This window comes from Brienomyrus brachyistius, chromosome 16 (genome assembly GCF_023856365.1).
Source record: "Brienomyrus brachyistius isolate T26 chromosome 16, BBRACH_0.4, whole genome shotgun sequence".
In the NCBI taxonomy this organism is placed as follows: Eukaryota; Metazoa; Chordata; class Actinopteri; order Osteoglossiformes; family Mormyridae; genus Brienomyrus; species Brienomyrus brachyistius.
The window spans coordinates 18,802,764-18,856,614 of record NC_064548.1 but is presented as its reverse complement, the minus strand read 5'-3'; the positions used below and the strand labels follow the sequence as shown (position 1 = coordinate 18,856,614).

Below are 53,851 nucleotides of genomic sequence, written 5' to 3'. Positions count from 1 at the left end.
CCAGTCATCCTGCCCCAGAATATGAGTGAAATATGGTATCTTGCAGGACATGATGTTGACGACAGTAGTATTCGTCTATTACATTTAAAATTAGCTTTCATTCCCATGCCAGTAACATGCAATCAGTCATGTAGTGGCACGCTCTCTGTTGCCTCCTTGAAAAAGTAAAAATGGGTATTTCGAAACCTCTAAAAAAATAAAAATAAACTGCAGTTGGTGCCCATCCATTTTCCATAGCTGCTTATCTACTGAAGGGTTGTGGAGCTTTACAAAAAAGCAATGAGCACAAGTCAGGGCATCAAGTCCATCACGTGGCACACAAGACCTGCAGGAAACTCATACAAATACAACCTTGCAGATGTGAGGTCACTGTGCCACTCCTGAAGTGCAATCGCACCAATAACAACGCGTTGTCAGTCAGATTTAACCAGAGGTGGATAGTATGGGTCCAGAGTGAAAATCTGGACCGAGATTTTTTCACCCAACCAGTTGAGTTCTCTGTAACTCTTTATACTCATCTGGTTGGTTGAAAGAAAATCTTGGTCCGGATTTTTACTTTCTGGACCTGAACTATCCACCTTTGGCTTTAACTTTGCTAGATCAGCTCAGAACTTATGGGTCATTTTAGACACAGGCCTTTTACACATAGAACTTTAAATACTCTTTAATACTCCCAAATATGCCTCCTAAGACTCAGACCTATTTCCAGGCTAAAGCATTTTCCTCCTGGTGAAGACAGAGACCATAATGTAAGCCTTTGTCTATAGCAGATTTCAGTAATTCTGTACTCTCAGGAAGCACAAATCACACTCTGTGCCCTACAGCAAATTCAAAATGCCACAGCAAGAAGTGTAATCAGATCTAAAAAAAATCACACCTCATCTGTGTTAACTGGCTTCCATTCAATTTCAGGGTGGATTTTAAAATTCTCTTGCTCAATTAGACAGAGCTGAAAGGTCAGGCCCCTGCTTACCTAACCAAACTAATTAATGCGTACAATCTGGAACACATGCTCAGATCACAGATAGCTTTACGAACACCTGAATTCTGCAGCACATGTTTGTGTCACTGCTACATATTTATGTCTGTTTCCTGTCGTAATGTCAGTCCTCGCTATAGTTTTTTCCTGTCCTTCACGGCTAGGTGACTCTTCGCCTGGGGGCAGACACGGGGCCACCTGCGCGCACGCGGCGGAGTCTGGATGCCGAACGCACACCGCGCATGTGGCACCGCCGTCAGCTGACCCGCGGAGGATCACCGGCTGCCCTAACAGAAGGTCACTGCTCAGCTTTGTTGTGATACTACGATACTGTAACTCTTTAAGCGCTGAAATCACGTCTTAGGAATTACCTGTGCGATGTTACTGAGTTTGGTTTACATACGGTGGCTCAGTGGGTCGTGTGGCTGCCTCAAACCTTCCGGTTGGGGGTTTGAATCCCACCTTCTCTGTGTGAAGGGGAGTAACAACACTACAAATTCTGCTTGCATACAGACAATTTAATGTATATGGTTTTATTTTGCTCTTATTTTTATTTGTGTGATTATTCTTATTTCTAATATATATAATAGTATATATTTGTGTGTGTGTATATATATATATATATATATATATATATATATATTTTTTTTTTTTTCCCCATGACTTCATCTGGCCGCCCTTGTACAGATCCGGTCCTCGGCAGCTTCCTGTATGCCTATGATCTGCCGCTAATGCTGTCCACTGCGTTTCTGTGTTTTACGCCACTCCAGTTTCCTCCCACAGTACAAAAGCATGTAGTTGTGCTAATTGTAGTCTCTAAACTAATTATAACTGTGTGAGAATGTGTGTGTCCTGTGCTTGTCTGGCATGCTGTCAGCAGTGGTTAAAAGATGGATGGATGGATGGATGGATGGATGGATGGATGGATGGATGGATGGATGGATGGATGATTGTATGTCATTGTTTGTGCTCTCTACTGGCCTGGCATCCTGTCAGCGATTATTAGAAGATGGATGGATAGATGGGTGGATGATTGTGTGTGCACACCCTGTACCATTTGCTGCCTTTTTAGAACGTGGATGGATGCCTCAAAATTATCCCACAGCTCTTAGGTTTTCTGTTAATAAACATATATTTTACACCACTGTGTCATTAATATGTTGCCCTATTCCTCTTCTTAACTGTCAGCATAACTGGGCCACCTGGCATTTTTGCACTCGCACTTTCCCTCACTCTTTGTGGAACACACAGTTCATCAGTTATGTCTTGTGCTGGATGATTGAAGATAGCAAAACAAAATGCACCCCTGCTGGGAACAATCAGATAGACCTGGAGTGGCCCCTTATTATACAGCACTTTTTCAGCATTGTAGGACAGTAGTAAGAATAAAGCTCTATGCATGGTACAATGGGAGCAATGATAGCCTTTTTTAAAAGCATTAAAAAGTCAGTGTGGCACAGTTACATGTCACTGGGTTTATGTCAGATGATGATAAAATGAGCCCCTCCCTCCAGAGTATGCCCATGCTACTCCAGTGCACACATGGGTGGGAATGACAGAAACTGTAGTGTCATAAGCTGAAAGGTGCCAGAAAAGCTTCCAGCAAGCTGTTATTTATCATGCATCAGGTTATTCACTGGGCAGTCTTATCCGCAGTGGTCCAGTGTGTATGCGGTCTTTAGGTCAGCTGTTCAAACCCAGGTGTGAGCACTCGTCAGCCAATCAGTCCTCTAATTAGTAATCTAATTAGGGAGTTGCAGCAAAAACCCACATACACAGCACTTTATGAATATGATTGCCCACCCCTGTCATGCATAACCAGTAAAATAATAGCTGTTGGCCCCATGGCCCCTGTATGCTACAGGCCCACATTTGTTGCTGGGAAAATAATCCAAAAAACATCTAACCCTCCTTCTTCTGTCCTGACCCTTTATATTGGTCAGGGTTGCAGGGTGAGAAAAGTATGGAAAACCTACTTGACATTACATTTTTTTTTATTGAAAAACACTGAATACTTTTGCCACTTTAAAGAATATCATAAATAAACCCTGGTAATATTATATTTGTGTAGTTTTGTTCAAATATGGTATAGCCACACAGCTCAAAACACCGGCGTCCCTAGGGGGCTGTTACCTTAGTCACTTGCCATCACAATGGAAAGCATTCATGTCTCATGGGAAAATCCCCAGCTCGTGTTTTTGAGGGATAGAGACATCAAGGGAAACAAGGCTTCCTCTCTTATTAAATCTGCAGAAGTGCTGTATGAGGACCTAACCTGGGCCTGTGCACGAATGAACATACCTTCAATGCCATTGATCAGACTGAGGCCTTGCATTCACCAGATAGGGCTCCGGTCTTTTGACAGGTTCTCACAGACACGCTATGGCTAATTTGGGGGTCACCCGTTTCACTCAGCACCAAAGCTCTACAGTGTGAGAGAGCACCAGTAAGGCAGTGAAACTTGCTCAAACACAGGATTCCACAAAGACTTTTGGAGGCATGAGGCAGCATCACTATTGGCTGAGCTATAACGCGACATAAAGCTAATCCAGGTCGTCACCTCACTTTATAATCTTTTCACACACATAAAATGAAATTGCAATTCTCTGGCGCATCAGACGGTTACAACCAATAAACACTGAATAGTAATTACTTGTGGGGGGGAGGGGATAAAAAAAATAATTAAAACAGCACAACAACAACAATGGCAGTCCATATAGTAGACAGTGATAGACAGTTAAAACATTTGTCATGATTAGTAATAATCCTCATGTCATTGGTGTCAAATGGAACAAAGACAACCTTTGTGCCACTCATTTTCAGGTGATATTCTTGTAAATGACACAATCAGGTAAATGTCTCCAGGCAAAATTACTGATTACTTTGTGGCATAATTGACAAAAAAATGCATGTGGAGTCAGCACATTTTTCAAACAACATTTAAAAACTAAAATGTTCTACTTTCAAATACGTGAATCTGTTCCACAAACTTAAACATACTTGCCTCCCCAAACATACATGCCCAGGTGCACAAGAATCACAAGGTCTCAATTTTCCTCTGTCCCACGAGGCATAATCCCCCAGCTGAATCCACGTCTATTGCTAACAAAGAATTAAAATTACAGTATTCACTTTTAAAAATCACTAATTTAATAAATTGTTTGTGAGGTAAGGATTTACTGTATAAAATTCGACCATTGAATGTAACATAAACTTAGACACCATACTAGATGCAGCCCTTTAAACACCTTGAGATGAATGAAATACAGTTTGAGTAACTGTATGTGTTATATTTGTACCCAGAAATGAAGAAAGATATGAATGCAGACCTTATTTCACCAAAATGGTGTCATCTTAGGTCATCCACCGGAGCAGGGAATGTGCTCTTTCTACTGGAGCTGAATTCTCATTTTCCCCCGGGAATTTACTATAAGCTACTTGCATTGTCTAGTAACACACATAATTCACATTAATGAAATCCGTTTTTTTTTTTTTAAAGTCAGGTTTTAATGAGTTTAATTTTCAGATAAAATAGCTCCATTTAAAAAGTACCATGGATTTAGCAAAGAACCACTACAGCACTTATTTAGCCCTGCTCTCGGCTGTCTGCATACTGTCCAAATGTCCTCTGCATGCTTATCATATTTTCAGGTGCAACATGCTCCCCAAGCACTTTCGATTGCCAATGAATTGGACAGACAGCATCTGAAGATATTAAAAGCCTCTTGTCCGAGTCCAAGCAGATGAAACAAAAATGAATATACAGGAGAAATCATACGGAGAGCCAAGGCAAAGATATTGTGCCTAAATCCTTTTAAAGTGTTTGCTTATATCATTTTATCCACAGGAAGTTTAGGAGCCCCAGGATGCATTTTTAATTTTTTTAAATAATTCTGTGAGTAATATAAACAAGCAGTGATTAAGAAGCATCCATCCATCCATCCATCCATCCATCCATCCATCCATTTTCCAAATCGCTTATCCTACTGGATCGCGAGGGTGATTAAGAAGCAGTTCAAAAGTATTATTTGAACAAAGAAGAGGCTGCACAGTATAATCACCACCACTGACTTTTGCATATGACTTGTGAGAGATGAAGAGCATTTTACAGTCCATAATTCACATGCTTAATATCACCGTAATAAAACAAGGCATCAGACAAAGGGCACTCATGGGGGTCCACGGGGGACTTATGCTACAAAATAACACAAAGCCAAGGAGAGCCAAGGGATGTGAAATCTGTACTTGGAGACACAAGAGACTCGAAAACACAGAAGCGTTGCCAAGTAGCGTTGCCTTCAAAACAGAAACCTCACAGCCCAGTGCCCCGAAACCCTGACGTAATATTTCAGAATCGTATACCGGCAAAGAGTAAAAACCGCATTTCGTCTCCCAGTAACTAAGATTTATGAATTTGCAGCATTTTCTAGATGATTGGGCAGGCGTCACACAAAATTAAATCAAAATTAAAACAAAAAGTATGTGGAATCAAGACATTTCTCTTCACAGTACGATTAAAACATGTTTTGATCTTATGCGCTGAATAATGTCTGTCATTACATAGACTATGAAAAAATATTGTGAATTTAAACACGTCTCATGTTTTGTTCTAGTTTCCATCATGCATAAAGGAATGTAGTTTAATGAATAAAATGAATGTTGTTGCTGTTTCAAGGTTCAAGAATTACATGCAAAGCTTTTATTTAAGTGGCAAATCTGTGATGCACTTATGCTGCTGACAGATACAATCAACGGACAAATTAATTTACAAAATTACTACAAAATATTACAGATAGTCGTTTTCAGTTGAGTGACAGAAATCTTTTATATGTAATCCTACATCTTCACCTGCAGGCGGCACGGATGCTTTAGTTACATCAGTTAAACTGAATGATGTGATATTTACAAACGTTTTCCATAAACCCATAAACATTTCATCACCTTACGACACAGGACACAAGACTGTCCATCACATGTACGCAACCGCACACCTATTTCACATTTTCATGTAATTTTTTATTTTATTTCATTTTTATTTTTGACGACCGGCGTAAGAAGTAATCGAAGAAGGGCGCTGTGGACTCGGAACCAATATGCGGCTGCCTGCGAGTCCCTGTCGGAACATTTTCGTTATAACGCTGCCGGTAAAGAGAAGCCGCGGGACTCTGAACGAGCACTGTTGATGAATGTGCGACGTTTATCTAAGAAAAAAAAATGAACTGAATAAACACAAAGAAGCTACTATGGTCCCATTTTATAACATAGCTGTAGTGTAAGTCGTTTTCAGATAGGAAGGAACTCTAAAAGCAATTAACCATGAATCTTGACAGACTGCGGAAACGCGTGCGACATTATATCGATCAGGTGAGATGGCTGGTTTAAGTTCATGGTGGAGTTGTATGAGAAAATCCCAGCACCTCTTAGGTCGCCGAAATTAGCGCCGGTGTAAAATACATAGAATTACAGACAAATGCGGGCGATAGGCCGTTCGTGGAGGATATATTAATTCCTACCGATTGATTTATTAAACCAGGCCTCTGTCAGTCATATCAGTTTGAGGAGATTGGTTGGTCGGTTGTTTTTCCATCCATTTTTCATTGCATTAATGTTGGTGTCCCGAGAACTGGCATTAGGACGGGGAATATTTTTTTTATACTTAGATGCGTGGATGATTAGTAATTAACTGAAATCGGAGAACTCAAATACCTTAGTCAAATAAGTGAAATAAACACGGTTCGATGTATTTCACTGCATCTCCCTACTACTCATGTGATTTCAGTAAACTGAATAGTAGGCTGACTTTATAAAATTCTTATCTATTACAGATGATAGTTTTCAGTCATTTGCCTGTTGTCTCTGTTTACAGCAACAGTACCAGAGCGCTCTGTTTTGGGCAGACAAAATTGCATCCCTATCACACGGTGAGCTTTCGGTTCTGCACTTTTCCGCTATGGAACGTTATGGTGGCTCAGCACGTGACAGTGTAGCTTAGCACCACCTGGTTTGAGTGTCATTTAGTGCTCAGAGTTTGCATGTTCTCCCCATAATATGCTGGATTCCTGCTAGAATTTTGGTTTCTTCCCACCACGTGCATGCACACCCTTACATCTCTTGTTCCCTACCCTGTACCCTATGGCAGTGTTTCTCAGATCAGTCCTTGGGAACCCCTAGATCAGTGGTTCTCAAACTCGGTCCTCAGGACCGACTGCCCTGCTTGTTTTCCTGCTATCCCTACCCTACGCGCAAGTCCCAGCTGTCTTTCAGCTTCTGATTGACTGAACACACCTGATCCAGGTAATCAGCAGTGTGTTGGGCAGGGATAGCTGGAGTGGGGCTTGAGGACCGAGTCTGAGAATCACTGCCCTAGATGGTCCATAATATTGCTCGCTTCCAACTCCATGGGAGAGCAAAAACGTGGACCGTATGGGGGTCCCCGAGGACTGATTTGACACACTTTGCCCTGTGCTGCCTCACTTATACTCCAGGCCCTATCTCAGCCTCATATTGGAAAATCAGTTGGAAGATTGATGAGGGACTTCTGTCCTGCTCACTTCAATCAGCTGTTTGTGTTGTGATGCAGTAAAATTAAATGTGGGACATGGAATGTTCTTTGGTGTTCCAAATGTTGATAGTGTGATATTTTCTGTGCGTTAAATGGACTGACCCATGAATACTTCGTCTGCAGAAGACCCCCAGGACATTTACTGGCTAGCACAGTGCCTTTATCTTACATCCCAGTATCACAGAGCTGCTCACGCCCTGCGCTCAAGAAAGCTAGATAAGGTAGAGCTTGTTCTTTTTTGCTGACTGTCTTTATTTTGGTTAATAGATATTTTAAAGTTGTAATTTAAAGTTCTATGCATGTGAAATGAACTTCTGAAATGTTGCATTTCTGTATTGATGTCTTTTTGCCTTTGTAACTTTTGCATTTATTTCCTTTAGCTATATGGAGCATGCCAGTATCTTGCAGCAAGATGCCATGTGAGTATTGCTAATTAAACTGCATGATGACAAACATAGGTAATCTTTTAATGGAAGCTCACATTTCACATTGATAATTACTTTTTTTAGAAGTCTCATCACCTCAGTTTTTCATGGTGAGGATTTCTCAGTTTACGGTAGTGTCTCTCGACGCTTCTGCGTTGAATGGAGAATGCATTCGAAGAATTGCCACTGAGGATTACATTTCAGCAATCATGTTTACACTAGAGCTCAACCAATATATCGTTTGGCTGGTAAAACCAGGTGGAATTGAAGTTTTCACTAGTGGAAGAACATGTCAATAAATCATTAATAATTTCTCTCTTAATGTTCTCCCATTCACTCAAAGAGTTCTGTTACTTGAGAAGCTAAGCTACCACTCAGCCTGGGGCATTAGTAAAGTTGGCCAAAGAGTTATCAGTATTCCACTGGCGTCACTGGGAGTACCTTCACTGACTTTGGGCAGTGGCTGGTGAGCTCAGCACTGGGAGCTGGGAGGAAGCAAAAACGAGGACTGTTTGTGGGTCCCCGAGGACCAGGTTGGGAAACGCTGATATACATAGTTGCTTTTCCTCTTCTAGTATGCTGCTAAGGAGTATCAGCAAGCACTCGATGTTCTGGACATGGAGGAACCTGTGAGTAAGAAGCTGCTGGACAGGAGTGTGAAGGAGGACAGTGTCGTTACAGAGTCTGTCAAAGACTGGGGCATGTCCCCTGCTTCGGTAAGTCTGATGATGGTCCTCTGAAAGCACACTGCAGAATGCACGCAAGCTGATGTGCGCAGTGTGTGATAACTGTCCTTAAAGGTATATCACTGGATACGGTGTAATCAGTATTTGGATCAATGACCAAAGAACCGCAACACATTTCAGCATGTTAATCTAATGATTTGAGTAGTTGTTTTGTGATGTAAATCTTGTGTGCTTTTAGCTAGGTGACTCTCTTAGAAATGGCAAATGCTTATTAAAAATTATACTACAGTGTACCGTAAAATGAGTACAGCAAAATACGCCTGTTATATTGAAGTTTGATTTTTTTGCTTTGGTTGACCTCTGCATTCTGAATGATTTTGCAGTTGCTGTGTGGACTGATTGTGATTTTTATTATTGCTTTTATTTATGTATTCATTTATATATTCTATAATTAATTAGGTAACTAATAACTAACAAAGTAATTGGTATTGCACAATATCAATAGCATTACGACGACAAATATGTTTATTAATAAGACTCCTATTATTGATTTGTATCAACGATTGACACTTATGAATCACTTGCATTGTCAGTTTCACTAGTAATGGGCTGAAAGGCCGATTTGTAGAACTTCGGAGTTGATTAAAGCACATTGAAGCTCTGATTGTAGCAGACATCCCACCATAGGCATATTGATTTCTGGGAGGAGAAGGGACAACCAGGAGGGGTTTTTGTGGGAGGTATAATGGAAATATTATATACTGCCATATATATGCCCTCCCCCACCCCAGCAAATTTTATTGGGGAAAAATTGCAACAGCAGTTCTTTTCAAAATACTGTATACTATGTAGGGGTGTGGTACAAACCGTGGGTTTAGGTTCATGGTTCTGTACAATTTCGGAACCTCAGGGAAAATAGAATTAGTTTTGAAATTATTAAAACTATAAACACAAAGACAACAGCTGTAAACCAAAGGCGATGCATCTGTCAATATGTCTATGACAAAACCAAGCAGGTGCGTATTTGCATATTGTAAACATAAATGTGTAAAATTAAGCAAACTAAAATGCGATATCACAATGAAATAAATTTCATCTAAATCCGCTGTTCTCTACTACCAAGTATGATTGCATATACATAGCAGTAAACACCTCTTTAGTTCATCCCGAATTTCCTGGCCAAAATCCCATGTGGACATTAACTTGCCGAGATGGGTTCCGCCTTTCTTCGGTGACACTCTTGGATGATCATCTCAGTTGAGTTAGCACATTAGATGTGTTTCCAGCAACATAGCCTGCAGACAGTCTTGGTCTTATCAGCTGCTTTCTCTATGGTGTTGGTGTATTTTATTGGAAAATCAAAAGGTTCCCAAACCGCAGACTGTGACTGGCTGTTAACAGCATCAGCCGTAACCAACTCACAGCCACAGTTAACCTAACGTTTTCCACGTTGAACATTTTGCCTGTGTCAATAAATATATTCATTCATTTCATTGTGCGTAACGAACTGAAAATGATGTGCTTAACAGAACACGGGTAATACCATTACAACCCTCAGACTGTGGTGTAATATCTGTATGGTATGATGATATAAAAATTCTGCCACTAGGCTGCGCTGGCGGTTAAATTTGCTGACCAGATGGGGTGGGGTTGTGGCAGTAAATCATCTTTCTTGCTAATTTTACCACCACTGAATAGCGGAACAAAAGATTTCCAGGGTATTGTTCATCATTCATGGGTGTTTGGAAGCTGCTGTCAATTCACTGGAAATTTGTGAAACTTCCCAAAGAGGCAGGATGTTTGTTTTTGTGCATGGATCTGAACTCTTACTTTCAAGTCAAGCCAAATCAAAGTAAATCTTTTTTTTTTTTTTCTTGGTGGGTGAGCCCCCTGTTTCCCATTGAACTTGCAAGACATACTTTAAACATTTGACTGTCTGCCTACAGTCAAGAGCATCATGGGATGGAGGAAACGGTGAATAACTAAACAAAGAAAGGAAGGAAAACAAACCACCAAACAAATAGGGAATATAAGTAAGCAAACAGCGGTGATGCTCGGAAGAGATACACAGTCACATATCAGAATTCACAGCACATCCAGTTGTTTTAGATCTCTGTGTTTCATTCATTTAATAAGATCGCTTTGCAAAAAAATCTTTACTTTGGTTTTACCTGTTTTTTTTTTGTTGATGTCACTTGACTTTTGGAATTAATCTCGTCAATATTTTTCTGAATTGAATTTAGGACCATAGTTAATGTTTCATCTCATTCTTCTCCAGATCAGCAGCTCCATCTGTTTATTGAGAGGGAAGATCTATGATGCTATGGACAACCGTCCACTGGCCACTGCCAGCTACAAAGAGGCATTAAAACTTGACGTCTACTGCTTCGAGGCTTTTGACCTCTTGACCTCTTATCACATGCTGACAGCTCAAGAAGGTGAGAAAGTGTCACTGTTCCTGGCCATGGATGGCGGTCACCCTTTGCTGATATGTGATCACCCATTCTGCTGACGTTGGGGTTTCTGGACAGAATATGTAATCAATGAAACAAATATACTTCTAAGTAATATCTTCTAGGAATTTTTAAATGTATTGTACTTTTTGACATGCAACATGCATGATCGGATATGCTTGCATAGACTAAAGAGTTTCTTTGCTAGGTGCAACTATAGAAACAGACTTTGGCTAGATTTCCACTGTACTGTTGGCTTGAGTACCCATGACAGTTAATACATAAATCTATTACTTTAAATTTATCTTAACACTCTACTTCTACTCAAATAAGCGGTTATGACCTTGTCTGAAAAACAAGCAGCCAAGATTATTGTGCCTGATTTCAGATGGTACTCTTCTGTAATGTCAGTATTAAGCTTTTTTTGTGGATTTCTGAATGTGGTGTTGGGCAGCCTTACAAACGCAAAACATTCTAACTGCATATTTATAAAGAAAAAATAAAAATTATGACTGATATCTGGTCACTTGGGCTTTCTTTTTAAAAAAAAAAAAAAAAACTGCCATTAACCTACCTACTACTCGTGGGTGGACAGTTGAAAAAGGAAAGTCCTGTGTTTTGCATTTGTGGGGCAGTGTAGTCCCCAAAACCAAAGGTTTTCTGCGTTAATCCGTACATGTATTTTAAAACAACTCCTGTAAAATGTTTTAATCTTTTGTGTGTAGTGTGATAGGACTTGTTTTTAATTTATTTTAGCATAATAAAAGAAAAAGAGGGTAAAAGGTCTTTTTGTGGATTAGATTTATATTAATACTTTATTACAGTCCATCTAACTACAATCGCACCTCTGGGACCCGGGTTCGAGTCTCTGTCAGGGTTCCATGTGTGGAATTTGCATGTTCTCCCCGTGTCATCGTGGGCTTTCCTCTGGGAGTTCCAAATTTTTTAACGTAAATAGCTGTTCCTTATTCTTACTTTGTTCGTTTAGGTGTCTTATACAATTGAATTGGCTTTAAATTAGGTTGCAATAAAGTTAATTTTCAATAGCGAAAGTAAAACCTGCTCCGATGTTGCATTGTAATGCTTACTGTAATTGCATTACCACAGAAAGTGATTTCCTGGACTCACTGCCTCTGAGTCAGCAGTGCACTGAGGAAGAGGAAGAACTGTTACGCTTTCTGTTTGAGAACAAGCTGAAAAAGGTGACTATATGATCTGAATATCAGAAGGTCTGGGAATGTTTGAAATACTTAAGTATCATTTTAATATGTTCATCTCTAGCTGTATTGGGGCAACTATACAGGATCCTTACAGCCATGAAGTAGGTAATGCCCAGTGATGCTAAGATCATACAATTCCTTTGTAAGACCCCACTTAGAATATTGTTTGCTGCATCCATGCGTTTGTACATTTATGTTCTCATGTTTAGTTTCTTTTTAAGCTTAAGACAGATGAACCGATAGACTATATTCTTATCAGTTTTGTTTGCAGACTGTCAGATGTACTCTAAAGAAAAAGATTGTTTTGATACCTTTAAAGTACATATAACTTTCACGTAGTTAATGGCTTGACATGTTTTTGTATCTTTTTTGCAGTATAACAAACCCAGTGAGATTACTGTCCCAGACACAGTGAATGGTCTCCAAGACAACCTGGATGTAGTGGTTTCTCTGGCAGAGAGACATTATTACAACTGTGACTTCAAAATGTGCTACCAGCTTACGTCCATGTAAGCACCCCGATAGTCGAGGTTGAAGAAGTTTCCTGTAACAAAAAAAATAAATGGAATGAATATTTCTTACACTTGCAGTTTTTTAGCAATTTATTGCCTACATTTTATCTTTTGTAATGTTCTAACATACAAATAGTAATTTAGTATTATGATCTGAAATCTTTCTGTTCCCTTTCTGTCTCTTTGTGGCTCAGGGTGATGGTAAAAGACCCTTTCCATGCCAACTGTCTACCCGTACACATAGGAACTCTAGTGGAGCTCAGTAAAGCCAATGGTAAGATCAGCTACCTGTACTTTGGGGATGTGAATTTGCAAGGGTTGCTGTTTGCCGCCTGTGTTGCCGAGGGTCGCCGTGCGCCGCCTGTGTTGCCGAGGGTCGCCGTGCGGCACCTGTGTTGCCGAGGGTCGCCGTGCGGCACCTGTGTTGCCGAGGGTCGCCGTGCGCCGCCTGTGTTGCCGAGAGTCGCCGTGCGCCGCCTGTGTTGCCGAGGGTCTCCGTGTGTTGCCGAGGGTCTCCGTGTGTTGCCGAGGGTCTCCGTGTGTTGCCGAGGGTCTCCGTGTGCCGCCTGTGTTGCCGAGGGTCGCCGTGTGTTGCCGAGGGTCGCCGTGCGCCGCCTGTGTTGCCGAGGGTCGCCGTGCGGCGCCTGTGTTGCCGAGGGTCGCCGTGCGGCGCCTGTGTTGCCGAGGGTCGCCGTGCGCCGCCTGTGTTGCCGAGGGTCGCCGTGCGCTGCCTGTGTTGCCGAGAGTCGCCGTGCGCCGCCTGTGTTGCCGAGGGTCTCCGTGTGTTGCCGAGGGTCTCCGTGTGCCGCCTGTGTTGCCGAGGGTCGCCGTGTGTTGCCGAGGGTCGCCGTGCGCCGCCTGTGTTGCCGAGGGTCGCTGTGTGAAGGGCAGACAGAATTTGTAAACAGTGGTTTTGTTCTTACCCCTACAGAGCTGTTTTACCTCTCTCACAAACTGGTGGATTTGTACCCTAACAGCCCTGTAAGTAGATCTCTCCTCCGTTTTCCCCATCAGCCACAATCGAGGCCTTTGCTTGGGCAGGCTGTGAAATGCGTACTGTGCATATAACCGCAGAGCAGTCTCACCCTCCATTTCTATGTTTCCTGCTAATTGTCACATTGTGTTATAAAAGGTGTTATCAAAAGTTCCCCATTTACAAGTTTACATGTCATACCTCAGGTTTCCTGGTTTGCTGTTGGATGTTACTACCTAATGGTCGGTCACAAAAATGAGCACGCGCGGAGGTACCTTAGGTAAGGGTATTCCCAGGGACATAAGCTACCTTAATCCATCCATCTTCTAGCCTGTCGTATGGTCACACGCATGTACACTTATACACCACGGCCAATTTATAAAACTGCATGACTTTGATGTACAGCTCCTGCAACATGGGCTGAAGATAGAAACTCCACACACAGAGCATTCATTGTTGTTCTTCTTTCATCCTCATTGCAAAGATTTTACTGACCAATATCACCACAAAAAATAAAGCTGAAGTGAAAACAATACCATTCCATAGCAATGGGTAGTAGTGTACTGCAGTGGGAGGTTTTTAGGAAGCAGAAATATATGGTTTTCCCTTCAGCAAAGCAACCACCCTGGAGAGGAAGTACGGCCCAGCCTGGATTGCGTACGGACACTCGTTTGCCGTGGAGAGCGAGCATGATCAGGCTATGGCAGCCTATTTCACTGCGGCCCAGCTCATGAAGGGGTAGGTTTCTCAGAACGTTTACAATCCTGAGCATCCTTTGAAAAATAATATATCAGTGATACAGCACTGTAATTGGAATTCGATGTCCAGCTGACAGGTGACGCAGCGTAACACAGGCTATGGCCCCCTTGTCAGCACGCGATATGCAGTGACCTTTGACCCCGACCACAGGTGCCACCTGCCCATGCTGTACATTGGCCTGGAGTACGGGCTGACCAACAACTCCAAGCTGGCCGAGCGCTTCTTCAGCCAAGCCCTCAGCATCGCACCCGAGGATCCGTTCGTCATACACGAGGTGGCTGTGGTAGCCTTCCAGAACGGCGAGTGAGTCTCATTGCAAATAAAGCCGTTTGATGATTGCGGCCGTAATTTGGTGTGCTTCTCTAATATACAGATTTGCTTTTTCCACTCATTTCAGCTGGAAGGCAGCAGAAAAGCTGTTTTTGGATGCGATGGAGAAGATTAAGACCATTGGAAGTGAGGTAAGCATCCTTGTGAAACTATGGACCTGCCCCCCCCCCCCCCCAAAAAAAACAACAAAACACTGATTTCTGCATTCATTATTCTGTAAGATGATGTCAGTTTTTTAAACAGGTTACTGTGGATAAATGGGAGCCTTTGCTCAACAACCTGGGACATGTTTGTCGGAAGCTGAAGTAAGTACTGGGCTGTGCAGCTTTCTAAGCAAGTACACTGCACTGGGCTGTGCAGCTTTCTAAGCAAGTACACTGCACTGGGCTGTGCAGCTTTCTAAGCAAGTATACTGCACTGGGCTGTGCAGCTTTCTAAGCAAGTACACTGCACTGGGCTGTGCAGCTTTCTAGGATCGGTGTCTGATTCTGTACACGCAACAGCTGCCTTTTCTTGCACTTGCATCTGTAACACTCAGCTGTTTAACATGCTATAGAAAATATAATGATTACAACCTCTTACATATACCCTTGCTGCAGTGTTTGAGGGGTACACTCACTGTCGTTTCCAGTATAGGTAACATGAGTGTACTGACGGATGGTTTCTCCGTGCAGGAAGTATGAGCAGGCCCTGGAGTACCACCGTCAGGCCCTTGTTCTCATCCCCCAGAATGCTTCTACCTACGCCGCCATTGGCTACGTTCACAGCCTTATGGGAGATTTTGAGAGTGCTATCGACTACTTCCACACGGTAGACCTGCTTAAACACTTAGCAACTATTCCCTTCCCTGGAGTATATGTTTATCTATGGAAGTGTCTATATATTGATTTACGTGTATTTTTCCCTAAATTTCTTTGACAGGCGCTTGGCCTTAAAAGAGATGATACGTTTTCTGTGACGATGTTAGGACACTGCATTGAAATGTATATCGGTGACACCGAGGCCTATATTGGTGAGTTGCAGTGGCATCGCCTGCCCGCTGGGGCCTTTGGGGAAGGATCGTACCGAGTGAGAACACTGCGCTGTTTGTTTTAGGCACTGACATCAAGGACAAGCTGAGGAGCACCCTGGGCGCACCAGCGCTGATGAAGCTGCTCGACACCTCTGGGGATGCCAGTGAGTTCCAGCCCCTGAACGAAAGTTTTATGAGAACCCTTGAGTCGTCCTCCCCCAAACCCGAGAAGCCGTCGGAGGCCAGCCTCCGGCGCACAGCCACACTGGAGTTCGACATGTACGAGAGCGACATGATGCTGGAGACCTCTATGTCTGATACCAGCACATGATGCTCCAGGACCAGAGCCCAGATCTAGGCTGTCAGCGTGTGGCTCTTTGGACTGTGGGAACTTCAAACTCAGACCTTCCCTATTCCTCCCATCAGAAGCAATGTCTGTATTAGTTTTACCTGTGGATTTTTACTTTGAAATAAATGAACTGAATGCAAGTGAGGCTTCGCAACTCTAATAATCCCAACAATAAACAGTATGTTCATAGTCGCTTTTGTGATATCTACAGTATCATTGGGAGATTTTTTTTCACCAGAAAGTTGTGGCCGACTTCCTGTATCTAGAGCCAAATATGCACATGTTCACTTTTGCAGTAACGGGAGTATTAAAGGTTGTCTTGAGTCAGGTATGTTTGAGGAGCATAAATGTGCTGGTTCACGTTAATCACCAGCAGGGGGAGCGTGCTGTTGAAATTCTAGTAAACGAACCGTATGGTGCTGATCTCAAACCGCATCTATTAAGCTCCACTGTAACACCCATTGTATCAGCTGGTGTTTTTCTGAAATTTTTATCATACTCATGTCATTGCTAAACAGTTTTACAGAAATGGTTGCCTGCAATTTTCTCTTTTCACCTTGCCAGTGTCCAGGGCCCTGGTAGAATCTGGGGACTCAGATTCAAACTGACTTATGCAGGCACCTTGACAGCAAGGTTTTTGCAGTACAGATGAAAAGCGATTATAGCAAGTCCTCTAAAAGTACCCTAATTTCAGATACAGGTTTTTACAATGTCAGTGAAGTTTTATCCCTGATGAGTCTTAATGGCTGCACTTGTGCTGTGTTAATAACTACACTTATTAAACCATTATTACTCTCTTTGCAAGTGAAATGGAAATTCTGCTTCTGTAATATATTACTGAAATGCCCTTTCAGTAATCTTTATAGAAATTTCTTGAATAATACTTAATATAGCTTTCCATGACTTCCACTGATGGTCAAACTTACAAACTATGCAGCAAGAAGGAATGTGATGTAGAATATATAAACATTTTTGTTCACTCGTCTACGTACCCCTGTTACCAGAAGTACATAGTTTTTGGTACAAGCTAAGGTATAATGTTTACATTATTTTCTTTGCAGGTTAATAATATTTTTATTATTTTATAGTGTTCTGATGTAGCAGCACTCACAGTCATCCAGTGAACCTGATCTAATACAAATTCTAAGATTTAACTATGCGTTAACATTTATTTTAATATTTTTTTTTAAATTTCAAGTGAGAACATTTAAACTGGTGCTGCATGGAGGTGCAGTGTTTAGCCCCAGTGTGTCTGTGTGTTCTCCCAAAGTCCAAAAACAGCAGGTGAAGTGGTCCCTCACAATTGTACCTAGTATGTGTGACAGTGTGCCATCTGATCACAGGCCATTCCATCCAGTGCATCCCTTGCGTCCCGTCTTGAGCTTCCTGTAATAAGCTCTCCACAAATCGTACTGGATGAGAATTAATAAATTGAATTTAATTTTTAATGTATATATGTAAAACTGTTGGCAAGCTCAGTGGGTACCACGATTGTTCAAATCCTCCTTCTGGTCTGTCTATGTAGTTTGCAGTTTTCCCTTGTGTTGTGGGGGTATCAATCTGAAGGGTGCTCCACAAAGCAGGATTTCTTGCTTAGCCGGATAACATGTTGGATATAAGGTGGTCTGGGCTAAATGGACTTTATCTTCATTCACTTATATTTAGTCCAGATTACCTTAAATTTGACAGGTTATTCTGCTTAGCAAGAAATTGTGCTTTGTGAAACGGCCCCCTGGAATCCAGAGATAGGCTTACTGGCATCTTTAAATCACTCATTCTGTGTATAAATATATTTGTGCCCTGTGATGAGGAAAGTAAACATAATTAAACCTTAAATATAACTGGCCATCTACTAAAAAACCTGCTCCTGCTACATAACAACTATAACTGAGCATTTTGAAATGATGTTTAACATACACGAACATACTTTGTTTGACAAGGTAACGCGAACTAATTTAAAGAACGCATCAATGAAAGTCTCACAAGAAAGATACTGGTATCAAAATAAGAGCCGACCCATGGAGATCTCCTTCCGGTCACATGGTATCAGCCCTGCATATGATTGGCGGACGTACCCTATGCGTAATCAGTGCCATAGCAGCTTTTTATGTTAAGGGGTGACGTCTCTGTCAATCCCGGATTTCATATGCTGTTACGATTTTAATAATAATAATACCTATAATAATAACAATAATAATAATAAACTTATGGACACATTCTTAAAAGTGCTGGAATGCCAGTCAAGTTAGATGAAAGGGTGGGTAATGACGACCTCTCTATCAAGAGTTAGATTGAGTTACATTAGATTCTCTTACGGATTCTACCAGCATATTGCTGTTAATCACTGTAGTCGATTCGTTATAATCACACGCAAAACAATCCTATGAGAAAATATGCCAGTGACTACCAACTACCGAGCGTCAGACTGATATCAGCCCTACATGCCCACAAAACGTGCGTCAAAACGTGTCTCATTCCGTTCGCTACAGACGCCAATTTGGTTTAATGGTTTTTAATAACAGATTAAAATTATTTTTAGTTGCGGGAGAGCCTGCAGGTTTGATTTGCCGGTAAAACAATACCGCTGAACACCAACCGCTTGAATGCTGAGATGGTTTTGCGGTGATGTTACTTCATATCCACAGCCAAAGGAACATATGAAGCTGAGCGAACAGTGAGTATTAAATATTACCGCCGCCTTTCCAGAATATAACGGTATGAATACGTTTCAGTCAAATGCCAAATTACTTGCAGGACAGTAGCGGACTTGCTCTAACCCAAAATAATAATTTAAGTCCTAAATTACATGATCTAGAGATCATGTGAAAAGATAGTAAAAACACATTTAATGTGTTTCAATTCAACCACGTTCCTAATAACCGAATATCATATCACCCTCTGAAAGGATCAGTAAGATGGATCCTCGATGACTGATCACTTAGTTTTTCCTAATAGGAAATGAGATAAGGAATTACCTAATCACAGGCATCCGAGGTGTATAGATTTATCAAGGAATATCGTGGCAGGAGAGAAGACTATTTGTTAGCCATAGACTTTCAACAACATAGACTTTCAACTTTACAGATGAAAAGTCAAGGGGAGCTAATGAATTTCAAGAAAATAGTCAACAGTTGTGTGGTGGGACATCGTCTCCAGTGTGCCTTCTGCAGTTTCCAGTGCAAAAGCAATGTAACATATCAGATTCATATTGGCACCTACCACCCAGTGCACTGCGAGGACATTGACCTTGGACGTCTTGGTAAGATAATCTTCTACCAGAGAAGCGGAAGGCTTTTCCACTGTCAGACGTGCTTTTTCACAGGGAAGACATTTGCTTGTGTGTACGACCATGTCATCTCCAGACACTGCTTTGCACGTGAGGCCAAGCAGAGCGAGAACGGGGACCCAAAAGTCTACCTCAGTGACAGCAATGACAGCAAGGAGCACAGCGAAGAAAACAACCTGGACGCCTGTCACAGTGAGCCGCTGGACTCAAAGATTGCCGAGCATGAGTATGGAGGAGATCCCTCAAAGTTCGCAGCTCTGAACAGCCTCAAGATTGAGGAGGAAGAGTGTGATGATGAGTATTCTCGCTGCTCTGGCTCCCCTAGCCATGCCTTAAAGAGAAAGAGGGGGGCTGGAAGTGATGAGGAGCCTGCCACAGATGACGATTTCCCAGACTATTCCCTAAGCAAGGAGGAGCATGATGGAGCAAGACTGGAGACGAGAGCAGATGAAGCAGAACTGTCCAAGTACTTCCGTCGCAATGGTGGACGCTACTATTGCAACATCTGCAACTGGCGTGTCAGGATGAAAGGCTTCATGCTTCATCACGTCAGCAAGAAACACGACATCCCCAAACCTTACGTCTGCAAGGAGTGCAACAAGTCTTTTCTCCTGGAAAGCATCCTCAACAGCCACATGAGCATGTTCCACAAGCAGGGCATCTATCAGTGTCCCTACTGTTCTTTCAAATCCAATTTCTTACGTGGCATCCGCAGACACCTGAACCACTGCAGCTCGTCCCGGGGAGAGGGTGAGGTATCAGACAGCGACGAGCACTTGGATGATCAGGATTAGTCTCATACCTGGCCACTCTTCATTCAGACTGCAATGTGCACTTTCAAGAGGCTCAGGTTGGTTACAGTAGCAGATAGCACTTTTCCTGGAATGGTGAAGTGCTACAGAAAACATTGGCCACTGAAAGAGAGAAGTCCAAATATTATTATTGATTTCTGTGATTTTCATCAGCAAAGTCCTGAATAAGCTACAAGTGTCTCATCACATCAATAATCTATATTTGGATAGTTTTTATGAACTGGAAAAAAACATATCGTCATGAATAGTATTGTTACTACATGTTGAAACTGTGATTCAGAAATGTATATTTTCTTATGACACAGACAGTATAAATTTTCTTTGTTAAATGTGCAAATTGTTTGTTTATTTTTTGTTGTTGTTTTGTTCATACAATTAGCACAAAAGTGTTTTGTGTAGACTAAACTGTGGATCTGTGGATTCAATTCTGCGACCCAAAATGCATGATCACATCTGACAAAATGTATGGATTCTTATCTCACTCAGACTTACCACCAGCCAGTCTTTATGCATTTAGAGCCCATTTTGCAGAAACATACATACTTTTTTCAAAACTGTTCAAAATATATGCTAAACTGGAATTTTCTAGAGTGACATATTGAAATATATTCTACGGGGACTGAAATATATTGGAAACATAAACAAAATATATGCGATAAAATGAAGGTAAAATGAGACCGAACACAGCTGATTCCCATTTCATCTCAACTAAAGCGCAGGAGTAGATGTTAGAGGCAAGATTGGGGCCAGCAGCACAATGGGTGTGGTATTTTCCAGTGATGATTTGAAGTTGCATGGACCACACTCGTACGACTGAGCTTCTAGATGATCTATAAGGAGGATTAATTCCAGCAGAGGGTAATGGGTCAGTGAGATCAAATATGCCAGTTGTTGTATGCCAGTGGCATTTCGCCACTCAGAACATCCCAGAATGCCACCCGACTCCCCCTTCCTAAGAATAAAACTGAGGATTTCCAAGGGGCTGGGTCTGGCTCAGTGGGCTAAGCCTCCATGCCTGTGATGAGAAGGTGCTTGGTTGAAGTCCAGCCTCGACGCATCTGTGGGTCCTTCAGCAAGGCCCTTAACCCCCAGCTCCCTGGGCGTTGCTATTGGTGGCTGCTCTCCGCGGCCAGCTTGCTCTCACCTACGGAGAGCAAGTTGAGGGAGGTGTAAAGACAATTTCCCCATGAGGATCAATAAAATGTATCTATTATTACTACTTTTTCTCCATGGAGGTAGAAGGTACATCCACAATCTATATGACCAAATGTCCTCTATTGAATGGCATAAATATCAGATACTTTCACAGAGAAAACATTAGACTCGATGAACAGTCTTTATTGTCAATATGCCCATGTACCAGTACAAAGCGCATTAAAATGCTGTTTCCCTTGGGTCCCCTTTGGTGCTACAGTTAAATACAAATACAATAACGGTGCGATATGGATACGAATGTGGTCAAATCCAGAACAGAGGGTGGACTAGCACTGTCATGTATGTAAATGCATATAGAAATGACTGTAATATATGCAGAAACAAAAATAAAGGTGTGGATCGTTGAAGCATAATTGCGGAATTTTTGCTTCATTGTCGACATTCCATGGTGTGAAAATGTGTTATTCTGCAATGCAGTGGTCTCCAACCTTAATTACAGTGAAAGCTACTTTTACAAAAAAAATAATTTCACGATTCATGACGAGGGTAGCTCACAAAATTATAGTGTAATGTGCACCCAGAATCAACCTTGTTAATCACAATGCTTAAGAGTGCTGTGGCATTCAAATTATGATTTGTGTCAAAGAGCTTAATGCAGGCCTACAGAAATTTGACAAATAGTTGTAACTTATAAAGTGACCACTGTATGTGTTTGTGTGTGTGTGTGTACGTATATATGTATATCGATATATCCTTCAAACCATTCAGTAATTCCTCGAGCAGTCATTCATAATTTATTCAAGGAAAAACATGGAACAAAATAGTATGTCTGACAAATAAAAGGTCTATGCTTTGATGGAAAAATGTACTTTTTAATTTGTCTTTTCTGGTGTATAAACAAAGTGGCAGTGCTTTTCTGTTGCAGAATTCAGGAAGGTGTGCAATGTTTACAAAACTCAGGGGTAGAAAAGTTAATTGTAGTTGAATAACAGTGCAGATTTTTTTTTTAAATTTGCCTACCTGTTACTCATTGGTGAATAGAATAGAATATCTTTACTGTCATTGTACATGTACTCTGTCTGCTTCCCACCAAAGTTGTAAAAGATAAAGCTATGAAAAGTATTGCCTTGAAAATACAAGTGTTAGTAACGACACAATATGCTCTCATTAACCATATAAAAGTCTTCATCCAGATGTTTGTAAAAGGTCAGAATTTTGTCACTTTGCCCGTTCGTTTTTCATGACTTGAATGTGGTTTCCTGAGTGTGCTGCATGCACTTCCGTCATGAAAGTGATAAAACACTAATCAATGTAGCCAGCTAATCTCCGCTAAGCTACCTAGGACGTTTCTTTTCCATAGAAGCACAAGTTCATGTGGTTTCATATAACTACAGTCATAGCAATGAAATACACTAGTATTAATGAAGAATGGACATGTGAACAGTAGTTTTATCTGGTGAATTTGTTATTTAAAGGCATCTGAATTATGCTGGTATGCCACTGGAACCTGGTGTCCGAGGACACATTTCTTTAGGTCAGTGACGTAAGACTTTCACTGTGTAGAATGTTTTTTGATGTCTGTTCACTGCACACTTTCAGACTGTATCAAGGGAAATCTTGATGCAGTTCCGTTTGTGTTTCCTAAGGACCTATCAGCTTGAGGCAAGCACTCATTGTGTGAGAGAACTGTGTGTTTTACTGTAGACGTCCCTGAGCAGAAATCGTCAATACACCGTTTTTTTGGGTCTCTCATTCATCTTTAAATTATTTTTCATTTTTCTTTTGATCTTGCTGTTCATTTGAAGATATTTTCATATCCTCTGCAACGTGAAGGTATCTGCATAGCTGCAGTGGAAAAGGTGAGTGTCCAGTTACTTCTTGCCTTAATGTCTGTCTCATGCTCATGAAGATTTTCATAAAGCTTTAGCAACTTTACATGAAACTTATACGTTTGATCCATGGCATTATATTGTGGTGTATTTGCAACTGAATATATATATATATATATATATATATATATATATATATATATATATATATACACACACACATATTCTGTATATTAGAAATTATAAATATTAATACAATATGTAAAATTATGTTTATTCTTTGCTAAACTGCAAAGTTCAATTCAGCACAGTTACAAAATGGCCATGGGAATTTCCTGAAAGAATTGTATTTTATTCTCTTGACTTCCTCAAACTAAGAATTTTGTACTGATGTTTAACCTGCACAGTTAGTCAGCAAAGTTCTTCTATTTTTCAGTAACTGTGAGGATTCACGTGCAGATGGATTTATTTAATAACAGCTCTTCTGACAGCCCAGTTCAGAATATTAGCACCAGCATTTTAGAGATGGTGACCAGTACCATGCTAACGCGGTGGGTGCCGGTTGTCTACCTGTTGGTCTTCATCGTTAGCACACCTTGCAACATTGTCTCGCTGTGGTTACTCTATCTCCAAACCAAAAGCAGGAACCCAACCATCATTTTTGCAATCAATCTATCTTTAACCGACCTCATCTACAGTGCCTTCCTGCCCTTTCAGATGGTTTACCACTTCCAGGGCAATGACTGGCCATTTGGAAGGATTATGTGTAGCATCTCCACCATTGTCTTCTACTGCAACATGAATGGCTCCATCCTGACCACCTGTGCCATTAGCCTGGAGCGCTACTTCGCCATTGTGCACCCGCTGCGCTCCAGGCACTACAGGACAACCAGGAACGCCCTTCTGGTTTGTCTGCTCATCTGGACCTTAGTGCTATCAGTCCAGGTGCCTGTGCTTCACAATGACATCACCTTCCGAGTCCACCAGCTCAATATCACCACGTGCTTTGACATTCTGCCAAAAGACCTGTTCAGTCACATGACTCTGGCAATCCTCTACTTTGGAGCCTTGCTTTTTTTCTTCTTCATGGTCCCTCTCCTGGTATTGGTCGGCTCCTATGCCTCCATCCTGAAGACGCTTTGCAGCTCACGGCACAGAGACATGTGGCAGTCACTGAACCAAACCATTGGTCTCATTGTGGTTGTGATGCTCTGCTTTGTTTTCTGTTACCTGCCAAACATCCTGCTTCAGACTTTACACCTAATCTACATTGCTTATGGGAGGAGTTTGTATGTTTATTACAAACTTTCCCTGGGCCTCAATAGTTTAAGTTGCTGCATTGACCCATTTATCTATTACTTTGCTTCAAGGGAGTTTCGGCAGAAACTTCATCGGAAACTCCTCTGTTGGTCACACGATGAAGCAACAACTGAAGCAAGAATCGATTTGACAGAGCTGAGGAATACAACTGGGGAAACATCAGATAGACACAGGATGCTGTAAAGCATTGAATATCATATACCTGTGATATAGTGTGACCATGGGGGCGGCATGGTGGTGAAGTCGTTAGCACTGTTGCCTCACACCTCTGGGTCTCAGGTTCGAGTCTCTGCCTGGGTTACATGTATGTGGAGTTTGCATGTTCTCCCCATGTCGTTGTGAGGTTTCCTCCGGGTACTCCAGTTTCCCCCACAGTTCAATAACATGCGGCGGCTGATTGGACAGGCTAAAATTGTCCATAGGTGTGCATGTGTGAGTGACTGGTGTGTGAGTGTGCCCTGCGATGGGCTGGCCCCCCATCCTGGGTTGTTCCCTGCCTTGTGCCCATTGCTTCCGGGATAGGCTCTGGACCCCCCGCGACCCAGTAGGATAAACGGTTTGGAAAATGGATGGATAGTGTGACCAGATAATCCATGCCAGGAAAGACACTTTGAGCTAGAACAGGACTTAGGATCTTCAGTAAACAACCATGTTAATTAAAAGGACCCAGATTTCACTTTAGCACTGAGTTCTTGTTCCGTGCTGATTGGTCAGTCTCCATTAATCATGTATGTGTCACTAATGTTAACGTGAAACAGCTGGATGAGCCTTTCAATTGAAGAAACAAACCAGTCAAGTACAAAAACAACTGAACTGCTTAGCCGAGCACAGAAGCCTTTTAGTTTTAAGGTAGTTTGTAAAACCTGAAGTAGCTCAAAGTGTCCAGGATGACATGGGTTATCTGGTCGTCCTACTGCAATGAAGCTGCAGCTGTGTAGATGAATACTGCGCATCGAGATCAGTGGCAAAGATAACAAGCTGTAAGACAGACCTTTTGTCGAGAAAAAGAAGAGAGGCAGCTTTCATAAGTCTGTTCCTCCATGTGAAAAGCAGAAGCTGTGACATAAGGCATCTTACTAAAGATAAAGGACTGTTTTGTAATATTAAATCTGTTAGTATGGAAGCTTCCAACAAAACAGGTAAAATTCCAAAAAAATCTTCAAATGAAATCAATTCTACAAAGCAATTCCAGATAATTATTAAATAGTATGACCTCAAAAAATATCATATGTTAATGATAGTGCAAGTATTGTACAGGTACATGTATTGCCGGATACCTGGTGTTATACAGTCATTATGTGTGCATCTATTTTTAGTTGTATGTGACTAAACACTTCAAACGACTCTCAGTGTCCAGTATCTATCAGTATTAAGCATAAGCCCTCTTTCTATGAAATGGAAATAAGTGCACGGATTTTGGTCAGAGGCATCACAGACCTCTGATTAACATAAAATAGGGATGCAGACAGTTCACTTAATACACGTTACACTGTGGGTAAATATTATCTGTTGGCCATTAGGCTTTCATATCTGTGGTGCTTGTTCCATTCTGCCAAATGGCAGCTTTTTTTGCAGAAGATAACGTACCTGTTTCCTGGAACATCAGCGGCCCCCACATGAACATCGTTGTGAGAGAAGGGGAGGTGCTGGCTGTAATGGCTCATCTCAGTCTGCCCTGTGGCCAGCGGCGATGCATGTTACTGTGGCCGTGGGGGGGGGGGATTCCCCTTCTCTCACTGTTTCTCATCCCCCTCCCCCCTCTCAAATCATATTTCCTTATTTACTTTGTTACCGTATCCCAATCTCAGCATAACACTGTCTGCATGTGCTTTCGGTGTATGTGACACTGAACATACATTTGTTAAACTTCCCTCATCTCATTTGTGCAATTATCAACATTGGTGCTAAGAGGCTTTTGGTAAATATCTGTCGCTTACATATCAACTAGAAACAATTTGAAGATAGGATATGCACTATTCAGTTTGCATAATGCCTACAGCAAAGGTCAGACAATGGATTCCTGCACTGATGTCACAAATCTGTTTGTAAAGTTTGTACTGCTTTTGGTCTCTGCTGTATGTGGAGAGTTATTGGGACTTGGACGTAGAAATGTGATGCTTTTCCTTTCAGTGCCACTTCAATGTGACTTCCTCCTCCGAGCCTTTCTCTCTTAAATGTGATTTGAAGCGGTAAGTACACCATTATTTTTTTTCCGCACACAAAAACACGAATGCTTTCAGCATTCTTCCTTTAATGACAAATTTTAGTATTACTAATATTCCAAAAAAACATGAAAAACTATTCGATTAATGCTGATGGAAAAGTGATTTAGCAACCTTGCGTTTGAGACAGATTTGCTAGATGTTCGCAGTTCACAAAGTGCTTTGCACTCCTCTGACAGGAGAAACACTGGTTTCCCAGCTCTTAGAAAAATATAATTTCTATCAAATAATTTTGTTGTTAACTCTGACTGTTCTATTAGAGTTTTATTGTATAAACACGTACACCTTTACAGATTACGCGACAGGATGCCATGATAGTAATTATTATCAAGGGGATGAAATGATCGCAAAGGCCCACATATTTTGTGGGCTGGGAGCTTTTGTGCCAGATACTAGATATATGTGCTAGGAAAGTAAATTCAGAAGAAGTGTTCAAACTGAAAAGTAAGATAGACAGTTAGATCAATGAATGGCTGCATTTTCAAAAACGTATTCAGTATTCATAAGCTTAGCCAAGGTTATTATTGAAAAGCATTGTAAAACTGAACAGTCAGTGGCGAGAGTTCGCTAAAATGAGTTGTCGCAAATCATTTCCCACAGTCTGTCACCTACTTTTTCTGTATTCTTATTATTTCGTCTTCCGTCGTCACTTCAAAGTCGTGCATTTCTTTTAAATTATAAGGTATGACTAACGCAGTGGAAAAAAAAGTGTCAGAGATTGGAATAGTACAACTTTTCCACTGTCACTGTTTTTACATGGCGTGTGAACTTTGTTTAGCTTAATTTTTATGTTTAGTTTTAGGAATTGCAATTATTGTGGCTCAGCTGATCAAAGTGAACAAATATTGGGGCAATTTCAGTCATTTGCCCCCGGTGACAATACAGGCTCTGGGCCGCTGCTTAGGTATGTTCAGGTGTTAACAGGGTTGTGGGTGAGAAGCCCCTGTGCCGTATTTTACATGCCAGTTCACACCATGAGGCTCGCCAAAGTCACTCTTCTGCAAAAGACACTGCAGGCTTGCCAGTGACACTTTCAGCATTTAAATAAATAAATAAATAAAGTTATGACATTATTAGTGATCAAGATGTTGATAATACTTTACTTGAGGGGGGCATAAATAATGCAGCATTATGCTATTACCTGCATATTAATTAACCACAAACTAAGTCTTAGTTACATACTGATCCAACTGATATCAAACTGAAAGCAAAAAAAAAATAACAGAACACAGTGGTGTTTTGTTTCAATGATTGTGTTGCAGTCCGGCTGAAGACGTTTCTGCTTTGACTGTATTGGTAATAATTTCTTATGGTCTTAACAAATTAATATGCATTATGTTATACACACACTTCAGTTTGCTCGTATGTATGCATAATATGTGTAATAGAAACTTAAAAAATATATATTACTGAATACTTTCTGTTTTACAAAATCTCTTACTAAATTGCAGAATCACCACTGTGATGTGACTGATAATGAATGCGAGAGTACACTGATTTACCATAAATCGTATTTATGAGTAAAGAAACCTACATTTTTTTTCTAGATGAATTCACCTTGAGTCACAGAAACCTTTCACACAGTTGAGGCTACCCCGTTCAACTTGCCGCCGTCATGTGTCAAGACATAAGCAGAGAGGCAGATCATTTGCGATCGTGTTTTATTCCTCATTTATTTAACATTTAACACAGGACTTTTTTTTGTTGCATGTGCAAAATGCTCTGAGTGTTTTTTTCAGGTAAGAGAAACACATTCTAACTTTATTGATGTGAAAAAAGAAACGACAAAAGAAAATCATGCATATGTCTTTGTGAAATGCAGGATGTTATGAACAGTCATGATTTTTCATATGATGCACAGCAAAATGCAGATCTGATGCCCTATAGGATCAATAATGTGCCAGATATTTGTTTCTCATAATTTTGCTGTCCTTATCAACCCATTTCACTACTATGAATGCTGATAGGGTGCAGTGTAATTTATACACACATACGTGTGTATATATATATATATATGGTCCACTGCATTCTTCAATCCTGGTCTCCCATGTTCTCTTGCAATAATATTGTTTTGCCAGGCATTTTCTGTTGTGGTTTCCAGTAGCACAACATAAAGAAACAATCTTTTCTGTAACATTCCCAGCCTTATCTAAGAACGATAGAATCCTTGCATGTTCACCAGGCAGGTGCAGGATGTTACGAGACAGATGAACCTGTGCGAGACCTTTGTTGTTTTCACAGAATTTCTACACAGATTCTAGTCTGGTAGAGAAGGCTTTATACTGCAGTAGCACGTAATGATTGAGCTTGCATTTCCAAGAATACAGTGATCCTGCATTTGGGTTCAGGATGAGTGAACCTATTGCTACTAGCCAAGTAGGCTAATTCAGTAAAAATATAGTCCAACGTGCAATTTGTTTTACTAGCTAATCAGCTAGTGTTCAGGTTCTTTTTTTTTTTTAACTCAGCCTTTGTCTAAACCAATGTTTCCCTACCCAGTCCTTGGGGAGCCCCCAAACAGTCCATGTCTTTGCTCCCTCCCAGCTCCCGGTAGTGTGTGACTCCTGTCTTTCTGTGTAAGTCTTTGGTATTTACTGATAAACAGTTAGAGAGCTACCTTGTTGAAATGTATGAGGCACCGACGGTCAAATAATGGGTGCAGTAAAAGTTCTGTTATAAAAACATAAGCTAAGAGGGAAACAAGTAAGTATAACTTAATACAGGGCTCAAGTGGAAGGGATAAGACATTATATTTTTGCTCCAGGCGTAATATATGGGTTCAAGTTTTATTAAGCTTCAAAAAGTAGGTTGAGAGTACTTCGCTTAAGACCTACAGGTCCATGTTTCAACCACATCACATGCTAAGGACCGAGGGGGCGGGGGAAGCTGGCCATAAAGTTTGCCGTTGCTGGGGGAATTTGCCAGAGCAGGGTGCTGACGATAACATTTGTCAAAGGTGGGGGGGCTGGGTGAGCGCTGGAGATAAAATTTGCCGTGGGCCACTTGTTGCGTACCTAGAGTGTAACTTGTAGACTGGTGTAATCCAACACAAAAGTGATGCTTGCAGAATGTGTCCTAATCATGTACATGTGCTGCTTTGGATTGATTCTTATTTGCCTGAAGTTTGTTTTGTGTCTTATCACAAATAGCTGCAAACACTTTTAAACTTTAAAACGATGCATATGCCCTGTTATGTTCGCATTGTTTACAGAACAAGTTTTCAGTACAGAAATAACGATGATCAGACATGTACTTAAACTTTAAGATGCAGCTGAAGATTATTCACTAATGCACACAAGTTCTTTGTCAAACCCAAACTCCTCCTTCCTCCTGAGCATTTTATTTCCCTTTGCCTTGTAGATCTCTACTGACTCGCCATGAAGCAGAATTTCAGCCTGATTCTCCTTGACAATACCACCTTAGCTTTTTTCAGCGACAAATCCATGAGTTGTGTTGTGTCCGCTGCCTATGTTCTCATCTCTCTCATCAACTTCCCCGCTAACGGCCTCTCCATGTGGCTGCTGGTGTTCCGCACCTCTCCAAAGAGACCTTCCACCATATTCATGATCAACCTGACCCTCACTGACCTAATCATTGGCTGCGTCCTGCCCTTCCAAACCATCTACCTAATGAAAGGCTACAACTGGACCTTTGGGTCCAGGATGTGTAGCTTGACAACAGTCTTGTTGTATGCCAACATGTACTGCTCGATTCTGACAATGACCGCCATCAGCATCGACCGCTACATCGGAATCGTTCGGCCCATGAATTTCAAAAATGTTAGAAAGAATATTTGGGCCGTGATTGTCTGTGTAGTTATTTGGGCGGTTGTTTTGACTGTACTGTACCCGCTGGAGAGCACTGACCTGATGTATCAGGTACCCGATCTTAATATAACCACTTGTTTTGACGTCCTGAAATTAAATATGCTTCCAACACTCCAGCACTGGATTCTTTACCTGATGATCTGGTGCGGCATCTTATTCCTCATCCCCTTTATCATAACAATCTTCTGCTACGTGAACATCATCCACTCTCTAGCCAAGACGAGAAGTGACAAGAAGGATAAGGCCCTACGTCTGGCACTCTCCGTGCTCCTTGTGTTCATAGTTTGCTTTGCCCCCAACAACATCCTTCTGGTGGCTCATGCCATTAGAAGACTCCTCTACGGTGACACCTTGTACACGGCCTATAAGCTATCGCTCTCGCTCAGCTGCCTAAACAGCTGCCTCGACCCCTTCATTTATTACTTTGCTTCCGAAGAGTTTCGTCAGAACTTCAGGAAAGTGCTGGGATTGAAGACAGCAAGGAACCGGAATTCATCCCGGCAGCACACTTCACACCATACCCTGCTGCCGATGAAATGACCGCCTTCGTTATTAACGTGAAACAACCTAGTAACAAGCTTTGAGGTCTGCGATTTCTCTTTTGAGTCCAAGTATATGTGACAGCTGTAAATACACACATCAGTTTTAAGAAGAATATATGAATTTTTGTATCACAATTCAGGGTTCGTTTTATTACATTTATTACTATTCACTGGTTTTGATGTATTTTTCATTGATGTAATTTTGTAATTGAGCATTAACATGAGTATTAATATTTCGAGACATTTGTGATACTTGTTATGCTTCTTATCGTATTATATTATATGATATTGTATATTATATGATAAAAAGCCTCTTGTGTGCTACTTTGATTATTTTGCCATTAGTTGTATTATCGTTATTACCATTGTGTTCTTTTTTGCATTGAAATTACATTAATGACAATAAAAATGATCAGTTGTGCTCTTAATGTTTTTTTTAAATTACTATTTAAAAATAAATGCTGCTTTTTAAGCATTACAGTTTGTGCTTAAATATGAAACATGTAAAAACATTGGGGCTCAGATTTATGCGGTAAGCCTCGACGTTAAAACAACAACGGAAGTGGTGTTTGCCTTCAGAAACCTTCTCTTTGTTTAGCTGAACACAAACATGTTGTCCAGACAGTTTACCACCACATTCAAATGAAGCATTTAGTTTCCAGTAATATAAAATATCATTAATTTCACTTTTTTTTATTTTGATATTTTAAACAGCAGTGTAAATAGCTAAAACAGTTATACAGTAAGGGAAATAACTATTTGGGCCACTGCTGAATTCTTAAGTTGACCCATTAATAAATAGATGAGAAGTATATAATTTCACTGGTAGGTTTATTTTAACAGCAAAAGATTATCAACAAAACTTGTCATTTATCTAGGGAAATAAGTATTTGATCCCTTAGAACACATGCTTTAGTACTTGGTGGAATAACCATTGTTTGCAAGCACAGCTGTCTGACGTTTGTTGTAGTTGGTCACCAGGATTGTGTGCAGATCATCAGGAATTTTCATCCACTCCTCTTTGCAGACCTCCTCTAAATCATTAAAGTTTTTAGGCTGTAACTTGGATAGATGAAGCTTGAGTTTCCTCCATAGGTGTCTATGGGATTAAGGTCCGGAGACTGGCTAGATCCCCCATGACCTTAATGTGCTTCTCCTTGAATCTCTCCTTTGTTGCCTTATGCCGTATGCTTAGGGTCGCTGTCTTGCTGGAAGACCCACCCGCTGAAGGTGTGGCTGAAGGGAGGAGGTTCTCATCCAAAGTTTTACGGTACATGGCCCCGTCCATCTTTCCTTCGATGTGGTGCAGCCAAGAATACTGTTTAACAAAGCAATGGCATTAAATGACAACGATGGCTTGGTATCTGTTAATACTTAAGTACTGCTTGTGTTGTGTTAATGCACATGTACTCAACCTAATTGCTTGCTGGCTTGTAGGGGATCAAATAATTATTTCTCTAGAAAAATGACAAATTGATTTGTACCTGTTACATAATATTTTTTTTCTTGTTTGCTTTGTTGAAAATCTGTCTTCTGGTCTTTAAATAAACATACCAGTGATTTTTTTTATATATATAAGTGGGTCTAGTTAGTAATTCAACAGGAGGTCAAATAATTATTTGTATATAGTTGTACATAGTTAAATACAGAAAAACATGTTTTATGATCATTTGTATACTGTAAATATGGTATGATTAATATTGTGTTTTAATATTGGCTTTTCTCTATTAGTATTAATTACCTTATGCTAAAGATGCCCGTAGATAGTAATGATATGCTAAAAATGTCTTAACGATACACAGCTAACTTTTCAAAACTAGACCAAGTGGTGATTTTTTTTTGCACATTGTCAAAGGCGGTCACATTCATCCTCGGCATTTTAAAGACAATCAACAAGTACTTCAGAAATTCATAGCAAACGAATTAAAAAAACCAATGAGTTTCAAATTCAGCGACTGTTCTGTGAAACTAAGCATATGATTCTGAGAAATAATAGAAAATTCAGAATCTGTGACCTCAGCTTTTACTCAAAGCAGACTGTATCAATTTAAACAGCTACAGTACATCTTAACTCCGTCTCAGTAATCGTCAGGCTGCAGGTTTATCCTCCCAACCAAACATCCAGAATCACTGGAAAGGAACAGCGTAGATAGATAGCTGGTGTTCTGTCGACCAATGCTACCTAAAGAGACGTGCTATCGAGCCTTTCTGCGCATGTGCAGTTCCACCGTTTTGGGATTAGGGTTAGGGCTATGGATTAGCACTACGGTATCCTAACTCGACAAATAAGCTCAACTCGTCAGAACACCGGTCCATTGCTTGGCATGGTTGCAAATGATCTTTGCGTAACCACTGCCAGATGTTATACTTAGGCATTCACTTGTCACTATGCCAAACTCTTATTAAGTTTATGACTGTCCTTATTAATCTCAAGGGGAAATTCTGGTGCATACAACAGCAATCAGATCATAGTGCACAGATGAATATACATATACTGCCAAAACAGACCCAAGGCAGTGCCAAGGCAATGCAATCAAAGTCAACCTGTTTTAAAACTGATTTTAAAAGTACGCAGTGTACAAATAAATGAAATATTGTGGGGAAAACAGAATGTGATAGTAAAAATAAATATTTAAACATAAATGTAGAATAAAAGATAAAGATAAGAATAATAATTATATGCAAATAAATTCAGTGCCCCCGGGATAACGTGCATACCCCCCTGTAGCCCTTCTAAATACATATTTGGGTCTGAAATAGGTGTAGTTTTCTTGTTATTAGGGATGCCCCGATCCGATACCTATATCGTAAATCGGTCCGGCAAGGGATAAATACGTGGATCGGATATCGGTAGCATTGGGTCGATCTATGGGTCCGATATATATGTATTTCTTTAAATTAAAAAGTTTTTTTCTGTATTCGTACAAGTGCAGAAGCTACGTCAAGCGCGCGCAAGCTCCGTTATGCATCAGCGGCACGAGGTTAATCCACGACGTTTTAATAAAAGCTACTAGAACAGCTAACAGTATGGAAAGAGCTAACAATGAAATGTCATCTGTGTGGAGGTATTTCACGCTTGCTTCAAGTTCCACGGCTATTTGCAGTATCTGTAAAGCCAATGTTTCGCGGGGAGACAGCAGCACTGCAACGTATAACACGACCAAGTTAATGAAGCTCCTCCAGAAGCGTCATGCCAAAGTGTGAAGAGTTGCACAAAACAAAAACAAGGGACTGTTCGAAGCAGTTAAGTCTACACGCTGCATTGTAGAGACGCGAGAAACTCCTCAACAATAGTGTAAAAGCGACAAAAATAACAGAAAAGGTACTCCAATTGACTGTTTGAACCACGGGACAGTTTGCCATCACGGACATTTTTTTTCTGAGACCGCTCTACCCGAGCTATACAAAAAAGTATGCGAACATCTATAAAAGATGTATCAGCAATTAGCTTCATTAATGATACATGGAGTCCCGACGTTTGCCCGTTACCGCTTTTGAGTTTAACTGCACACTGGTTGAACGCCACTCCGGTTTCTCCCCACAGTCCAAAAACATGCTGAGGCTAATTGGAGTTCCTAAATTGCCCGTAGGTGCGCATGCGTGAGTGAATGGTGTGTGACTGTGCCCTGCGATGGGCTGGCCCCCCATCCTGGGTTGTTCCCTGCCTCGTGCCCATTGCTTCCGGGATAGGCTCCGGACCCCCCGCGACCCAGTAGGATAAGCGGTTTGGAAAATTGATGGATGGATGGATGGATGGATGGATGGATGGATGGATGGATGGATGGTTGGACGCCAGATACCAGCCTCAAAGTGTTGTGTTTTCATTTAATACACTTGTATTGTTGTATACTGCAATTTTAACTCCTGAAGATTGCTGCACATAAAACTATATTTATTACTTACATTTGAATTGGAATTTCTGTTACTTTACTGTTACTAGTTCGTTAGTATTATGTTAATAGTAAATAATTAAGCTTACACATATTTGTGTGTGTGTTTTTTACATTGCCTTCCAACATGAGGTATTTAGGTCAAGTATTTAAGCCTGATGTCTCCTTAAATATAATCTCCATCTTCTCTCTAAAGTGTGACATACCTCTTATTAATTAATCACCGGTATCGCTTCAGTACTTGGGATTGCCTCCTTGAGCAAGGCCCTTAACCCCCAGCTCCCTGGGCGCTGCTACAGGTGGCAGCCCTTCGCAGACAACTTACTCTATGAAAAAAGAGCAAGTTGTGGGAGGCATAAAGACAATTTCCCTACAGGGATAAAAGTATCAATTATTATTATTATTATTGGCCAATACCCAAAGCCCAGGTACTGGTATCGGTATCGGAACTAAAAATTTGAATCGGTGTATCCCTATTTGTTACTATTATTATTATTTCCATTTTTATATTTGGACTAAAATTTTGTGCTCTGGAAACGCATGGAATACAAACGTAAGCACAGTGGGGGGGGGGGTAGTTGTTTCGGCTGGTGAAAAACATAGCTTGTTTAGACAGTCTAAACCAGAATTTAGAGTGAGTTAAATATTTGTAACAACTGTAAAATGTAACTGCAATGCACTGCATAAATATCTTCCCATTTTTCAAAACTGGCTTTTGCTTCTAAATGCTGGCAAATCTAGTGTAAGTACCATTTAGAGGACTTTAAGGTCAAATGCATCTGACCCCAAACAGAATAAATGTCCAATCTGCCCTCTGCCCCCCCCCCAGCTGAAATGGTCTAGAACCACCACTGGTCCTGGTCACAGATGTACCAGTGAGACACACACCAAAAATTTGTTCTATTTTGAACAACTGATATGTTAGCATTATGTTGTATGAATTTTGCAATATTTCATGTACAGCTGTGCTATTGCTCTGCTAGCTCAACCTTCACATTCTGCTCTTACTGATGGAATGTGCAAGTACTGAAGACTGGCCATCAGGCCACACATATATAGGCGCGAAACCTCAAATACTGTTTTCGCCAGCGTCAGTTTCATCGTCCAGCCTCTGTACGTTTATGACTTTATACTTGTGCTGCTGCTGGCATGGTAGGGTGAAGAACTAAAGTCCGGTCTCACTGCTGGTTTGCCTCCTTGGGAGTTTCTGCGTAAGCAAAGAGAGGAACTGCGGCAGTCAGAGATGGAGGACCGTCACGATGCAGGAGGTGCAGTTGATGGCAAATGGGCGATGTCCCCACAGCGGGAAGCAGTCACTTCACCTAGAGCAGGGATATGGCCGTGTGCAGATCCAGCTGAATGTGATGCAGCAGAACCTGGAGGAGAACCAGGAGTACCAGATGTCTAGCAAAGCCCAAAACCTGCAGCCCAGGGGGAAACCTTATCTGATCTAGGGTCTCCATGGTCTAGTCCATCTGGAGGAGATTCCTAGTCAAGAGCAGCATTAAATTCAAATTCAAATTTTATTTGTTACATACACAGTCATACACAGTACGATATGTAGTGAAATGCTTACACGACCGCCAGTGACCTTAAAAGAGAATTAAGCTTGTCGTAAGAAATAAATATGAATAGAAGAAATACGATAGAAAAATTAAAACTTGACTAGAATAAAAATAGAAATAAAAATATAAATAGAAGTATACTGTACATAAAATAGAAGTAAAAATAGAAATAGAAGTATACTGTACATAAAATAGAAGTAAAAATAGAAATAGAAGTATACTGTACATAAAATAGAAATAAAAATAGAAATATATTTCTATTTTATGTACAATATACTTCTATTTCTATTTTTAATTACATTAAAGCAGCAGTATCCTGCCTTTGGCTTGGGTTATGTTTAACATTGCTGAATCTGTTCATTAACGCAGCAAAAAACACTTTCCAGGCTGTACTTTTCAGTTTTCCGGGACTTCCTGCATCATCACATTATTCTCACAGTTATCTCACTAGTTTCTTTCTGACTAGATTCAGCCATTCTGGCAAAATGAAGAAAATAGCGAAAGTGAGCCTCTAATGACAGATCCCTCATTCTATGTTAAACGACGGGGGCTGTTTGGCAAAACAAAAATGAAGAAGGGTGTGTTAGACAGCTGATAGGAAAGTACACGAATCTGTTCAAATTTCAATGTGGGTTTTTGCCATCGATTATGTAAATACTTTTTATATTGAAATTTAATTTGGTCTAACTGGCACAAGCAGCATTAAACTAACAAAAATGTTTTTGTGTAGTTTAACAAACTGGTTATCAACTGTTTGATCGTGATCAACAGGTCAACCTTTAAGGCATTTCTAGCAGATTGCGATAATCAGTCATTCACCTTAGACACATTTAAACTGTGTTGGTCTTTATCTCCCTGTCCCTTATTTATTACATATTTATTGTATTGTTACTTTTCCTGTCATACTACTTTCACTGCTTCTTTTCAGAGGAAGCTGGTCACCTTGCATTTCACTGCAGGTTGTGGTCTGAACGTGCACCTTGCATGTAACAAAACCCTTAAATCCTGGTACCCCTCCTGTTCTTTGCCTTACAGGCTGGCGTTAGCAAAATAATGTGTATTTTACACAAGCCTACCCATAAATTCCAAAAATTTTGTTGTGGTCTTTTCATTTTCCAGAGCATTGTGTGTGTCCCCACAATGTGATAAAAACCTGTTTTTTGACGTTGTTGGGACCAATTTTTTGGTCCCCCAAGTGGAAATTCAGTTTTCTGAAAATCTGTGACTGCAATCAAAACACTAAATATGCCAAAAGTATTTTGTTTGGTAACGTATGGTTAAGGTTAGGGCTGGGTGGGGGTTAAGGTTGTCATTGCTGGGTTTAGGGTTTTGCCCATAGAAATGAATAGACTAGGCATCTTCCAGCAGAACGACATAGATGAATAGATACCCTAAAACCCCTCTAAAATATATCTTTTTCAGCTTTAGGGTAAACTGCCCCTTTAAGTATAGTTTTTTTACAAGAGCTGATGACCCACAAAACACAGGAATTTTAAATATTTGAAAAATCGTTTAACATCCACTGGCCCTTAGCTAGAATTCTGTGTTTTGTCTGTCAACTCTCACAATCGATCTTTCTCAGCAAATTTTGCCAACGGGGGGTCCCTTATTTTTTGAGTTTGAGGGCAGGGGGGATAGAGTGTTAAACTCCTTATTTCAAGACAGAGGTCCATGCCTGATCCATTGTAACTAGCTAATGATGTCCTACGATCTTGACCTATTTGTCTGTTTATGACATGCAACTGTGGGAGAATCGGGGGAGGGGAGGCTCCTGGACATTATAAGTGTCAAGAGGCTCTCGCTCTACTGCTTACTTCCTAGTCTAAAAGCGGATAACCTCTATTCTGACTTTTGTTGTCTGCTGTGGGTTAAGCCACAGGGTACATTTAGCAGTGAGTACTGACCTCTTTTGTTACTTCCTGGATGAGTTTCTGCTTATTGTACCTTTTAAACTGAATACCAGACAAGCACAGTGTACAAGGCTGTAGAAGAGATTTGTTTCCTGACAGCATCTTAAGAGTAGTTGTCAGATAATGTAGCCCAATTATCTCGATTATCTGGATTCCATAAATAGTAAGCAAGTCTTTAGTTCTGTGTGTGTTGATTGCTGAGTTCGGTGTAACTTGATGCTTCTCCTGAATGTGGTTACATATCCTTCATCACTTTATAACTTTGTGCTTGAGCTCTCATCCCGGTTTGGAAGTGAAGAAATCTATGGCGCTTTTCCACTGACATCAGGAACCGAGCTGTACCAGACCCATACCAGGAACTGACGGTTTTCCATTGCATGGGTACCGTTTGCATCACCATCTGATTGGTCGAAATGCACATTGTCAGCATGCGCCCTCCATAGGCAGTATTAATAAAGCTTGCCATATTTTTTTGTCACTGTCAACAAAATGTGTTTTTCTTCCTGCTACCCATCTAATCAACTCACTTATCCTGGTCAGGATCACAGAATCTTAATTTTTATGCTTTTTATTATGTTTTATAATATTAACTATACAGTATAGTATGACCTATTATATTTTATTTCAATCTGAGACTCAAGACTCAAGAGTTCCTCAATGTCAACATATCCAAATACACAGTGCACCATTATCCATGGGCTTCTTAAGGTGCTACACATAAATACAATTACAATAAATAAGTGTTTAACATTTATAAATAAACATATATTATCAAAGTTGAAACAGCTTTAATTAGTAGTGTTTCACCCATCACATTCTGCCATGATACAAATGCAGTTATATAAAAATGTATTACAATGTGGCATAAGCACTTTCACATGCATCCATTTGAATATTCACTATTCAGAGCCTTATTTCCCATCATGCTTATTAAGATTACTTATGGCTAAGTCTAGTTGGCCCTCTAGACAACACTAAACAAGAACGTGACACAACAGCCCACAAGGAAGTAGCCATGCACCAGCAGGGGACGATCAACACCACGTAGACCTGCAGTAATCATAGTTTCCTCACAGCTAAATACAAGTATGTGGCTGGTTCTTTCCCTGTTCCACCACAAATGATTCAGCTTAAGAGCGATGTAGTAGTTAGCACAAGGAGTTGAATCAGGTGTGTTAAATGAGGGGAAACCCAAAACCGTACAGGGCTCCGGACCTCTGGGACTGCAGTTTGACACCCCTGGCCTACAGTGTCTGGTATAATGTTCCAGATCAGCCATGTTTTTCAAAACACTTCATTACAATCAGAGTGAGTGCAACGGGCTGATAGTCATTAAGACAGGTCACTGCTTTTTTCTTCAGGAAAGGGATGATGGTTGTTGCCTTCAAAAAGGTGGGAACTGAGACCTGTGTCAGGGACAGACTGAATGTCTGCAAAGATGTCAGCTAGTACGGAAGAGCAAGCTCTGGGCGCACTGCAGTAGTCTTAGACTAGAGGAAAGGGAGTGACCCACAATGGAATTTCCTGGCACCCTTGCAACTCATATTTCTTAAGAATCTACATGTTGGGTAGTCATGTCAATTCCGTAATACAGTGTTTCCCAACCTGGTCCTCAGGATCCAGAGACAGCCCACAATTTTGCTCCCTCTGCTATAACACAAGTCAAAATCCTTTTCCAGTGAACTACTGTTCTGAAACTTTTAATAAGAAGGTCAGGGTTGACGTTAGGGCTGGTCCCACACTTTCCTGATTTTTTTTTTTTTATTCAGTTATTTGTTGCTTTAGTTCACTATTGACAGGGGCCAGCCCTGACCGAGGACAAAGTTCAGCTTTTAATGTTTTTGACTCCAGATATCCCCTTACTTTAAATAATAGGCAGGGCATTTGTCAGATTACTACTATTCCCAACTCCTGTTGACTGCCGACAAATACAGCTGAAATTCTAGAAAAAAAATGTCAAGCGCAAAAGTATTATAGTAGTATTACGATGAGATCTGTAGCATCATTCACACAGATTGAAAAGCAAGATACTGTAGTTATGTTGGAGGAACAATTGTGATTGGAATTTTAGCTAAATACAAAATTAAATGTGCAGGATACTTAATCAAGGTCATTTTTGACATAAAGAACAGTGTGTCTGTCACCTCAGGTTTGGCCAGTGCAGTGGGGGAGTTTTGTTTTGTGCTTATAGTTCAGATAAACTGCAGAATAATTCCTGGAAAAGGCTACTTATCATTTCCTGTAAAATGCACTTGCTGTGATGATCTGTGATGACCATCTTGAGATGGTTCTTTTAGATGAGTGTAAGAGGCTGTGGGAGTCCCTGGGTGTAGAATTCCCCGGCCAGGAGGACCCACTGGAAGGGGCAGCAGATCCCCCTAGGCCGCATGAAGGGAAGAGTCGGCCAGGCCCGGGGGGAACCGCTGATGTCAGTGCCCACTAGCCGCACCAATTATAAAAAGCACAGATATTCACACCATATGTCACCCCATAATCAGCTCAGTTAAAATTCTATATGATTCAAATACTGATTGCCTCATTTGTGTAGCTAAAGTCAGTATTGGGGAGTCAAAATGTTTTTTTTTTATAGTCATAACTGTGGTAGTTCTATGTCCCTAAATATTCATTAAGGGTTTTAAGGTAAACAACCATAGCTTCAGGTATTGAGATGTGCTGCTTCAATACACTGAAGCTCTGATGTTCAGAAATCAGCACTCATTTCTGTTTAAAAAAAGCATAAATACCAGAGTTGATGGTATATTGTTGAGGTCACCGAACAGAACATTAACTTATCTGAAATGTTCGTTAAATGTGAACAGACAACAATTAGAGTGCAGGTATCCATGCTGCATTTCTATCCTAGCGCTTTGGCCACAGCTGGGTTTCTCAACCACATCATTTTAAAATGCTCAGTTAGAGTAGCTGCTCTGTAGCAGAAGCAGGTGCGTTAGTAGATGGCCAGTTCTGTTTACAGAAGCTCAGACGATTCTCATTTCATCTTTGCACTGAATTGTTTTGTGGCAAGAGCATTCCGCATACAGTGAACAGGCTTGTTCCGCACTTGAGGATGCGATGGTGGAATTGTTTTATTTTTATTACTTTATCTTAACAGTCACAGCTTTGTTGCATTTCTATCCCAACACTGCAGCTGCAGCTGAACACCCTATTAGTGGATTTCTCAACCACTGGGCCGCCACCCTCTGAAGGGCCTGGAGTCTAAAAGAGAGAGAGCCCATTGCTGCATAAACACCCGCCAGAACTATACGTCATTTGGGCAGTAAACATAGCAGGGCTGAACAAATATCGATTTCAAATGTAAAAAAACGCAATTAGCAAATCGCAAAGGCTGCAATATAGGATATGACTTATACAGAACGTCTGACCCAGGGCTTAAAACTGTTAAAATGAATTATTATTAAACCCTACCTCCCACGGCCAAATATCACACATAACTCGAATGCCAAAAAAGCAAAGTATTATTAGCCAAATACAGCCAATCGGGGCTGGTTAATCCTACAGGGCGGCAAGTTCCGAGGGGGCGACAGCAGTGATACTCGTCTAGGGCACCACATCGACTAGGACAGGTGTTGTGCTCAAACCTGCCCCCTCCCCCCGCCACGGATTGCCTCCCCTGACGTCATTCTGTTTCGATATTTGTCCTATTCTGTCTTTGTTTCATACCTATAATCCAGCGATTAGCTTCATATGCAACACCATCAATGACATCAAACCAAATACCAAAAGTATTCAGAAGTCAGCAAATTTTCACTATTCACTGTAGTGATGACGTCAGGGGGGAGCCATCCGCGGCATGGGGGCGGTTTAGACTACAATATCTGCACTTCAGCCAATACGCGGATCCCTTAATTAAGTAAAGATCCCATCCCCCTATTCACAGTATACCGCAGATGTTTTTCTTCTCTTTGAACGCTAAAAACACCAATAATGGTCGAAGGGTTGCTTCTCTTCACACCTTCGTCATCGAATAACTTCCTCTTCTCCCCCACAGCTTTACGGCTAGCGCTTTTGAAGAATGAATTACGCATGCGCACTCTATCCACGGTAGCGTCTCAATTACGCAGGCAGTTTGAGCAAAAATGTGTTTCCAGTGAAACCTTTTATGTATACTAATAATAACCTATGATAAGCGATCAACAAACAAGTAGTTTGACAGACTAATGACACTGAAAATTACCCAGAGCGTCGTCAGAGTCTTAATTAGTGCAAACAAAATTTGTTGAGTGGGAAGAAAAAAAACAGAAAGTGAAATATCCGTAGAAATTCACGGAACCCATATATGAGTTTTAAACGATCTATTTTAGGAGATAACGGTGTGTAGTGGGGAGGCGAAGGACAATACCCCCCGCACACACATACTTTTTTCTTTTAGGAAAAAGAAAAAGCAAGTTGCATCCCCAGATATGGATGGATGTGTAAATATTTGAACCCATCAAACTGTCGACCATAACGAATACCGCACAGCATATTTGCTGCAGGTTGCAGTCCACACACGGGCTCCCACTGTCTCCTGTTATCTGGGTTTATAGTGAAGTGCACGGATTCTTGTTAGGCTACACATCAGTTCAAGGTCCACGATGATGGACCGATTTATTTATTTACTATTTTTTTCAACCTACCGATTTTAGGAGGGATAAATAACTCAAACACTGATGTCACTTTCTAAAACATTTTTTTTTTTCAAAAACATACATAGTTTCCGCATTTGCGGGTTTTGGGTCCTAAATGAATTGAGAACTAAGCTGCCTAAGTTGTGCCGGAGGCAGTTTTGGTCAGTCAAAAAAAATGGATCCAAAAACAAAGATCTGTCGCAGCGTTCTTTTAAATAGCAGGCAGTGCGATTTAGACGTAAATTCTATGTAATCCATATCAAGTCTACATTACATGCAACGATCAACATCATTTTCCCCATATCTCGAGCCATGGACGTCGTTAGGTCAGATCACTGTAGCCCCGAGAATTTTAACCCTGATTGGCAACTCCCTAGCAGATGACAAGAAGAAAACTCTGTTTGTATGTTGGCCAGTGTCAATCAAAATGTTTACTGTTTTAAACCATTATCCCAAATCACACTAAATGCCTCATCAAACATGGCAACAGTTTCTCCTGAGCCCCTGAAACAGAGTCCCTGCCCTCTTGTAGTGCCCGCTATGCCGCTTAAATTGTATGTGAATGTTGTGCCGAGGTGGCTGTCGATGTCTGCGTGTAATATCTGAAGAACTTCACGTTTCCTGACATTGTTTTATGACGCATGCTCATCTGAAGTCACTCCGAGCAAACATCGCAGCGCTGTCGGACATCTGCAATCAGTATGAGCGGTACGATCTATTTCCATCGTAACAAAGAGTGGCTGTCTCGTATTCTTCATGAAAAACTGCACTTCACTTTATTATCTGTCAACACGCCATTGTTACATGTAACAACTGTACTGATATCAGTAAGTTTCGATTATTTCTCAATGCACGTAGTAGATACTTATTTTAATGGGATTGTATAAAATCGCATTTTGGTTTTATGATTATAATAAGTTCAGTATACTGAACATTTTAATTTTTCTTAGTAGCATTACATTATCTGTTTTGCATGTGTCTTAGCCTTGCGGAAAATCTTTATTTCTCTCGCAGACATGCCAGTCCTTGTTATATACTTGTTCTTTGTATGTGTGGATTGGCACAACTATGTTCATGCGGACCAGAGTACTGGTATGTATTTTCTAAAGTCTCCATGCAACCCAGGTAAAGTTATATTCGATATTCAGTTTTCGGGCTTTGATATCTTTTAAACAGAAGCAGGCTATACGCGGTTCTTATTGATAAAATTTTGAGGTCCAGTACAGCATTTTGGGTTCATGGCAACTGTTGCACACCCCTTGGTTTTCCAGATTTCTTTACGGCTGAATTTTAATTAATCTTGGAATGTTCGATTGTATCATGTAATGCGCAATGGAACAATACAGGAATAAGTCATTAACTTTACAACTAAACAATAATAGGCACATCTAGTGAAGTGTGCATTGATCAGTGGGCTCTCGGGGGACAATGCACACCCTGAGTTTTCAGATTATCTTTGTCTGTAATAGTTTTTAATGATTATATTGTATCGATTGAATGTGCAGTGGGTTAATACATGAAAAGGTGAATAGCTCGATCTATAACCAAATGAGACACTGAATGGAGTGTGCTTTTATCAGTGGACCCTGGAGGACAATACTCAGCTCTTAGATTTTCAGGTTGCCTTTTCAGTTATTCATTATTACATTGATTCCATATAATATTCAAGGGGGCAATATATGAATGTATGAATAACTTTAAAACTAAACAAGACTGGCACATCTAAATAAAGGCTTCTGAAGGACAATGCCTACCACTTACATTTTTCGGTAATCTATGTCTGTAACAGTTATTACCTATCATATTGAATCCATATAATATGGCATGGGGAACAAAAAAGTTGGTTAATGGTTATTGGTTCTAAAACCAAAAGAGGCAGACGTCCTATAAAGTGTATGTTGATCAGTGGATACTAAGGGACAACGCACACCCCATGGATTTTTGGTTTATCTCTGTCTGTAATGGTTATGACTGTGGATATATTGTATCCATATGATATTCTATGGTGCAATAAACAAATGGGTTAATAGCTGTATAACCAAATGAGACAGACATGTCCCGGAAAGTGTGCTTTGAGAAGTGTATGATGGGGAAGAGTGCATACCCCTTAGACTTTCGTAGATCGATATTAATATTTTCCCAAAGAGTCCATTCATAGATATTTTTGTTTCGTTTTAGAGCCATTAACCTACATATATTTCCTCTTTGCACATCATACAGATGGAGTATAAGAATTAAAAAATACATATAAAGATATATAATCCAAAAACCCAAGGGGTGTGCTTTCCCACCACCGTTTGATCAAAGTACATTTTACCGGACTTTGCTATCTCATTTGGTTGTAGAGGTATTTATCCATCTATGTGTGTACTCCATTGTACATTATATGGACACATAAAAAATATATTTTAATTTTTTTTATATATATATATATATATATAATGAATATTATACACATAGATAACCTGAAAATCCAAAGGTATGCATTGTCCCCCAGAAACCACTGATCAAAGCACACTTTATTGAACATGTCTGTCATGTTTGGTTATATAGCTATTAACAGATTTATGTATTGCTCGTTTGCATATTATATTACATCATATGGGTAGAGTATAATAAATATGTATAGACATATATAAGCCAAAAATCTTTGGGGTGTTCAATATCCCCAGAGTTCATTGATCAAAGCACAATTCATTGAACATGCCTGTCTCATTTGGTTATAATAATAATAGTTACTCTATTGATCCCCGTGGGAAAATTGTCTTTATGCCTCCCTAAACTTGCTCTTTGTCAAGTAAGCTGATCACGAAGGGCAGCCACCTGTTGCAGCATCCAGGAAGCTGGGGGTTAAGGGCATCGCTCGAGGACTCACAGACATATTGAAACGCTGTGTTTGAACCAGCGACCTTCTGATTACAGGCATATAGGCTTAGCCCACTGAGCCACACATTACTTTGATAGAGCTGTATGACTTATTAACTAATTTATGTAATGCCCCATTGCATATTATTTAGATGCAATGTAATTGTTAATGATTACAGGCAAAGATAATGCACATCCTTTGGGTTTTCAGGTTGCCCTACAGAGTCTACTGATCAAAGCACACTTTATTAGATCTGCCTGTTTTGCTTAGTTTTAAAGTAACTAACCCATTCATGCATTGTCCCATTGCACATTATATGATACATATAAACATTAACAAAAATGTATTAAAATGTACCCATAAAGAAATCTGGAAAACCAAGTGGTGTGCAACAGTTGCCGTAAACCGAAAATGATAAACAAATATCTTGTTACATCTGAAATTACCTTGTTTTCATAGCTATGAACAAGATTTTGCACAAAATTCTGAAATAATTTGAACTGAAAAAATAATCAGTGTGCATTGTTGTCTGTGTACCGGACATCAAAATCCTGTCATTAATAACTGCAAACCTTGCTTTTTTTAAAAGATATTAAAGCCGAAAAACTGAATATCGAATATGAGGCTAACTTTATTGCGGTGTCAAACTGTCACACTTCATCAACTGCCATCACTTCATAAGCTGCGTAATACACGCCTTAACTGTACATGTTTTTTTGACCAAAGTGCTGTATTTTCTATTTATAGTGATACTTTCAACAGACAGAAGCATATTTACTTCTGAATCTCCCGGGAATAAATTGTCATCTCCCTCTTTGAGTGCTGAGAAAGTTCTAGACGAAGGATATGATCAGGATATAACTGATGTTCTTGTAAGTGTTTGTACTCATGTTTAACCATTTTTATAACTGTATTTGTTATTAATGTATTTTACAACTTTCATTTGTTCTTAAGGAACTTGATAATTATGAAGAATATGAAGAATATGAAAAATATGATGAATATGAAGATGAATATCATGTAAGCATTTCTGTTGTTAAATTTTTGCATCTACATTTTGTTTCGTTCTTATTAAGGAATTTGAATTTGAATATGAAGATCAGCAGTATGTAAGATTTTCTACTGACAATTGACCATTTTTCAAGCTTTATGTATTTATTATCAACATATTTTAACACATCTTGTTAGTTTTCTTAAGAAATCAGAAGACCCATTAGTATATAAATATGTTGATGTTTAGTCAATTTTTATATGTTGTCATTAAAAAATTTTGTAAACAGATTTTGCTTTTCTTAATATGTTGCATTCCAAAATTTCCTTTTAAATACTACATACAAAGTGGCCACTTTATTACGCAAACCTATTGTACAGCATAGGACCCTCCAAGGGCATAGATTTGGGTGTGGCGGTTTGGGTATGTTAATGAATAACAGGTAACAAAGTAAAATGACACAGTGGAAGCATTTTTTTCAGGCTCTTGTAACATTATATAAAGACCATAATGGAAGAGGGGATTTTGCTCAATTTCATGTAACAGAAATATCTAAAAATGAAAAAATAAGCATGGAAAAAATATATAGTAACATAACACTTCCACCAGGTAAGAGGAGTGTTCCTTTTATTTGAAGAGCTAGAATAAAGTACTTATGGAGTAATAGTATTTATTTTTCGTCATTTTAGATATAAGTTTGTTGTTGTTATTGTTGTTGCCGTTGAACTTTTTTACTTCCATGAGATAAAATTCAGATCAAGATCAAGTTCTACTGAACAGCTGAGAGTTGCTTCTGATAGCTGCAGATAATTTTCCCGTAACTATATTCAGTAACAGTCTCCGAATTGGTTGTGAATAAATATGACTGCGAATGCCAGCATCCATACTTAAGGTGCTCGTTGTACAGTAGTAACTCTGTTCAGCTTGTTTACTCACTGTGCAGCAATCCCACATGCTACCACCATCCATGCTGTGTTTTAGGTCTGCATAGACTCCTTGTGAAGAATGTGTCCTGCATTGTGTATAACACTCACCATTTAAACTGCTCTTTGGCTGTGGAGGGTATTTCCAAAGGTGCCCAGTACTCGTTCACCGTCCAGTAAGTCAACTCCCTTTCTGAAGCTACATTTCCATACAGTCTCTGACACCCCCCCCCCCCCCCACCCAGTCACCTGATTTAATTTTTTTCTCCTCAGTCGAGATGATTCACTCCTATCCTGTTACAGTTTCATGAACAATGAAGCCAGAGTTGTTAAATGTAATGGAAAGACTGACTACAAGGATTACTTTACTTTAAAGATCAATGTTACTGTCGCTGACTTCCAATACGTCCACCGCCAACAATTTGAGGCAGTGCAGATTGGTGAGAATACAAAGAACAATTCAACAGTGTTCTCTGTTTAATGAGAAATAGGAAATTACTGTAATTTGTCTTTTTTTTTCCCAGAAAAGCTGAATCCCCCACATAATGTAACGGCTTCATTCATCTCAGGGAACTTGTACATTGAATGGAATCTTAACTCAAATCTCAGAAACATTTGTTTCCTCTTCGAATTAAAGATAAATCAGGTAAATGTAAATAAAAGGCTGTTTGTTTTCTCCAGGCTTTTCCTTGTCTGGTTGACATGGTGTCAGGTTTTGGCATCTGGTGTCAAAGCAGCGATCCTGCAACCTCACTGTTCAGCTGTCAGCATGTGCCTTACTGTTACTGTAATGGTAATTACACTGGAAAGTATTGGAATTGGGGGCGGCATGGTGCAGTGGTTAGCACTGTTGCCTCACACCTCTGGGACCCGGGTTTGAGTCTCCGCCGGGGTCACATGCCCATGTTTTAGTCCGATTTTATGTTTTCTTTTTACTGCTTTAGACTTTTAATTTGTTAAGGTATTTTACGATATTGTGGTTTGCTCTTGAACACATTTGGTGTTCCTGTTATGCTGTTGTTAAGTAAATATTGTCATTTTATACTGCAGGAATTACTGGAAGTTTTTAAGCAGATGAACTTCACCATACTAAACATAGATCAGACTCAGAGTTATAAGATACAGATAAGAGTGACCAAGACTGACAGCTGCAGGAAAAATGACATTTGGAGCGACTGGAGTGAACCTGTGGGCAAGTCTGAATTTTTAATTTCGGAATATGTAAAGAGTGCATGTAGTTTTGACCTGAAATTTAACACTCATGTTTGTATAGATGGCCACCCGTGGGATGTTATTGCCATACCTCTGATGTTGCAGTATAGACTCACAGCTTCAGCAATTTGTCACCTATAGGCATAGTACCATACCGCACATAGTCACTCATTATTAATGTATTATTATTATTGAATTAGAATTTAGTGATCAGTGGTCATTGCTCAACCACAGCACACAGTGCGCAACAACCAAATGCATCCTCTGCATTTAACTCATATGTGACATAGCAGGGGGCAGTTGGTTCAGCGCCCGAGTCCGGTACCTTGCTCAGGGTACCTCAGTGGTGCCATGCTAGTCAGGGATTTGAACCTACAATCTTTTAATTACAAGTGCGCCTCCCTAACCATTAAGCCACCACTGCCCACTGTTGTTGTTATTGTTATCTATATTATGTTTGATGTTTTAGTGTATTTGGAAGTGTTTCTTGAGTGTTGTATATGCTCAGAAAAGTATAAAATATACTACGCACTAACGCAAACATTTGACTAACTGACGCTAAATAAGAACATTCCTGTTCCGACTTACCTATAAATTTGACCTAAAGACAGACTTAGGGAACGGGTGTCATTCATAACCTGAGGACTGCCTGTATACACCTTACATACACTACAGATCTCCTCTGATAACTCGCTTTTTTTCATTGGCTAGTTGTGAATCCACGTATAAAGCCGGATGCACTGAACGTGCCAATGATTTGTGGCATTTCTCTGGGCATCCCCATGTTGCTGCTTGCAGTGTTTCTGCCCTGCTGGCGGCCCAGGTTAGGTGATCTGCCGCCGGTTCTCTGACATTTCCTTCCTCACACATCCTTGTTATTTTTTTTGACACTGGTGTACACCGATAGAAATATAGTCCTGCATCGTTAACCAAAATGACCAAAGATATATATCAACAGTACGGATGCCAGCTAGAGTTTACCTCTGTTGAAGCGCAATGTATTGTACTACGGCAAGTTATATTTTATCATTATTTAGTTTGCATTTATTTAGCAGATACTTTTATCTGAAGCGACTTGTATGTTTTTGAGGACGTAGGTTCCGCCCACCATGTCCCATGTTTACTTTTTGGCAGCTTCCACATTTTGGTGTTTGACCACAGCATTTTAATTTGTCGTGTTTTTTGGCAGTCTTTAATACCACTTCAACGTAGCTCTGGTGATTGAAAAGCTTTTCGTGGTATGAAACTGTTGGAAGTAAGCAGTCTGTTTGTATCCTCGGAATATGAATAAATTAATTATAGAAATAAACATTGAACATTAATGTGTGTAACAAATGATAAATATCTACTGATTGAAGTTTTTTTTTTTTTTAGATTGTTCAACAAGTTGTTTCCTCCTGTCCCGAGTCCATCTATGAAGATTCAAGAGCTGTTAGAGAAAGATGATGTCATTCAGGTAAAAAAAAAAAAAAAAACTGTGTACTGTCATTAATATTCATTCAGGACATATAAGGCAATGCTGTGTTTTATGTTTAAATTAAACCGGTTTGACTTAACATATTTACCATAAATCATCTCACTGTATTTGTCATCACATCAGCCAAATCAGTGTCACGTTTGAGTACTGATCCCTGCTTCTGTGTCTTGCTGCTCAGGAGATGCAGTTCAGATATTTAGAGGAGATTGTTAAAGTTGAAGATGATTCCGATTAGGAGTCTGCGAAGAGATTCCCCACAGAAGGCTGCAGAATTATCTCAAAAGCTGCAAAATGTTGTCCCTCCTATCAAGACACTGAAGGTGGTTTTCCAGGCCCAGAATGTGTAGTACCCCAAGTATTGTGCAAATATGATATTCAGTGCAGCAGAAAAATGACGAACAGTTCTGTTCTGCTTATCTGCATGATTCTGTTTTGAGTCATGACTCATTAGCACTGTGAAGTTTTTCTTCGTTCTTTCTTTGTAAGGGACTTACCACACTTACACTTCCTGGAAATACAGTCCTGCCTGGAGCCAGATACTGAGAATAAAATAAGATTGTATCTTTCAGATTCTGACCATCACACATAGTCACCAAAAGCCAGGCAGCAGTGGGTGGGGGGGGGGGGGGGGTTGGTAACTTAAGGGAGGATGTCATTCTTTTGAGACGTTTTTCTCATTTGTACATAGAAACGTAATTGTGTCACAGGAACATTGTATGGCACTAAATTACACTTTATTTGAATGTTTGAGCTGTGCAGGGGTTTGGAATGTACAGTTATGAGGCTACAGTTAAAAGCGAGGGGTCTAAGGTAAATTTGTGCAGTTCACAAATGGCAGTTGATGAGGTTAACCACATTTCCCATCCTGCTCTTCATGAGTCACGCAAACTGCAAGTTATGGGGTCAGAGTGCCAGCCAGTGTCCCGATGCCCCTGGAGCAGTTGGGGGCCGTGCTTTAAGTCCCAATGGTAAAATTACTCTGCCTGCCACAGGTTTGAACTGGAAATCTTCCGACAGCCAGACAGCATTCAGTGTTAGTCTGTTTTCCAGGCAGCATCAGCCACAAGGCTGGGCGACACCCTGGACACAATCGCTCAGTATGGGCAGTTAGAGTCACAAATCACCTCGGTTCCTAGTCAGTCTTGTGACAGTCTTGGATGGATGGAGGGGTGGATGAATGAATGGATGGATTGATATTATACAAGATATACTGTTGTGTAAATAAAGAATGTGTATTTCTGATACGAATGTTTCTGCGTTTCTCATATAATACATTTCTATAATCTTAGAATAGAAGCAGAAACTGATTAACAGACATTATGGGATTTCCCTTTATCTTTTTGCTGAGCCCTTAATTTCAAACCCAAGCTTTCACATCCAAAGCCACCGTTCATGGCAGTAAGATAACTTAGTCTATAGAACAGGGGTCACCAGCCTTTTCGAAACTGTGAGCTACTTTTTCTAAGTCACACGTAGGGCTACCAGATTGAAACGCCCTCATAAACTTACCTAAACTTCATGCGTAATAAACATCTTTTAAATGCTTTATTATAGATACTTTCATTTTCAAATCTATATAAATGCAAATGTGATTAAAGAAGAATAGCAACAGGATAAAATTAAACGTTTGATGCTGCTCACTGGTGAGTTATTTTTAGAACAGGTCCACGGGCATCATGTTGGTGAGTCCTGCTATAGACGTATTTAAAATATAACTTTCCGAGTGAGTTTAAGGCTTTCGTTATTCATTCTTGTGACATGCTCATGAAATGGTTGCCTGTTATGTTAACAAAGTACTGAAGTCTGTTAATTAAGTAAGAGTAAAATAAATAATTTAATCTTTTCCTGTCTTACCATTTTAGTTCCTCTTTATTTTTTATTTATTGGATTTATTGAACAAGGACAGCACAAAAGACAATGTTGCAATGCAACCGCTGTTTTGTACAGAGGTTTTCTAGCCGGAGGCTAATTTGCAAACCTAGTCCTTGGTTGGACTTTTAAAAGCAGACAATAACAGCAACTATCAATTCGCATACACACAAACACACATACACACTAAAGAAATGATCACATAATAGCAAACAAGGTTGAAGCAGCATAGCTGTGGAACCCAAGACGTGAATCACACACACATAGAATTAATATTAATGTTTTATTTCAAATCCATAAGCAGGATAATCATTAAAAAACTCAATATTATATAATGTATTTTGGCTTTATTGTTTTTATTTACTCAGATGTACAGCTCTGGAAAAAAGTAAGAGACCATAGGACATTTTTTTTTGTTTCACTCATTTCTCTATTTATGGGTGTGTGTCTGTGACTAATATATTTTGTTTTGTTTTTTGGAAACTCTAGCCTGGTTCTTCTCAATTCTCATTAATGAAGGGCTCCTCCTTGGTTTATGAGTCTTCGGTTCTGCTTCTAGCAACCTGTTATGAATTGTCCTAGCAGTGAACTTCACACCACTTAATGTTTCCCATTCTTTATGGAGGTCACTTGAGGTCATCCTCCGATTCATAAGACCCTGTCAGATAAGTTGACGGTCATCTCTGGCATTAGAAAGTTGCTTCTGCCCCCTACCTGACTGGTTTTTGGTCATTCCCAGTGTCTCCTGTTTCACCTTGTTCTTGTGAACTGCCGTCTTAGAAACTCTGAGCCTGGAAGCAGCCTGCTTCACAGTGTAGCCTTCTGCCCGCAGAACCAGGATTAAACCAGGATTTAAACATGCAGGCTTAAAAAAATATATGAAGTTGTCTTTTAATTCTTTGCAGAGCTGTATATCTGTATTTAATAAACTGGTTTGTTGCGTTAGAAACCAGCATTAACAGAAGGCCAGGATTTGTAATCAGCAGCTGCAGACTGTTTCAAAAGAGACACTGATGATTTATATGGTTGTGGTACTATCTACTGGAGGCTTCCTGCCATTGCATCTAACTCTTGCGTTCCAAAAAGGAAAAACTTAAGGAAAAACTATTAAAAGAAAAGAAAAATGAGATTTTGACTAACCATGAATAATGTGGATTTTATGGAAACACTGACACTTGTTTATGGAATGGCCAGGGCAGGAAATTTTACATTGAAATTTCACCAACCCTACACACCTCCCAATATGAACTGCATACAAGTTAAGTGC

At 40.2% G+C, this 53,851-nt stretch overlaps 5 protein-coding genes across 13 annotated transcripts; all 5 read left to right on the top strand.

Annotated features, from left to right (window-relative positions):
- The first annotated feature begins 6,096 nt into the window (after positions 1–6,096).
- On the top strand, positions 6,097–17,070 carry cdc16 (cell division cycle 16 homolog (S. cerevisiae)). Its single transcript, XM_048978360.1, has 18 exons — positions 6,097–6,343; positions 6,846–6,900; positions 7,665–7,762; positions 7,922–7,960; positions 8,542–8,682; positions 10,931–11,090; positions 12,213–12,307; positions 12,701–12,834; positions 13,032–13,111; positions 13,769–13,818; positions 14,017–14,090; positions 14,423–14,548; positions 14,720–14,872; positions 14,967–15,030; positions 15,143–15,204; positions 15,574–15,709; positions 15,821–15,911; positions 15,995–17,070. Exons 1-18 carry the CDS (start codon positions 6,296–6,298, stop codon positions 16,240–16,242), a joined length of 1,854 nt encoding a protein of 617 aa, XP_048834317.1. The 5' UTR covers positions 6,097–6,295; the 3' UTR covers positions 16,243–17,070.
- Positions 17,071–18,361: 1,291 nt separating this feature from the next.
- Positions 18,362–21,900, top strand: LOC125709690 (chromosome alignment-maintaining phosphoprotein 1-like). The gene is made up of 3 exons (XM_048978368.1): positions 18,362–18,714; positions 18,800–18,934; positions 19,345–21,900. Exon 3 carries the CDS (start codon positions 19,345–19,347, stop codon positions 20,338–20,340), a length of 996 nt encoding a protein of 331 aa, XP_048834325.1. The 5' UTR covers positions 18,362–18,714; positions 18,800–18,934; the 3' UTR covers positions 20,341–21,900.
- A 920-nt stretch (positions 21,901–22,820) lies between these two features.
- LOC125709689 (P2Y purinoceptor 8-like) lies at positions 22,821–24,846 on the top strand. Of its 3 annotated transcripts, XM_048978365.1 has the most exons (3): positions 22,822–23,047; positions 23,160–23,372; positions 23,779–24,846. In XM_048978365.1, exon 3 carries the CDS (start codon positions 23,802–23,804, stop codon positions 24,843–24,845), a length of 1,044 nt encoding a protein of 347 aa, XP_048834322.1. In that variant the 5' UTR covers positions 22,822–23,047; positions 23,160–23,372; positions 23,779–23,801; the 3' UTR covers position 24,846. The 3 variants fall into 3 exon arrangements, with proteins under 3 accessions (XP_048834324.1, XP_048834322.1, XP_048834323.1); XM_048978367.1 differs by having other exon boundaries at positions 22,821–23,372; positions 24,060–24,846; XM_048978366.1 differs by having other exon boundaries at positions 22,822–23,372.
- A 3,638-nt stretch (positions 24,847–28,484) lies between these two features.
- Positions 28,485–31,681, top strand: LOC125709691 (P2Y purinoceptor 8-like). Of its 2 annotated transcripts, XM_048978371.1 has the most exons (3): positions 28,570–28,623; positions 29,384–29,460; positions 30,245–31,681. In XM_048978371.1, the coding sequence occupies exon 3, from the start codon at positions 30,262–30,264 to the stop codon at positions 31,249–31,251; it is 990 nt and encodes a 329-aa protein (XP_048834328.1). In that variant the 5' UTR covers positions 28,570–28,623; positions 29,384–29,460; positions 30,245–30,261; the 3' UTR covers positions 31,252–31,681. The 2 variants fall into 2 exon arrangements, with proteins under 2 accessions (XP_048834327.1, XP_048834328.1); XM_048978370.1 differs by lacking the exon at positions 29,384–29,460 and having other exon boundaries at positions 28,485–28,623.
- Positions 31,682–43,595: 11,914 nt separating this feature from the next.
- LOC125709687 (interleukin-13 receptor subunit alpha-1-like) lies at positions 43,596–51,959 on the top strand. 6 transcript variants are annotated; one of them, XR_007382811.1, is made up of 13 exons: positions 43,596–43,954; positions 44,261–44,338; positions 46,860–46,984; positions 47,067–47,132; positions 47,586–47,712; positions 48,085–48,202; positions 48,300–48,466; positions 48,551–48,672; positions 49,077–49,218; positions 49,950–50,061; positions 50,428–50,493; positions 50,613–50,694; positions 50,894–50,949. XR_007382811.1 is itself a non-coding variant. In XM_048978361.1 (12 exons), the coding sequence occupies exons 1-12, from the start codon at positions 43,948–43,950 to the stop codon at positions 50,948–50,950; spliced, it is 1,203 nt and encodes a 400-aa protein (XP_048834318.1). In that variant the 5' UTR covers positions 43,600–43,947; the 3' UTR covers positions 50,951–51,959. The 6 variants fall into 6 exon arrangements, 4 of the variants coding, with proteins under 4 accessions (XP_048834320.1, XP_048834318.1, XP_048834321.1 ...); XR_007382810.1 differs by having other exon boundaries at positions 49,950–50,493; XM_048978361.1 differs by lacking the exon at positions 50,428–50,493 and having other exon boundaries at positions 43,600–43,954; positions 50,894–51,959.
- The last annotated feature ends 1,892 nt before the right edge of the window (positions 51,960–53,851 follow it).

Bases quoted from the DNA above. Each gene is read 5' to 3' on its own strand.
- LOC125709687 (XM_048978361.1), top strand. The intron at 47,133-47,585 runs GTAAGCATTTCT...CATTTTTTTCAG, and splicing joins AATATGAAGATGAATATCAT to GCTCTTGTAACATTATATAA. The intron at 50,695-50,893 runs GTAAAAAAAAAA...CTTGCTGCTCAG, and splicing joins AGAAAGATGATGTCATTCAG to GAGATGCAGTTCAGATATTT.
- cdc16 (XM_048978360.1), top strand. From the start codon at position 6,296: ATGAATCTTGACAGACTGCGGAAACGCGTGCGACATTATATCGATCAG. The intron at 15,031-15,142 runs GTAAGCATCCTT...TTTTTTAAACAG, and splicing joins TTAAGACCATTGGAAGTGAG to GTTACTGTGGATAAATGGGA. The intron at 15,912-15,994 runs GTGAGTTGCAGT...TGTTTGTTTTAG, and splicing joins TGACACCGAGGCCTATATTG to GCACTGACATCAAGGACAAG.
- LOC125709689 (XM_048978365.1), top strand. From the start codon at position 23,802: ATGGATTTATTTAATAACAGCTCTTCTGACAGCCCAGTTCAGAATATT.
- LOC125709691 (XM_048978370.1), top strand. From the start codon at position 30,262: ATGAAGCAGAATTTCAGCCTGATTCTCCTTGACAATACCACCTTAGCT.
- LOC125709690 (XM_048978368.1), top strand. From the start codon at position 19,345: ATGAAAAGTCAAGGGGAGCTAATGAATTTCAAGAAAATAGTCAACAGT.